This window comes from Aulonocara sp. 'chitande type north' Nkhata Bay, linkage group LG3, assembly GCF_057382095.1.
Source record: "Aulonocara sp. 'chitande type north' Nkhata Bay isolate Kocher_YH1m ecotype deep benthic linkage group LG3, A_spYH_male_GT1.1, whole genome shotgun sequence".
Taxonomy (NCBI): Eukaryota; Metazoa; Chordata; class Actinopteri; order Cichliformes; family Cichlidae; genus Aulonocara; species Aulonocara sp. 'chitande type north' Nkhata Bay.
Window position 1 is genome coordinate 26529239 of NC_141346.1, and position 60948 is coordinate 26590186.

Genomic DNA, 60948 nt, shown 5'->3' on the forward strand with positions numbered 1-60948 from the left:
TGTTTCCTCCTTGGTTGTCACTCTTATGCTGATCTTTTTCAGTTTCTGCATAGGTGCTTTGTGTGTCACGTGTAGCCTCGCACACACCCGTCACACACCATACAACCACCTTATCCTCTTGCCCCCCATCGCCCTCTCTTGGTGTTGAAGAAGAGCTGAGCTCACAGACTTGCTCATCAGATTGTTTTGGATTTACAATCAGTTGGCAATTATTATGCACCTTATCAACTTGCAATTCATCCCCTTTCTCTTCTTCCAAATCTGTGATTGTCACATCATCTTGATGAAGACCGACATGTCTGTTTTCGCTATGACTTGTGAGGGTGTCGCCACTGCCAAACACTTTTAGCTCAGGAACCAACGTGCATTTGTCTAAAACCACCACCATGTTTCCTGCAGCAGTGGTGCTCTGCTGAAAGCTCTTATCAGTGCAGTCAGTCTGCTGAGTTAAAACCAGTTCAACATCTTTTGGTTTGCTTGTTGTAAGTGTTGCATGGCTGCTTAAACCCATGCCAGGTTGATCACTGCTGCTTTTGTTGTTGTGTTCAGATTGCTGGTTTGAGTCAGAGGTTTGACGCCTCGTCTGGGGATCCTCAGCCCTTCCCATGTAGGTGGCACGGATGCCCCTCCGGTGGTCCTCCTTGGGCTCTCGCACTCTGGGGCCTCTGGTTGTCTGGGGCCTGGATCTCCTCCATGCCCTGGGGGACGGGGCTATGGGCTAACCCTAACCCTAACCCCCTGGGGGGGGGGGGGGGGGGCACCATAAAGCATTTGTGCTTAGGGCACCCAAATGGCTAGCAACGGCCCTGGGGGGAGCAACACCAAAATACACAGCAATAATAATAATAATAATAATATAATACATGACTGCTCAGGGATCCTGGGTCGCCCAGTCCCAGGACCCTGACAGTACCCCCCCTCTAAGGCTCCCGACGACCCCAAAACCAAAACAAAAAACAGCACAACCAACCCAGGGCGGGCGGCGGGGGGAACCAGGACGGAGGGCCAGAACCAAAACAAGCAAAAACAACAAAACAACAAACCGACCCAGTCCACAGTCTCAGAGTCAGACCGCGCATCCCGCAGCAGTGCAAAAAGAAAACGAAAAGACGCCACAAACAGTCACAGGCGGCCCATCAACACAACAAGAGAGTTCAGGGGGCCTACCTCGAGCCAAACGGCGGCGACGTAGCAGCTCCGGCGGACGGCCCCGGGTCCGGCGGCAGCAGCAAAACAGTTCAGGGGGCCTGCCACGGGTCCGGTGGCGGCGGCGCTGCTCCTCCGGCGGCCTGCCACGGGTCCGGTGGCGGTGGAACGGTTCCGGTGGCCTGCCACGGGTCCGGTGGCGGCGGCGCTGCCCCTCCGGCGGCCTGCCACGGGTCCGATGGCAACGTCGCTGCTCCGGTGAGCAACAGCGAGGCGTGGCAACAGGTCCCTGACGCGCCGATCGCTGACGTGGACGCACCGGACGTGGACGGCGAGGAGGCCGCGCTAGACGTGGAGGTCCCTCCGGTCTGCTGACATCCTCGGCCGGCAGCGAGAGCTCCTCCTCGGCCGGCAGCGAGAGCTCCTCCTCGGCCGGCAGCGAGAGCTCCCCCTCCGGCTCGCTGAGCTCCACAGCTGGCGATGCGGGCTCCTCCGGCTCACTGAGCTCCTGCTCGGGCATGCCGAGCTCCTCCGGCTCGCTGAGCTCCTCAGCTGACGGTGCGAGCTCCTCCGGCTCGCTGAGCTCCTCAGCTGACGGTGCGGGCTCCTCCGGCTCGCTGAGCTCCTCAGCTGACGGTGCGGGCTCCTCCGGCTCGCTGAGCTCCTGCTCGGGCATGCTGAGCTCCTCCGGCTCGCTGAGCGCCTCAGCTGACGGTGCGAGCTCCTCCGGCTCGCTGAGCTCCTGCTCGGGCATGCCGAGCTCCTCCGGCTCGCTGAGCTCCTCAGCTGGCGGTGCGGGCTCCTCCGGCTCGCTGAGCTCCTGCTCGGGCATGCCGAGCTCCTCCGGCTCGCTGAGCTCCTGCTCGGGCATGCTGAGCTCCTGCTGCAGCTGGACGAAGTCTGAGGTTTCCCGAGCTTGCACCACCCCCCGGGCTTTACGCAGGGTGCCAAGGCAGGCGGAAACTCCCTTGAGCTGGCCGAGGTAGGGGTTTCCCTCCAGGATTGCCTCGATGGCATTTAACCCCACCACTCTTGCCCTTGCGTTGGTGGTGTGAGTTACCCAGTCCATCAGGCGTTGGACGCGTGTGAGGTTGCCCCCTCCGGACAGGGCTGCTGGAGTGGGTAGTGGAATGGAGGCTGCCGCTGGTGGAGAAGATGGCTGAGGGATGACCGCATGCGGATGAGATGACGACAGCGCCACAACCGCAGATGGTGAAGCAGCGAGTGGTGTGAAGACCTCTGACCGAGGTGATGTTACCTGCGCTGTCAGCTCGTCCACTGCAGACACAAACACAGATGGTGAGGGAAATGGAAAATTGTCCGTACTACTCACCACAGCCGGCTCTTGAGATGACCGTGGATGTGGCTGCGGTGAGGAACGCTGGCGGCGCGAACGTCGTTTCCGTGTAGACGTCGGGGCCGGCGTCTCAGGCAGTGAATCCACCAGCTGTCCGAGCTGGTGGGCAGCCTGAGGAGGAGAGTGGAGGTGGAGGGTGGAAAGTAGAAAGTCCAGGACCACCGCATTAAGGGAGCCCACCAGCCAGGGGAATTTAAAAAGCATCTCCTGCAGCCGCCTCTCCACGGCGCGACGCAAACCTTCCGCTGGCTTCTCCCACCACACCTCACATAGGTGGTACACTTCATCCATAATTTCCCTCCTGAGCCTCTCCTCGGAGACCGCTGGGTCCATAAGTGGCGGGATCATTCTGTCACGGTGCGGCATGGCACACCGTGGAAGGTGTGGGGAAAGGAGGACCCAGGCGCGGTGCTCTATGTATAAACAGTGTGTTTATTTACAGAGTGGAACAAAAACAACAATAAATCCCCGTGTTCTCCCAGACTCCCGTGTCGTGTCTCTGCGTGAATAGTTCGTGTCTCTGTGCTCTCCGCTCCCGTGTCAGCACCCCCCGGTGCTCGCTGCTCTTCGTGCCTTCCACGCTCCTCCTGCGGGAAACAATAGACGCAGCCGTCAGGACACAAATAACCGCGGGCATACACTTACACACATTAACTCAATTCAATGGGACGACTAACGTGGAGTCTCAAGGAATGATCCCGCGTCGGTGGGAGCTCCAAGACTCTTAAGTAGCTCCCCCGACGAGGCCTTATCAGCAGCAGGTGTGTGGCTTCGGGTGTGGCCAGTCCCCTTGCAGGGCCACACCCTCCAGGCCTGACGCCGCCTATAAACAAGTGCTCAGCCACCCACACACACATATACACAAGCACAGGGAAGGGGGAGCAACACCAAAATACACAGCAATAATAATAATAATAATATAATACATGACTGCTCAGGGATCCTGGGTCGCCCAGTCCCAGGACCCTGACACCATATGAAGTGGACGTTTCTTTTCTAAATAAACAGAACAGCTTTTAAACACTTTTTTTATATGTGTCAGAATTATTTATTATTGTTATTTTGTTTTATTTTTTTTACAAAAGTAAGTGGCATCTCTCCTTATTTTGTTCAAATTCAGTTACCTAATATAGTATTATTATTGCTGTATAAGCTTACTAATATTTTACACCTATTTTTTTTTATTTAGACTTTTTTTTTAAATATAAATTTTATTGCTTTTGCAACAACATACAAAGGTTTGTTTTCCCAATAATATGCTGCTGTAATAGGAACCCTTTTCCCCCGCCCTCACCTCCCACCCTGCTCTCTTCCAAACAACAAAATAATTTTTTAAAAAACAAAAACAAAAAAGCCCCACATATAATATGTATACATTTGTACAATATGTGGCATTTATACATATTCAAGGAAACAAAAAAAAGAAAGGAGAGAGAAAAAAAAGTAGACAATAGAAATAGCTAGCACATACTAAACAATTTTCTCCTCATCCACACTCCTACATGAGTTGTCCGATGTTTACTTCTTTTATAAAGTTTTTAAATGGCATCCAAATTTCATCAAAATATGTTAACTTGTTTTTGAGAAAGTACGTTATCCTTTCCATTGCCATACACTGTGCCAAAGAATTTATCCAAGCACCAATAGCAGGAGGATCTGATGTTTACCAATTTAATGCAATCATACGTTTTGCCTGTAATGTACAATAATCCATACACTTAATTTGATGGGCTGTTAGTTTAAGATTTTTAGAATACACTTGTAATAGCAACATTTCTACAAATTTAATGGCATTTTAAGAGAATTTGCTTCCATCCTCACCCATGACGGGGTATTTTGGGATGAAAAATAAAACATTATTGTCCTTAATTGAATAGCCAGATAGTACCAGTAAAAATTGGGGCATTTCAACCCCCCTGTGTCAAAGGGAAGATACAACAAAGACAAGCGAATGCAGGGATGCTTTTTGTTCCAGATAAACTCTCTGACTAATGATGCTAATTTAGTAAACAATCCAGCAGGAGGAGCCAGTGGGACATTTTGAAACATATACAACAGTTTAGGTAATACATTCATTTTAAGAACACTTATCCTTCCAATAATAGATAGTGGTAAACTTATCCAACGCTCCAAATCTTTGGAAATTTTCTGTAGAATTGTATTATAGTTAAGTACCACCACATCTTTTAATGAAGGAGCTATTTTAATACCTAGATAAGTGAGTTCAGAATTAACAGTAAAGCCAGATATATTCTGACTTACGTTTTGATTATACCCTTGTTTAAGTAACATTAATGATGATTTTGTTACATTAACTTTATACCCTGAGAAGGCCCCAAACTGGTCTATTAAATCCTTTATAGCAGGCACAGAAGTTTTTAGTTGCTTTAAAAATAATATGACATCATCAGCAAATAAAGCAATTCTATGCTCCTTTCTACCAATCCTAACACCTTGTATCTGTCCGCTGGTTCTAACACCTATTGCCAGCGGTTCAATAGCTAAAAGGAATAAAAGTGGAGATAAAGGTGAACCCTGCGGGCACCCTCTTTTAATGTCAAATGGTACAAAAATTATCTCATTTGTCTGAACCTGAGCAACAGACTGACAGTGTAATAGCTTGATCCAATGCAGAAATAAATTTCCAAACCCAAATCTAACAATGACATCAAAGAGATATGACCGTTCAATTCTATCAAAGGCCTTCTCCGCGTCAAGCGAAAGAATGGCTGTATCTTCCTGCTCACTCTGATTATGAAGAATGTTGAGGACTCGTCTTACATTATGAAAACCCTGTCTATGTTTAACAAATCCATTTTGATCATCTCCTATAATAACTGGAAGAATACTTTCTAATCTTTTGGCAAGAATTTTACAAATAATTTTAGTGTCTGTGTTAATTAAGCTTATAGGACGCATATTTTCACACTTGTTATTTAGTTTTCCAGGTTTAGGAAGCAATATTATCAGGGACTCCCTTAATGAGTCAGTAAGATTACCAGTATTAAAACATTCTATATACATATCTAAGAGGGGCTGTGCTAATTTATCTTTGAAGTATTTATAAAGGTCAATTGGCAATCCGTCTGGGCCAGCTGTTTTACCAGCATTTAGAGAGTTTATAGCATCTATAATTTTATATATACTAATTTGCCTGTCAACATTTTCTTTGTCTTTGTCTGAAATTTTTGGTATATCAAGTTTATCTAGAAATAAAGATTGCATTCTAGTTACATTATTGAGTTCAGAGTTATATAACGTTTCATAAAACATTTTAAATGCATTATTTATCTCTAATGGGTCTACTATGATATTTCCATTTGAAGTTTCAAGTTTTGTAATTGCCTTTTCAGATTCCTGCTTTTTTATACGCCAAGCCAGGAGTTTGCTGGGTTTTTCACCTTGATCATAGAATTGTTGCTTTAATCTCAATAAATTTACAGCTGCTTTTTCACTTGTCATTTCATTGTATTGCGTTCTCAATAGTAATAATTCTTTTACAATATGCTCATTATTTTGACCTGATTGAAAGCTGATCTCTTCTAACATTTTTATTTTTTCTTCCAGATATTTTATCCTTTGGTTTCTTTCTCTTGTTTTCTTACTAGAATAGCTTATAATTTGCCCTCTTAAGTATGCCTTAAAGGCTTCCCATCTCACACTTGCCAATGTTTGATCTGAATTGTGCTCAAAGTATTCATTAATTTGCTTGCCTAAAAACTCAAGAAACTGTTTGTCCTGCATCCACTTCAATTGAAACCTCCATTCAATCAGAGTTTTGATCAGTTTTGGTTCTATGAAAGTCAAAATAACGGCTGCATGGTCAGATATTATTATTTCCTTATACTGGCAATCTTTTATATAGTGAGCCAGCTCAGTTGATACCAGAAAGTAATCTATTCTGGAGTACACTTTGTGTGTACCTGACCAGCAAGAATATTGTAATTTGGTTGGATTTTGATCTTGCCATATATCAATTAAATTTAACTCCTTCATAAATTGCCTGATCACCTTTTGTGTTCTATTATGAGTATTATCCATGCCTGAAGATTTATCCTTCTGTGGGTTCAAAGCACAATTTAAGTCCCCAGCAATTATACATTTACCTTGCAAGTCTGAAATTTTAAGAAATAAATTGCTATAAAAGTTTGGATTATCTTCATTTGGGCCATAAATATTAATTAAATTTAGTCTAGTAGATAGTAGATTACCTTGTAGTATTAGAAAACGTCCATTACAATTCTTAAGCACATGCTCAACGTGAAAAGGTATAGATTTGTGAATCATTATCATGACGCCCCTGGAATTGGAGGAGTAAGGCGCTGAAAAGATTTGACCGGGCCATCTATGTTTCATTCTATTTGTCTCACTGCCTAGCATATGAGTTTCTTGTAGGAACACAATTTTGGCCTTTAATTTCTTAATCCTACTAATGACTTGTTTTATTTTTACTAACTTACGTAGACCTCTGCAGTTCCAAGAAACACAGTCAATCAAGACTTCTGCCATATATATTCACTTATGTTAAAACTGTACTATTAAATAAATACACACATATATATACACAAAAGAACAGTATTGTACCATGTTAAGCATTTACTGATTTGAGAGAGCAACCCTTCCCACACCCCAGCCTGTGTAAGAACATACAGGCATCCCTTAACCCCAAAAATACTTCCGTCCTCTTCTTGGAACATGTCCACCCTAAACCGAGGAACTGTTCACCCGCGTTTAGCAACAGTTGTTAGAGTAATTACAATTGATTAAAAGAATTTAACTAAAGAAACAAAAAAAAGATAATAACAATAGAAATAAATCCACCTTGTCAAGTTTTTACTCTCACAGATTTGACACAATAAGTGAAATTACTAGTAACTCTTATTAAGAGAACAAAACAACCAATGTCTAGCCCAGCATTGTATAACAACCCTTTGGCAATATAATAAATTGTTCAGTCCATTATGGTTCGTAAATACAGTTAGAACAGAGTTAGTGATCTACCATCATATACCTTATCAAACATCTTGTACTTGATTAAGGCTCTTAATGTAGGCATCCACATCCGCTGGTGTATCGAATACATGCGTACGTTCCTCGTTGGTCAAAAGCAGCCTCGCTGGATAAATGATCCGATGTTTCCACAATCCAATCTCCCGCAGCTCCTCACACCATCGTACTGACGCTGCTGTCTGTATGTCTCTGCAGGCAGGTCCGGCAGGAAGGCTATCTTATTGTCAGTTCTTTTGTCGTCCTAGCGGCTTTCATGATGCCTTCTCGATCTCTGTAACTTAAGCACTTAATTATAAAAGTTCTCGATCAGTTTGCAATGGAGCTTTGCCTTGTGTTTATCCTGTGCACCCTTTCCAGGACAGGAGGGGGGATTTTCAAAATGTCCGATATAAACTTCTCCATGAAAGTACGTGGATCTGTACCTTCTTCTTTCTCAGGGATGCCGAGGATTCGGATGTTATTACGCCGACTTCTTCCTTCCAAATCCTCCACCTTTTTAGATAGAAGTTTGGGCTGTCTTTCAAGGCTTTCCATATCATTTTTCAATAAGGTGATTTCGTCCTCTGCGTTGGAGATTCTTTTTTCAGCCTCGTCAATTCGCCCTCCACATTTTTGTATATCAACTTGAACAGCTCCTATTGCTGACATAATACCACCCATTTCAGTATGGAACTCTTGCTTGAGCAATCGAATAGCGTTTAATAAGTCCAAGGTAGAAGGCATTTCTGGGTTTGCAGGTTGCTTTTCTTGTTCGTGTTCATGCATAGCGTCCATCTGCCCTTCCTCCACCCCGCTTTCGTCTTGTGCCTCAAACGTAATTTTTTGTTTGTCCTTGTTCAGTTTTTTAGGCATGTTAGCGTTCTCTTATGTTCCCAAACGAACTATGTCAAAACGTAAGTTCTATTTTGGATTTACAGAGAGTATTTAACGAAAAAGACAACTGAGCACGCGAAGCACGGGTCTCCTCACTTTGCCGCCATTACCGGAAGCTTTTAAACACTTTACTAGAATTTTTACATTTACCAAACACAAATCAACTTTTTTAGTTTTGTTAGATTTGTGTTCTCATGACTAAATATATTAATTTATTTTATGTTGTGAAAGAAGTTTTCTGATTGTCATTTTATTTTGAAAAGGATTTTATTTTGGTGATTATAGATTACTTCACTTCCTGTTCCTGTTGTTCCAAAGCGCGAACTGCTGAAGTAATGTATGGTTTTCCCTCCTGTGTTACTAACAATAAAAGAAACGGGAAAAGTAATCAACCACCAAGTGTGTGCATTATTAAGAGAACATGGCCGAAGAAGAAGAAAACTCTTCAAGTTCAACAGGTTATGGGCCCAGGCGTGACACAACAGGAGGAAGATGGCAGAGGTTAGTGTTCAATGGAGACGAAAACAGTTACGAACTTTGGGAGGCAAAGTTTCTCGGCCACATGCGGATCATTGGTCTAAAGGACACTATATTATCAGCCACTAACCCAGATGCAGAGAAGAATGCTGAATGCTACGCTGAACTGATACAGTTTCTTGATGATAAAAGCCTTGCACTGGTAATGAGAGATGCGACTGACGATGGAAGAAAAGCTTTAAAAATACTACGTGACCACTACGATAGTAAAGGCAAGCCCAGAATCATCGCACTGTACACAGAGCTGACGTCTTTACAGAAGAAACCAGATGAGACAGTGACAGATTATATTATCCGAGCTGAAAAAGCAGTGACCTCCCTAAGAAATGCAAAAGAAGTCATCAGTGATGGACTTATTATCGCTATGATTCTAAAGGGGCTTCCTGAAGCTTACAAGCCATTTGCTATTCACACAACTCAAAGCAGTGAAGATTTAACATTCACACAGTTCAAAAGCAACCTACGAAGTTATGAGGAAATCGAGAAATTTGACAACAAAGTAAAAGCGGATAATGTGATGAAGGTTGATTTAACATCAATCACCTGCCATGGATGCGGAAACCGAGGACATTTTGTAAAAGATTGTCGCCAAAAGGGAACACCTAAGTGGTGTAGCTACCATAGAAGCTCGACACACAGTGATGAGACATGTAGAAGAAAAACCAAGTACAGAGATGACGCAAAACTAACTGTAGTAAAACTAGAGGGCAAGAAAGAAGAGCAGACTTTTGTATTTAAAGTTAGTCAAAGACTTCTGCCTACTGACATAATGAGAGAAGGACTAATGGTGGACTGTGGTGCGACTTCACACATCATTACGGAGAAGAACAAGTTCATGAAGTTTGATGAGACTTTTGATCCTGAGAAACACTACATGGAGCTCGCTGATGGATCCAGGACAAACAACGTCGCACTCAAGAGGGGAGATGCCAACGTCTCTCTACGGGACATACAAGGACACTGTACCACCATCACACTGAGAGACGCCCTGTTCATCCCATCCTACCCTCAGAGCATATTTTCAGTGAAGGCAGCTACAAACTATGGAGCACAGATGATCTTCAAGAAGGGACAGAATGAACTGGTGAACAAAGATGGGACAGTCTTCTCCATCGAAGAATACAACAGACTCTACTATTTGAAAACGGTAAACAATGAAACATCATACAATGACATGATGTCCTGTGACACTGTTAATCTGGCTTGTGATGTGAAAACATGGCACGAAATTTTAGGACATTGTAATGTTAGTGATGTGTTAAAGCTACCCGATGTTGTAGATGGCATGAAAATCACAGGCAGTGGGATGCTAGATTGTAATGTGTGCACAGAAGGGAAATTCACTAACACCAGAAACAGACAAAGCGACCCAAAAGCGAGTGAGCCATTACAGTTGGTGCACACTGATCTAGCCGGCCCCATTGAACCAAGTGGCCAAAGTGGTCATAAATACGCTATATTATTTACGGATGATTTTTCAGGGGCAGTGTCAGTTTACTTTCTAAAACAGAAAAGTGACACCACAGAGGCCACAGCAAAGTTTCTAGCTGACTGTGCACCATACGGCAGTGTTAAGTGCATTAGATCGGATAATGGCACAGAGTTCACAAGCAGTTCCTTCCAGTCTCTTTTAAGGGAAAAGGGTATAAAGCATGAGACATCTGCGCCATATTCTCCCCATCAGAATGGCACAACTGAGAGGCAATGGAGAACTCTCTTTGAAATGAGGAGGTGCCTTTTACTAGAAAAAGAGGACAAATATTCAAAGCCAGGTTTGTAGCAAAAGGTTACAACCAGACACAAGGAATAGATTACCAAGAGACATTTGCACCAACAGCAAACATGACATCTGTGCGAACACTAATGCAAATAGCAGTCCAGAATGATCTTATTATCCACCAAATGGATGTTAAAACTGCATATTTGCATGCTCCCATTGAGGAAGAAATATACATGGAACAACCAGAAGGTTTTGAGCAAACAGAGTCAGGAGAAAACTTGGTGTACAAATTAAAGAAATCCCTTTACGGGTTAAATCAGGTAGAAACTGGTACAAACTCTTGAATGACTACCTTGAACAAAATGACTTTGAAAGAAACCTTTCTGATCACTGTGTATACAGAAAGGACATTGGACATGAAACCCTACTGGTTATCATCTGGGTAGATTACTTGATCATTGCGGCTAGCAATACTAACTTGTTAAACACATTCAAAGAAACAATGAGGTCAAAGTTTAACATGAAAGACCTGGGGAAAATATCTAGTTTTCTTGGGATACAGTTTATACAAAAAGAGAGTGAAATCAGGATGAATCAGAAGAGGTACATTCAAAGAATGTTGGAACGCTTTGGGATGTCTGAATGCAAACCCAGATCCACACCATGTGAACTAAAAACGGACACTACTACATGTGGAGGAAGTGATGCAAATGAGACTGTTAACTCAAGAGAGTACAGAGAAATAGTGGGCAGTTTGATATATGCCATGACATGTACGAGACCAGATATAAGTTGGGTTGTTAGCAGACTATCTCAAACACTAGCTCAACCCACGAGAGAGGACTTAGTAATGGCAAAACAAGTCCTCAGATACCTAAAAGGCACAAATGACTTTGAACTGATCTTTAAGAAAAGCAGTGAGGATCTAGATCTAATTGCTTACAGTGACTCTGACTGGGCATCCTCTGTAAAAGACAGACGCAGTACAACAGGCTACTGTTTTGCACTTACTAAAGAGGGACCAGTAATATCTTGGAAAACAAAGAAACAGCCTACAGTGGCACTCTCAACATGTGAAGCTGAATACATTGGTCTTGCAACCACTACTCAGGAAAGCATGTACTTAACCCAACTGTTAAACGGCATGGACAGAAAAAGGTACACATGTACTAAACTGTTTGGGGACAACCAAGGGGCCATTGCGTTGAGTAAAAACCCAGTGAACAGACAGAGGTCAAAGCATATTGATGTGAAATATCACTTCATTCGTGAAGCAGTAAATGAAAGGAAAATCTGCATTGAACACTGTCCATCAGAAGAAATGGCTGCAGACATACTAACAAAACCAGTTACAAGAGTGAGACTCAGAGGGTTTCAAAAATGGTTCTTTGGAAACGCATAAGATGCTATGGGTTAACAGCATGAGAACAAGGGGGGGTGTTAGATTTGTGTTCTCATGACTAAATGACTAAACTTAGAAAAAACACACATTAAGACAATAACAAAATCAGCTTACTATCACCTCAAGAATATTTCAAGGATAAAAGATCTGATGTCTCAACAGGACCTGGAAAAACTAGTCCATGCATTCATCTTTAGTAGGCTTGATTACTGTAACAGCATCTTTACAGGCCTACCTAAAAAATCAGTCAGACAACTACAGCTCATTCAGAACTCTGCTGCTCGAGTCCTCACTAAGACCAAAAAAGTGGACCACATCAGTCCAGCTCTGAGGTCTTTACACTGGCTGCCTGTCCGTTAGAGGATAGACTTTAAAGTTCTGATGCTGGTCTATAAAGCTCTGAATGGTTTAGGACCAAAATACATCAGTGACCTCCTGACCCAGTATGAACCTTCCAGATCCCTCAGGTCATCTGGATCCGGTCTTTTATCAGTTCCCAGAGTCAGAACCAGACACGGAGAAGCTGCATTCAGCTTTTATGCTCCTTATATCTGGAACAAACTCCCAGAAAGCCTCAGATCAGCTGAAACACTCAGTTTATTTAAATCCAGGTTGAAGACTCACCTGTTCTCAGCTGCATTTGAATAAAGCACCAAATCCACACTTTTAAGCTTAAATTTCAAAACTTACACTAACCACTGATCTTATCTATTTCTGATTTTATCTGTTTTGATTTTATATACTGTTTTGTTTGTTTGTTAAGCTTAAATTTCAAAACTTACACTAACTACTGATCTTATCTATTTCTGATTTTATCTGTTTTGATTTTATATACTGGTTTGTTTGTTTGTTTGTTTGTTTGTTTGTTTGTTTGTTTGTTTGTTTGTTTGTTTGTTTGTTTGTTTGTTTGTTAAGTGGGTTTAGAGCTCTGGGTAGCTCCCCAACTGGGTCTAGACTGGGTCTAGAGAGTATTTTAAATTCAGGGAATTTAAAATAGAAAGTAGCTCGTCCACAGAAGGACTGGTAGCTCCCCTTACGATAAGGGTTCAGATCGCACGAACAGGTGTGAAATGTGTGTGTTTAGTTAGTTAGTTTTTTTGCTTGTTTTAATCAGTTTTAAATCATGCTTTTTATTTGTTTTTGTTTCTAATGTCTCTGTAAAGCACTTTGAATCACCTTGTTGTTGAATTGTGCTATACAAATAAACTTGCCTTGCCTTGCCTAAATATATTAATTTATTTTATGTTGTGAAAGAAGTTTTCTGATTGTCATTTTATTTTGAAAAGGATTTTATTTTGGTGATTATAGATCACTTCCTGTTCCTGTTGTTCCAAAGCGCGAACTGCTGAAGTAATGTATGGTTTTCCCTCCTGTGTTACTAACAATAAAAGAAACGGGAAAAGTAATCAACCACCAAGTGTGTGCATTATTAAGAGAACATGGCCGAAGAAGAAGAAAACTCTTCAAGTTCAACAAGTTTGTTTAAAAACACGATCCATTTTATTTGGATAAAAGCAGGTATACGGAGGAAGGTCACAAGTCCTAGTTTTACACTGGGACATGAACGCAGCTTCCGTTTGGGGAATCGGGACGACGTCATCAACAAGCGCCACAAGAGCTCTTCACAAAAATCTTCCTGGTTTCGGGTTAGTCGGCTCACATTTAGAACCCTCGACACAGAAGAGACAGCAACGCAAGTGTGGATCTGATGGCACAACCTATCGATGCTTGTATCGATCCGCTCAGCCTGAGTTGAAGCAGCAATGAGTTCAGCTCAGTATCTGAGAGAGTTCATCAAGGAGAGACTAACTGCTGTTTGTGAAGAAATCTTTTCAGAGGTTCAAAAAAACCATCGTCCAGTATGAGGAGGAGATCAACCGTCAGCACAGACTGCTGGATATCAGCCGGAAACCCGACAAACTCACACATCATAGGTATGTTACAGCAGCTCTGCTCATTCTGAGTTTCTTTCTTTCTTATCTTTTTTCTCGTAATTTTTTTATAACTAACGTATTAGTAATTAGACTCTTATTGTATTCTAATTTTTGCGTCATAACTTTTGCACTGTCCACTTCCTGCTGTGACAAAACAAATTTCCCACGTGTGGGACTAATAAAGGTTATCTTATCTTATGGACATGTTGTTCCACGATGTCTCTAAGCCGATGTTAGCTGAGAGCAGGACGCTGTTACTTTGGTGATGAATTCAGAGGAAAAGAAAAATCTCTATTTTGAATGGAAAACTGTTTTAATGGCATCTGTTATTAAAGGTGATAGGCTCAGACATTCTTAACAGGCTGTGTTGCCTTCATCCAGTTTTATTTATACAGCGCCAAATCATAACAGTTGTGTCAAGTAGCTTTATGTAAGTATATTATAAATGCTCCCACACGTGAGATTTAAGTTATACTGGAAGTTTCTCGAGCTCCTCTGCAGATAGATAGGCAGATAAATCTTCAAGTCATTTGAAAAAATGACTTTCAAAGAATTGTGTATATAGCACCTTTCAAGTAGACAAAAGATCAAAGTGCTTTTTTCTTAAATAACAAGGCATAAAACAAAACAGACTAAATTAACCAATAGCAATTCTAAAATGTGTTTTTAGTTTTTAAAAAAGAGACTACTGACTCCACAGATCTTAAGCTCAGAGGGAGAGAGTTCCACAGTCTGTGGCCACACTGGCAAAACCTCTGTCTCCCTTAGTTCTTAGCCTTGCATGTTGTATAACAAGCAGGCCCTAAACATATGGCCCCTGCTAGGACAGGGGTGGGCAATTCCAGGCCCTGAGGGCCAGTGTCCTGCAGGTTTCAGATCTCACCTTGGGTCAACACACCTGAATCGCATGATTAGTTCGTTACCAGGCCTCTGGGGAACTTCAGAACATGTTGAGGAGCTAATTTAGCCATTTAAATCAGCTGTGCTGGTTCAAGGACACATCTAAAACCTGCAGGGATGCCGGCCCTCGAGGCCTGGAGTTGCCCACCCCTGTGCTAGGGACAAAAGGCTGTAGAAGTTCAATAATGTAAGCTGGTGCTTGTCCACGAAGAGCTCTAAAAGTCAGAACCAGAATCTTAAAATTGATTCTTAATTGAATTGGGAGCCAGTGCTGCTGTATTAGCAACACTGCCACATGTGAATACTTAGTGGATTTGGTCAGAAGCCTTGGTGCAGCATTTTGAACAACTTGCAGACGTCCCAGGGAGGAAGAAAATAGACCCCAGTGGCAACATATACAGTGCAAACAAGGCAGGACCAAAAATAGAGCTTTGAGGTACTAGTGATGGGATTTCCGGCTCTTTTTAGAGATCCGGCTCTTTCGGTTCGGCTCACTAAAAAGAGCCGGCTCTTTCGGCTCCGAACCGGCTCTTCAGGTTGTTTTGTTGCTTTAATTAATTTATTATTAACAATAATATAAAATTGTGCACAAAAGGAATTACTAACGTAAAAAAAAAAGTGGTTTTATTTATATATGTTTATATATAAATATAAAACACATTTCTAGCATGAACTGAACTTCCAAAGCAGAGCTACTAGATCACTTAAATTACACAATTGAAAGCATGTGTGTATTGTTTCTGTATTTATACACAGGCACTCATATATATTCAAATTATTTTAAAAAAAAGTTCATTTACCTGTTACTACCACACACCAAATCCGGTCGTTGGTACTTGCTGGCTTGTGTAGCCACAAGATAACAAAAGCTCCACACTGCCCCCAGCATCCTGGAGCACTTCTGTTGTCTTTTGTACGTGTTTTGAGTTTTTATGTGCTTCTGAGTTTTTACGTGTTTTGGAGTTTTTACGCGCTTTGTCTCTAGGGACCACCGTAAATATACTTTCATTTATTCACTCCACAAAAATTGTAATAAATAAATCATATAATACAAAAATCAACTGTTCACATTTCAACTTTTAACTATTTAAATTTTCCGCTTTTTCCTTTTACAAATTTAAAGTGAAACAACACAAAACACTGCAAACCACAACACAATTAAATATAAATTATAATATGACAACAAAAAGAACATGCATATTCTCTGTCATATGGACCTGCATGAATAAACTTTCTGAATCCTTTATCATCTGCAACTGAAAATAGTTGTGGATGATTACTATACCTTTCTAATGTGACGTTGTTGTCCCTGCCTCTCTCTCCCTCTGGCTCTGTTCCTGTGCTACTTAGTGTAACTACCGCCCCTCCCCCTCTGCCCAGCATAAAGCACAAGACTCGCGTGCAGAGTGAAGCGGAAAAAAGTTCTAGAGAGAGGTTGAGAGAAAGAAAAGAGGGGGAAAAAAAAAAACACGTGACGGCTCGCGATAAGGAGCCGGCTTGCGTCGTTCACTTCAAAGAGCCGGCTCTAAGAGCCATTTCGTTCGCGAACGACCCATCACTATGAGGTACATTATAATTAAGAGGGGCTATTTTGGAGCTGTAAGGGTCCATGTTGACATAAAAAGTGCTTCCAGATAAGTAGGGCCAAAACCACTGAAGAGCAGACTCTTTTAGCCAGCATATGATTCCAGGATAACACGATATCATGCTCAACTGTGTTAAAAGCTTCTGTCAGGTCCAACAACAAGAGGGCAGCAGGGCTGCCCGAGTCCAGAGTTAAAAGAATGTATTTAAAACCCTTAAAAGCAGTTATTGTGCAGTTATTTAAAACCTGTTTGAAACTTTCCAGAGATCACTTTAAGATCAAGGTGGGCCTGCAGCTGTAAATGGACTACTTTCTCCAGAACTTTTGAAAGAAAGGGAAGCTTCTAAATTCGCCTGTAATCGGTCAGAACAGTTGGGTCCAGATTGTGTTTTTAAGAAGAGGCTGAACTATAGCTTGTTTAAAACATGATGTGCATTGCTATAGGCTGTGTCCCATGTGTAAATGATCACCTTTTATTCAGGTTTTGATATTAAACATGTGTCTTTATGTGTTTTTGTATCATTACATTATTGGTTATTGGTCTTTTGTTTCTTTGTACCTCAAGACCTCCCACATCATCATGACTGTGAGGAAGAGGAGGGTCTGGATGAGCAGCAGGTCTGTAACCAGGAGAGGAACTCCAGTCTGGACCAGGAGGACCCAGAGCCTCCACAGATTAAAGAGGAACAGGAGGAGCTCTGCAGCATTCAGGAGGGAGAGCAGCTTGGACTGAAGCAGGAGGCTGAAGGCATTATCGTCTGGACTGATGAAGAGCGACTCACACTGATGGAGACCATCTGCAAACCTGTGATAAAGTTACACAGAATAGGTATGTAAAACCAGGGCTCTAGAGTGCGACCAAATTTCTCAGTGGTGTGACTTAAAAAAATTCGGTCGCACCAGTGCAACCAGCTGTTCAGTACAAAAGAAAAAAAGTCTCAGCAACTGTGAAAGTCTCCGTGTGGTCAACAACAGACACACCTTATGCCCACATCGTGGTCTAAACCGTGGGACCTCTCCCATTGGCCGTGGTCCAGATATTCCTGTAGCCCTTCACGTCTGTGTTTGAAAGTGAATAAAAGCATATCGATTAACTAAATCCTGAATCGAGTATAAATGTTTTTAGCCAAAAACGGCACAATCTCAGGTTAAAGCTGGTTAAACCAAACAGCTGAATCAGTGAATGAAAGCAGGTGCCCTGATTCTGCACAAAGACTTAAACACAGAGCGCAGACCCACGTACACATCAGAATCAGTGAGATGTCGGCTTTCTCATCCGACATGACATACATGGGCACGCCGACATTCTGCGTCTCCGTGTTTACGTATTTGTCTTTGTTTGTTTGTTTGTTTGTTTGTTTGCTGCAGGTTTCTGACTGAACCAGCAGCAAAAGATCAAAACTACATTTCACATTTAATAAACATTATCATGATATCAATACTTATTTTCCACCCTGATTTACGAATAAATTCTTTACAAATCCTACCATGTGGATTCATGGATTTTTTTTTTTTCACATTCTGTCTCTCACAGTTGAAGTGTACCTCTGGTGCAAATTACTGACCTCTGTCATCATTTTAAGTGGGGGAACTTGCACAATCGGTGGCTGACTAAATACTTTTTTGCCCCACTGTATGTTGATTAATGGTTTTCTTCAGTTTTTGATCTACTGCAGAATATTTTTCAGGCGGTTATCGCCTATAAAAAGCCAGGTCAGGAAAATCTTCATGTTTTTCTGTGTTTTATTCTCAGTTACTTTGACTCAAAGGCATCTGCTGTGATGCTCACACCTCTGACGAAGTCTCACATGATCAGAAATGAAAGAAATGGATTATAGAAATCAGTGACAATACACAGCCCTAGTGAGTAGCCTAGGCCTAACAGAAGTGGATGTAGCTGTGGGTAATGAGAAAAGATGAAAAGAACAATTGATAACTTTTTTGCTAAGTTAAGGCCTCATCCGTCTGAAATTCATAGCCAGTGCTCTGATACGGACATTATATCCCCATGTTTGCGTGGGTTCTCTCCGGGTACTCCGGCTTCCTCCCACCGTCCAAAGACATGCAGCTTGAGGGGATAGGTTAATTGATTAATCCAAATTGTCACTAGGTGTGAATGGTTGTCTGTCCATGTGTGTTGGCCCTGCGACAGACTGGCGACCTGTCCAGGGTGTACCCCGCCTTTCGCCCTATGACAGCTGGGATAGGCTCCAGCGCCCCCCGCGACCCTGAAAAGGATAAGCGGAAGCGAATGGATGGATGGATGCTCTGATACGGACATTATATGTTGTGATAAATGTACTGCCCAAGTGTCCCCTCTCCCCACTGCCTTTCTTGTAGAACTGTGCTCCAAGTAAAGAACTTTGTTTTGACAAGATTGCTAGTAAATCATTTACAAATTAATGTTGGACAGCAGTTAAAAAAAAAAAGTTGAACATTTAAAACTGTGGTCAGAGAGGTCCGGGTGAATATCCTGATGGCATGAGCGAGAGCAGTGAGTCCATCCTGGGTGATCCAGGGATGATGGAGGCAGGAGGTCTGGAAGGTGAAGCTAGATGGAAAACCGAGCATTGTTTTTGTACTCTCTTTGACAGTGTCAATCTTACTTGTGCCTTTGTTTTTTGTTTTCTTTATCACTGTTGTGTGTATGTATACCTTCCTGCATTATCTTATAATATATTTCCTCAAAAGTTTGTTTTTCCTCTCAGACTTCCTACAGGAGGATGTCTGTGAGGAGGAGGTTCTTGCAGACCAGCAAGTCTGTACCCAAGAGAGAAACTCCAGCCTGGACGAGGAGGACCCAGAGCCTCCACAGATTAAGGAGGAACAGGAGGAACATTGCAGCAGTCAGGAGGAAGAGCAACTTGGACTGAAGCAGGAGGCTGATACCTTCATGGTGACTCAATCTTATGAGGAAAGTTCCCACAGTGAGCCAGAACCAAACAGTGAGCAGCTCCTTTCTCACAGCTCTCCTGAACCAGAGAGCCGAGATCATGAAGAAAGCCAGCATGTGGACTCAGGATCAACTAGAAATGAAGAGCTGAAGAAAAGGAGACGTTACAGAAAGAGACGTCACAGTAAAAGAGGAGGCAAAGAGAGCCAACGTAAAACTGAAAGGAAAATGTCCCTAAAATGTGAAACTTGTGGCAAAACTTTCGAGTTTATATCCTGCCTCGCTGCACATTTAGAAATTCACGCAAGTGAGAAAATGTATTCTTGTAGCACGTGTGGGAAAAGATTTGATCAGAAATCTGCATTGGATCATCATTTAACAAGTTATCTAGGTCAGAAGATGTATTCTTGTAGCATCTGTGGAAAAAAAATGCACTCTAAAGCCTACATGCCTACACATATGAGACTTCACACGGGTGAGAAACCATATTCTTGTAGCATCTGTGGGAAACGATTCAATCAGAAAACAGGATTGAAAACTCACATAAGACGTCACACAGGGGAGAAGAGGTATTCTTGTAGCACCTGTGGGAAAGGTTTTCTCTTGAAAGCAGCACTGGAGCGTCATATAAGATGTCACACAGGTGAGAAGCCGTATGTTTGTTTAAACTGTGAGAAACCATTTGCAGATAAAACGGCACTGGACCGTCACTTAGTAATCCACACAGGTGAGAAACCATATTGCTGTAACAGCTGTGGAAAAAAGTTCAATCAGAGCGCAAACTTAAAGAAGCACATGATGAGAATTCATACTGGTTAAAGTTTCATGCTTAGAAAATGTGGGACGGCTGTGACTTACCCCCTATTTTTTTTTTTTTTTTTTTCTTTTTCAAAATTGTCAGCACTGTGTTCTTCTGTTCATTGGATTAAAATGAAGGCTCCGATATCATGTTGGCTCCTTTCTTTACTCAACCACACACTTAACTAGGGCTGTGCGATGTGACCAAAATCTCAGATACCCATATAAGAGATTTATCGTCCCGACAACGATATATATCACAAAAATTTACATTTTCTATAAATTATGTGAATCTTGGGCAACTTGTGTGTTTTCAGCTGGGCATTGTGTACCTTATGCTGAGTGTTTTGACAGATGAATTAAACTATATAAATTCAGATATAATTTGTAACGGCCTCTATTTTCCTTTTTTTAATATTTGCTACATAGTGTGCTGCTGAGAAAAGCCTGTTCTTTTTTTTGGACAACTTTATGATTTTACAATGTGACAGATAGTAGGTGGCTTTAAAGAAAAAAAAAAAAGAAAAGGTAAAGGCCTGTTCTAACGTTTGAGTCTAAGGTTTATTTTGTCAGGGTTTGTACGAGTGCTTGAAATCCTTGAGAATGCTTGAATTTTAATGTTGTCTTTTCAAGGTTTGAAAACTGCTTGAATTTCAGATGTGGTGCTTAAAAGTGCTTGAAAGTAACTATATTTCATTCACCACAAATAACTGACTGAATAGTTTTCGTATCAGATAAAAAAAATAAAATAAAATGAATCACAAAATGTAGAAGCAAAATTTTTTTTAAACTTTTTTTAACTACTTTTGATGTTTCCTCCACATTTTACCTTTAAAAACTATTTACTTCGCCTTGTTTGGTATCATCCTTTTCAGCACAACCTCGCATGTCTGAATTTACAGTTATGTTTTCATTTTGACATACTGTATTAACACAATTGATCTAAAATCAGACAAAAAACATAAAATCCTAGTAGAAAGTTATATTTTTTACTGTAACAACCACAAACATGTTTATTGAATCATATTTCATAACTTGCAAATATAAATTGTCAATTTTGCACAAGTTTTGCAAACAAAGTTATTTGCAGCCATTTACCTTTTACCTTGATTTTTTTAAATAACCATTTCAAACTATTTACAGAACAATCAGCTGTTCTTCATTCAATGCCACACAAATTATTTGTGCAACTCCAAAACAATAATTTCTGTCCACTATAAAGGAGAACATCACAGCCTGATACCTGCAGGTCTGACAGCAGCAGGTGTATCACTCCTGTTTCTACCTGGAGACAGCAGTTGCCTCATTGTTCTGGCACACAACACTACACACTAACTACACAAGACAACACATTAACTACACACTCCAAACACGCTAAACATCATAAATCTCTCACATCTCAAAACTCTCTCTCTCTCTCGTCGTCACTCCTAAAACGTCCCCGGTTCTTTTGTTTGTTTGGTTTTTTTGCTCATAAGCAGAGAGTGCTTGCTAGCGCTAACGTGACGAAACACCGTGTATATATTGTTTATCATGACTCTGGTTTTACGTGGCCTATCAACACAATTTAAAAACTGGTATTTATCACCTTGTTGCTTTGTCTTTAAGTGGTCATGTGATTGGCTTACCACAACCACTTTATTCTTCCTCAGTCAAACAGCAGCACTCATGCGATTGTTTTGCACCCTTAGCTCCAGGTGTTGTGCTAGACAGTGATCGTGATTACAGCTGTACTGTCCAGATTACTTACAGCTACTTCCGTGCAACTGATATAAGATGCGGTAAGCTGAACACAGCTTCAACCGTCTGTTTGTTGAAAAATAGTAACAGGCCGCATTTTCTTGTTAGTAACTGTAACGGCGTTGTAACGATAGGAATAGTAATTAGTTAGATTACTCGTTACTGAAAAAATTAACGCCGTTATTCCCATAACTGGTAGTTAGTGTGTAGTATAGTCGTTGTTTTGTTGTTTTTGTCAGTTCTACTAGTGAACATCACAGTTGCTTAGGGTTGCCAACTCCCTGAAAAATAAATAAGGGACACCTCGTGGCCAGGGCCGGGCAACCCAGTTGTCTTCACCCTTCCTAGTGCGGTAGCTCTTTTTTTGTGTGTGAAATTATTTTTTAACCATTTGACTTTAATTTGATTAAAGTAGATGCATATTCTTTGTGATATGACCATATGGGAAACAAATGATCATTTAGCCATTTATTTTTAGCTCACAATGACAACATTAACACAGTAAAACAGGTCTCTTTCTTAAACAGAAGCCTGTCATGCTTAACTTTTGAGAATATAAGTAAATCTTTCTTTAAAAGAACTCTGTCCTGCTTAACTTAAGATTATATAAATTAATAGAAAGCAATAGAACAAAAATATTCTTGTAACAGTGCACATATAGTGCATTTAGTACAGTTGGCTTCAGTTGAGGTTTTATTTCAGCTTTTCTAATGCTAATCAGCTGCTCCTGTTTGTAAACCCGCTTGTTCCCATGATTACTCATCTTAACTCATCATCATTATTCATCTACTTTTATGTATTAGTCATCTATTTGTTGTAATCATCTATCCTTGCAGTTGTTTATTACACAAAATAAATTATATTATCACACTTCTGGCCACATAGCGCTGATATTCACTGCACATGCCCATATTAACCTTAACCAGAGGGTTTTAAAAAACAAACCAGTGTTTACATACCATATCTGCTTCTGCCGTGGCCTGGTGGACAAGAAATTGGTTAAGGGTTCCCCGAGCTTTCACGCCCCTCATGTTCTTCATGTGCCCACCACTAGATTAGAAGATTAGAAGCACCATTAGAAGCATGCCTATGGGAAAAGTGCGCCGGCACACAGTGCAGTGTGCTTTAAAGGTGTTATCGTGCACTTTTCCAGCCAGGTGTTTTCCTTTTCCCATTCCTCCTTTTGCAGCCTTTTTTTTCTTTCTCTGAGCAACAAACATTGCTGCTCTGATGCTGGGCTCACACTGTGCGATTTTTGGCCCATTTTGAGCCGATTTTTGAGTCATGCGACCGATTTGGTGATCAGCCCGATTTTGGCCTTCATCGTGCGTCGTGTAGTATACGTGGGGTAACGAGAAGCGATTAACACCTCACGACCAGCTCCCGATCATCAATCGCTCGTGAGGGTGTCACCGCAGCCGCTCACACTGCTCACACTGCAAACACGTAAACGTCGGTGAAAAAGATGGAGCAGCACGGCTGTGCGGCGTGTGATCTGGACACAAGCGATGGAGGCACAACTTGTAGAACTTTGGAAAGCTCATCCGAGCCTTTTCGATGTGGCATCACAAAATGATCACGACTAGGGATGGGTACCGGTATCCGGTGCCATGATGGCACTGGTTCTGACATAAACGGTAGTAACCAGACCGAAAAGCAGCGCACATTTCGGTGCTTTATTTCGGTGCTTTTTTTTCCTGAGCTGTGACACACTTTAGATTCTAGCCAATCATTTTACGTTTCCGAGGATAGTAGGCGGGTCCAGGTACATACGTTCTTTTAGAGCAGAGCTACAGATTAAAAATGCCCAAGGCGAAGCGGTTAAAGTCTGGCTGTACTTCATAGCAAAATATGCAAACTCAGCAGCCTGCAACAAGTGCTTTAAGCTGATACTGTGATACTGTCAAAGGAGGTAACACCTCGAATCCGATGAAACACCTGGCGATGCATAGTGTTTTTTTTAAAAGCCGAGAAATGCGCCGTATTTGATAGCTTGCTGCGAGACCTCACACCGAGCGCATCTACTGCGTGTGGGTTGCCTGTTATCGGACCCAGAGTTAGCAGCATCCCCCAAAAACCCGAAGAGGGGAGTCCTGGCCCCTAGCCCTGCCAGTGTAGCAGAAATGATGAGGATGATGATGCAGCAGCAGCCGTTCTTCTCTGTGTGAGTAGCTTAATGTTGTTCGTGTGTAATTTACATTGAGTAGGCTAACCGCGTTATTACATTAATGCATGTAAGGTGAACTAGCAAACATCATCATAGCTACATGCGGCTGTCCTCTTGTTTGATGGCAGGTACTCCCTTCACCCTGGCCAAAAAGGCTAAAATGACCAAAGAAAAAGAGGGAAACAGCTAAACATGAGAGGTTTTTGGACAAAGTTTGTGTTTTTTTTCCATTGTTTAAGCACTGCTTCCAGCCAAGAGTGATACCATATATGCCCCATAGCTGCAGAAAAGGCTAACATTGTTATCTTTTTACAAAAAAACAGCTGAACATGAGAGGTTTTTGGACAAAGATTGTTTTTTTCCATTGTTTAAGCACTGCTTCCAGCCAAGAGTGATACCATATATGCCCCATAGCTGCAGAAAAGGCTAACATTGTTATCTTTTTACAAAAAAACAGCTGAACATGAGAGGTTTTTGGACCAATTTTGTGTTCTCCATTCTTTAAGCACCGGTTTGAGCACCGTTTAAGCACCGGCACCGTTTCAAAAGTACCGGTTTGGCACCGGTATCGGATAAAACCTAAACGATACCCATCCCTAATCACGACCACAACAACCGTGAAAATAGTTGAATTTACACTGCTGGTCAATCACAGCTGCCTGATCAATGTTTTTCATTAGCAATTTAGCAAAGTTGATGGTGGTGGTGTGTCTGTGTGAGTGAAAGACAGAGAGAGAGAGCGACAGATTTTCTGTTATAACCTTCATTTTATGGACGCACAGTGTGAGCACTCAGGTCGCATCAGAGCATCGGGCGGTATAGTGTGAGACCTGCATCGTGACCTACCAACTTCTAACCCCTGCGAGTCAATCGTGCAGTTTGAGCAGGAGCTGAATAACGTGACTGAAAAAATCGCACAGTGTCTGTCCAGCTTTAGGTGTACTGTCGTCCGAGACTTGCACCGCAGTGTCGGCGTTTGTTTCCCTGTTGGCCATGCTTCTTGTTGTGGTCATCTGTTGTCTTCCGGTATTTTCTCCGCAAGCGACCTTTCCTCGACCAATGAGATGAGCGGTAATCTGAATTGTCATACTCGAATTGTCATAAGTGTGCTGTCAGCTCATTGGTCACAAAGCAGGAGAGGGGCTGGGAATTATGTTTTCAAACAAAGCGTTAATTCCATAAACATTTATAGACTACTTTTGATTCTCACTGTATTACGGAACAAAGTGCGTCCCTTATTAGCTCAATACGGGACTTATTGAGCTAATAAGGGACACACTTTTAGTCCCATGTACCCTAAAAAAGTACACGGGACGTGTACTTTTGTTTCTAAATACAGGACGATTCCATTTTTTAAGGGACGGTTGGCAACCCTACAGTTGCTGCCTTAAAGCCACCAAAGGCAGATTGCAGTGCCAACGCCGAGTGACACACCTGCTGTCAGACCTGCAGGTTTATCCCTGTGCTGTTCTCATCTGTGTTAGAGTGGACACAAACTATTTTTTGGAGTTGCATAAATAATTTGTGTGCCTTCTTATTTGATGCAGAGCACCGTTTTGTTCTGTAAATAGTTTGAAATGGTTATATAAAAAACATCTGAGCCTTGGCTGCACTTTTAGGTAAACCATAAAACTTTGTTTGCAAAACTTGTGCATATTTTTTAAAAATGTACAATTTCTATTTGCATTTCAAGTTATGAAAATCATTCGTTAAACATGCTTGTGGTTTTTACAGTCAAAAATATCACTTTCTACTCATGTTTTCAATTTTGTCTGAATTTAGATAAATTGTGCTGATACAATATGTCAAAATGAGTAAATAACAGATTGGCAAGATAAACAGTTTTTAAAGGTGAAATATAGAGGCCAAATCAAAAGTAGTCAGAAACGGTCAATTAAACCCTGGACCCCAGAGGGTTAGAGGCTAAAAGCAAAGTTGTCACCAAGTACTGTTTATATTTGTGTGTATTGCTGCAGCTTTTTTGAGTATTAACTTGGTGCCTTTGGGTGAAATAATGGTAATATGAGGGACGGATCCATATGGTCACAAAGAATAGCCACTTGTTTCTGTGCTACCAAAGTTCCCCGGCTTTCATTCAAAATGTGTTTATCGTCAGCACCTGCACATTAAACTACTTAAACATTATAAATGTCTTCAAGCTCACACTGAGGCCTGTGGGGCACAATCAGCCACAGAGACAGTTCACACATTTGTGTATTTGTATATGAATATTTCATACTTTAAGGCTGCCTGTTTATTTAAGGGAGATGAACAAAATACATTGGAATTATACATAATAACACCACAGATGATAAATTCAATAGATTTTAAGTAGATGCTTGTGCATTCTTAAAGTCTTATATGTTGAATTGAACTATGTGATCTGTTCAAAGCCTCTCAGTCAGTGCTGTTGTCCATGCCTGTCTGACTGTACATGATGTTATTGGCACAAACACTTTAAAAGTGATCATTTAGGACTTCAGCAATAAAACAGTTTTATTGGCAATTAACTTAGAAAACAAACAAACAAACAAACATCTGTCTCCTATTTTCTGTCACACAGGAAAGAAGCATCAATATCTGATGAGAAGACTTATTTATTTCTTTTTTGGGTTTTTTTTTTCAACAGGAGAAGAATATCCCTAACAAGTTGATTTGTTCACATTTTCACATCTTCATTTTTAAGTCAAATGTGCATTTTGAGTTTATACACTATGTATATAAGGCGACCGTTTCCTTTCGCAGTATTTTTGTGTGGTGCGTTTTTCTATGTCTTAACAAAAGGGGAACAAAGGTGTTTAAGATCACCTAGGATGATTTGTTTTAATTTTCACATGGTCTTATTGAGGTGATGCGAATTGAAACACACATTCTTGGTTTTTTTGGGCAGTGGCGGTGGGGGGGTTGGAAAAGCTTGAAAAAGGACCTTGAAAGTGTTTAAAAAGTGCTTGAATTTGACCCTGAGATAGGTGTCTGAACCCTGTTTTGAGCACCTGGCTCTTTTTGCTTCTCATTTGTAAACTCTCTCCATACTCTTTCACATGATTCTTGCATTGGTAGTTGACAAGCTTTTCCATGTTTGAGTCTGAGGTGGGAACCTCAGACTCAAACATGCATAATTTGCATGGTACACTTTTCTGGTCTGTGTCAGACTTTTCATAACCAGACTACATGCCTCGTTTAGAAATAAGGTCCTGGATTTGTTCTGACTGATCTTTCTGTTTCTCATCATTTCAGTTCATTTTGAAAAATCTCAACAGGATCTTCAGTTTTATTGTGAAAGGTTTATGTGGGAAATAAACAAGCGGATGGCGGAGCCACACGCTGGGTTCACCGTCATTGTTGCTAACGCCAACGCGTAAAAACAGTGGCTTCAAAATGATGAAAAAAACTGATCATAAACAGTTTATTTTACAAAACAAGCGATAGCGTGATATGAAACCATAGACGTTTTCATATCATCCGATGTATATCATTATATCGAACAGCCCTACACTTAACTCAGAGTACACTCAGTTGAACTTCGTCTGATCAGCTGTTTGGGACTTGAAAACTCAGATTTGCCGTTGAGTTTGTTGAACATGTTTCCTGAAAACGGGCATTTATCACCTCATAATTAGAACTGTCTCAGGGAAAGCCTGATCTTATATTTCATGACAGTTAAAGTTATCTGTACTCCTATTCTGTTGGTTCATTGTTTTGTTTTGTTGTTTATTAGTGTTTGTTGTGTTCACAATGTTCAAATAAAGATTTATTCAAACGTATTGTATTTTTTCTGAGGCGTAATCTCTTATACATGAAAGCAGCACAGCAGAGCGTTCTGTTGAATTTCACACACGTGCACATCAGAATACCTGCAGCAACATGCTCACAATGAGTCACCATTAAAAAGGGGCAAATAATAAAACAGTACAGAAAGCCAACAAGTCACTGCTAAGGCACTGGGAGTCTCCTGTTAGTGAGCAAACTGCAGTACAAACAAACAAAAACACCAAACTCAGCATAAAAACAAATTCTATCAACATGAAATGTGACCCTCCATTATGCCCATATGGAAAAGAAATAGTAAAAACATATATGATTTACTCATGAAAGTGGCCACTTTCTCATTACTTTCATATTTTTTTTTAGTAAGTATACAAAACATACAAGTTTCATTATATAATTTTTCAAGGGATCTTATATGTGTTTTCACTCTTGTATGCTTTTCATACAAGTTTCATACAAGACAGATAAAAACTTTATAAGATTTATATATATCTTTTCCATATGGGTGAACCCATGACCCAACCACCATCTGCAAGGAAAGCATGAAGAGAATTACTGCTACAACTGTATACCAATCCTGGCATACCTCAGCTGTTTCTCCCTGTCATAGCTATACAACAGTTACAAGAAATAGGAAATGGATTTTGGATTTGAGTTAAAGTGTCTCTTCAGTTTCATCTCAGTGAGTTTCAGTCTGTGCTTGTAACTGAACGATTATCTGCTGCAGTCTGAACGACCTGCCATTTTAAAGTCGGTCAAAGTTTGTTCGATCTCAAAAACATTTCCCATGAGCCTCAGGAAGTAGCTCACTGTGTGGTTACTGAGTGACAAAGTTAACAGCTTTCATCTCTTTGAATACAACAGTTACAGCTACTTTTAAGGAAACAGACAAGAGAAGGGAGGGAGGCGGACTTCATCTCACTTCCTGAATTTGAGTGAACATTTGACCAGAACTGAACTTCATGTTCAAAGACTCTGCAGTGATGACTTTACATTAGTGAAGTTTGTCAGTTAAAATGATAAATAAAGTATTTTTAGTGAAAGATTTCACTGTCGTGGGAAGAAGTGCTTTCGCCTGCTGTGACCATTTGCTCTGAGTAAGTGTTACGTCTCTGGGCTGATCATCTATCAATCTGTTTGTAACTGTTTACAAAGCTTCATGGAAACGTGTTTGTTGTATTTTGAAGCAATGTAGTGACTTTGTGCAGCAGCCTTTAGAATATAATCAGTGATTCGTGGCTCCTTGAAAATTATCAGCAGCTGATTAATATTTCTATGGCAGGAGGAAAATACTAAATGTCTCTTCTTGTGCTTGCTAATGGTTTTAATCACTTTTCTACAGCAGTTTGAACCCATCAGAATGACGTGTTTGTGTGCTGGAGCATCTTTGAGAGTAACTATTATTGGTGTCAAAGCTCCCAGCAAACACAACAAGCAGACGAGGAGCAGACAAAGGAAACAAAATGTCCATCGCTGTTTCTGTAAGAAGTCAGTCGAGCTCCAAGACTTTAATTTTAAAACTTCCTATGCAGTTATTCCAAGATTTCAAATGTTTTGAGGGTCTTGATGTTTAATACATCAAAACTCTTAACTACACCTAACAAAGAAAAACAGTCGATAGAGGCCACTTTCACCATCCAGGGTAAACTTACTTATAACTTTATGACTGCATTTTAGTAATTTAGTAATTTAAAGAGTAAAAAGAAACTAAAAGAAAATTAAAAAATAAAAAGTGTCCACAAACTTGCCTCTGCCTGTTCTCCATGTCACGGTTCAAATGAATTATTAGTTTCAGGAGTGGAACAGTTTTGAGAATTAGATTTATTTAATACTGTGTCTGAATGTGATTTATGACAAAGAGTGTTTAACATGTGCATATATGTGATCAGTGTGCGTATGAGACCTGCAGGTGAAGGTGCAGACAGCTGTGTTCTTGTTGTGTTTCTGGATGTAAAACAAAAGTACTTCACATTTAAAGCTTCACTTGGACTTGTGATGTGTTCATGTTGTCTATTCGTTATTCAGCTCACATGTGTATGATACAACTACAACTAAGTAAATTATTACTTAGTTTCATAAAAATCTCACTAATTTGTTTCTGCAGCACCAAACATGTCAAAGCATGCTGTAGTCAGAGCTTGTTAAGGTGTGATAGTTCTGAGTAAAAGGAAGGAAGCGGAGGAAGCGGAGAGAAGAAGTTTTAAAGTCTTTGTTTTCTTCACAGTTCTCGTCTCGTGTGCTTCTTCTTCTTTCTCTTCACACAAAGTCGTAGAAGTTTTCAGACGTGTCACAGCTGGATGTGAGGATGGGACCCACTTTCCTCTGTGAGCTGGGCCTATTCTGTCAGTGCATCACTTCTTCCTTTGATTCATTGACTGATGAACATGTTTTAGTAAAATGACAGAGTTTCAGTCATTTGCAGCATTTCAGTTCATGTTTTGTTCTCAACATGGTTGTTTGCAGACTGGATTAGATTTCAGTGCACTGACGCTGGTTTAGTTTATCTCAGAAAGGTTTGTTTCTTCATCAGTGATAATTTGATGCATTTTACATTAAATATATAATTTAAACCAATCACAGCAGCCTCTGGTAACACCAGGTGTGTTTGACTGATGCCATGTTTGAGTGAGTCTTCAGTTTGATGATGTGTGAAGTTTCTTCCTTTATTGCAGTTCTCTGTACGCTCCTCTGCAGCGGACACGCTCAAGGTGACTGAACAGTTTGCACTTTTATTTATTTAGTAAATATTCATCTTAGTGCATCAATCTTAAACACTTTCCATTTCTGTTTTTATTTCTCAATATATTTATAAGTTTATGAACAGATTTTGATTTGTAAAGTACATAAAAGTGTTTCAGATCAATGATGTTGTGTTTGTGTTGGATTCTAGATGCTGTGCTAACTGTTGAACCCAGCTCGACAATTTTTTTCATCGGAGAGATGGTTAGCTTCAAATGTGACATGAAGGAAGAAAAACACACTGACTGGGAATACAAAGTCATGAAGGATGGTCAAGAAATTTTAAACTCCAACACAAACAAAGACCTCAGTTTAAAACTTGCATCTACAGTTCAGAGTGGTAAATACAGCTGCTCTGCTCACAGGACGAGATCACAGAAAACAAAGACCAGTAACATCGTCTCTGTAACTGTGACGGGTAAGTCGTCAGTGACATGTACACTAGATATTGTGGTCATGGAAACTTGTTTCTGTTGCTGTAAAGCATAAACTTTAACCAGGAAACTGATTTTACCTGTTACATCACTCACAGTACACACAGTGATAAAATACTCACAGACTCTAAACTTTAAAACAAAGAAAAAGAAGAAACATGAAAAGTTTAATAAAGTTTAAGGTGACTGATGTTTCTGTTATTTAAACCAAAAACCACACAGAGCTGTGAAACCATCATTGTGTGTCCTTCAGCAGTGACCTGTGTTAGTTTACATTAGTGTGACTCTTTCAGGTCAGGCAAACATTTATACTGTGATTATTTAGAGATTTAAACCAGAGTTACAGAAACAATATCCACATGTTGAGAAAGACACGAGAAGAAAATCAAAGAACACAGAGAGAAAATAAATAGAAAAATATGATAAAGAGTAATGTGGGTGGAAAGTTTCACCACATTAAACCAAATCTTTAAATTTCCCTTTTCTGTTTTCTATGAGTTCATAGTGAATAATGCATTTCCCCCTTTTCCCCCTAACAGCAGGTAAACCCAGGGCCACACTGACTCCAGGATCAACTATCATACCAGTAGGGGGCAGTGTGACTCTGGCCTGCTCTGTGGGGAGCTCTGCTGGCTGGAAATATGAGTGGTTCAGACGTGACCCAAACACTGAAGTTCAAATCAGAACAGATGATCAACAAAACGGAGTAATCAGAGTATCTCAAGGAGGAATCCACCACTGCAGAGGAAGAAGAGGAAACCCAGTTTACTACACTGATAAAAGTGATGATGTCACCATTGAGATAACCTGTGAGTTCAGTCATTTTAGTTTGAAATTCACATTCAGACACACAGTGTTAAGTTTTCTCTGCTGAGCTGATGTTTCTGTTTGTATGTTAACTGTTAATAAACAGTTTCCAATAAGGTTGTTGTTAAAGGACGACCCAGCTGGCCTCAGATATTCAGCGGTGAGACGATCAGTCTGACATGTGAGGTGCAGGAAGGAGGTGAAACCACTGAGTGGGAGTATGGATGGAGAGGACCCAACCAGACCACACAGTGGACTCACAATAATTACTGGATATTCAGAGTTTCTGAGTCCAGCAGTGGAGACTACACGTGTAAGAGTCGACGCAGAGATGACTCATATTCTTCAACAGAGTGGAGTGAAGCCTTCAACTTGTCAGCATCAAGTACGTATCAGCTAGTAGGTAGTAAACTCAGATATAGTTTATCAGTGAGGCTAAAATGTTACTGAAAACTGTTTTCGACCACTTTAAAGTAAACAAAGTGAATAACAAGAAAACTAAAGTTTATATTAAACAGTGATAAAAGTTATCCTTGTCTGTTATCTGCTTTAATATTTAAACTACTCTGTGTCATTTACCATCATTACATTTAGCATAAAAGCCAATGATGAACAATTCGTTTCAGAGCTGTAGTGAAATATTTAGGACTGAAGACCCATCAGCTTCACCTCAAACACACATCAGAACAACAGAGCAGATGGAGGAGAATCAATGGAGGGACATTAATGTGAAAGATACATCTTTGAATGTGATTGGACGCATCATCAGTGATGTAATCTGGGGTCACCAGGTGCTTTGGGTCTTTCTTTCTGTCTGGTGTAGATTTTGTTACTCAGCCATAGAAAGAGCAGTGAGGCTTGTAGGAAGTTAAACAGAGATGAGTAGGTGGAGAAAAGGTTTGTTGTAATATTTCAGATGGAGATGTTGTCATGGTGACTGATGGAGCTACAAGCAGAAATCGAATGTTTTCACTGTTGAGCTGGTTTATTGTGGCAGCCTAGAAACAGAGATGGTGACTCTGTGACGTCTGTGCAGCTGAAGTGGTGTAGAGAGCCCAGTGATGTGAACATAGTTTCTGCTGTATGCTGTGAATGTGAACACATCTCTAATGTGGAAACAACATTTTAAGACTGCGACAGACATTTTTTCCTCCACAGGGGACCGAACTGTTTGAAGGGATTTTCTTCATGGATTACATGTTTTTATACATTTTATCTCAGGAATGATGGATGAGTTTGTTTTATTAAAGCAGTGATGTGTGAAATGTTGATATTAGTGTGTAAGTTATGAAGATACGTTTATTTTATTTATTTATTTAGGACAGTGCATGTTAATGAACATAAATGTAAAAAAAAAATTACATGAATGTAAACATACCAGATTATAGCCAAAGGCTAATTTCCATCTGTTGTCCTTAAACATAAAAAATAGACATAATAATTCATAAAAATTCATCATTCATTCATAATAAAAACTCCATCATCAAACTTACACATACACACGATTCTGTTCCCAAATAAAACATTAAAACTATACAACTCATACATGATCACATACTTGATTTGTCCATAACCAGTTTTTAACCTTTGCCTTAAACAAATTGAATGTCGAGCATTCTCTAATGGGTTGAGGAAGACTGTTCCAGAGATGGCCACCCTTAACAGAGAGGACGTTCTGCCCAAATGCTGTCCGTCTGTGGGGTATAAACAAGTCTCCTCGGATTGTAGCTCGAGTGGTCCTGTCTGAGCTTTCTTTATGCCTAATGAACTGCTTTAGTGGTTGTAATAGGAATCAATGTTGATTTCTTCTGATGGTGTGGAAAGAAGATTGACTGATGCCAAATCAAAGCAAACTGCTGCAGTTAATAAATCATTGATAATATGTGATGAAGGCCAGAAATGAAAAGTTAGAAGTCTCATAATTAAAGTGGTGCTATTAGAGATTTGTCTGTGCAGCTATGATGATCTGCTCCTGTGTGGTCTGACGTCTGAGTCTTACATTAGTGAGAATCTTCTGATGAATCTGTTGTTGGGAGCAGGAAGGCTTTAAGCAGAAAGGGAAAGGACTAGTTTATAAATGGAAATGCATTACAGAGCTGTGTGAGAGGAGGAAGTAGATGACACCAGTATTAACACTGCTGGGATGTTTTTACTATTAATTTGTGATGCCTGTTCAAACTCATCCAATGAATGAAACAGAGAGTACATTCTTAATAATGTTCTTATTTAAAATGTACCATTTTACATTTAGTTTTACTTTATTCACAGACTGCACAAAAATGAAACAATCTTTTATCCATTTCCCCCTAACAGCAGGTAAACCCAGGGCCACACTGACTCCAGGATCAACTATCGTACCAGTAGGGGGCAGTGTGACTCTGACCTGCTCTGTGGGGAGCTCTGCTGGCTGGAAATATGAGTGGTTCAGACGTGACCCAAACACTGAAGTTCAAATCAGAACAGATGATCAACAAAACGGAGCAATCAGAGTATCTCAAGGAGGAATCTACCACTGCAGAGGAAGAAGAGGAAACCCAGTTTACTACACTGATAAAAGTGATGATGTCACCATTGAGATAACCTGTGAGTTCAGTCATTTTAGTTTGAAATTCACATTCAGACACACAGTGTTAAGTTTTCTCTGCTGAGCTGATGTTTCTGTTTGTATCTTAACTGTTAATAAACAGTTTCCAATAAGGTTGTTGTTAAAGGACGACCCAGCTGGCCTCAGATATTCAGCGGTGAGACGATCAGTCTGACATGTGAGGTGCAGGAAGGAGGTGAAACCACTGAGTGGGAGTATAGATGGAGAGGACCCAACCAGACCACACAGTGGACTCACAATAATTACTGGATATTCAGAGTTTCTGAGTCCAGCAGTGGAGACTACACGTGTAAGAGTCGACGCAGAGATGACTCATATTCTTCAACAGAGTGGAGTGAAGCCTTCAACTTGTCAGCATCAAGTAAGTGATGTTTGTTGTTGAGCTTCATTTTTACAAACATAACAAGGATCAGCACAGGATGAAGTAAATGTTCTAGAAAGCAAATCATATTGTTTTTGTGAGACACAGACCTGATATTGGACTTTTATTTTTTCAGGTACTTTGTGTAATGAATATTTAGCTGGTATAAACAAGACAGTGATGATTTGTTGCTTCATCATTTGTGTAAAATAATTATATAAATTAATAAAAAGAAAAAATAATTGTCTTTTATTATTACAAACTCCCTCCACTAAGAGTCCTTTGACCACTTTAAAAAACAATAACAGCAAAGTAGCACTTTGTTGCATTATTTTGTGAAATAAACTTTACAGACAATTTTAAATTTTATCTTTAGATGTTTTGTTACTTGCAGCTTGTCACATAAACAAACATTTATTCCCCTTCTTTGTTAAATCTCTGAAAAATGCTCAACATAACACAGTTTGATACAATATTATTTTTGTACCAGCAAAATGATTTCAATAGAGTTTTTAATTTAGCTGAACACTTGGCACATCTCAGCATGGTGTCCAGGCTGTCCGTAAAAAATCTGAGAACACTGGACAAGCCACAGAAAAAAAATGAAGAGCTGGGAGGACTAAAAAACTACAGCAGTGACTGAAGGTCACATCCTTAAGAAATAAAAAATCCAGAGACCTTGAACATATTTATTGTCTTTAAAGCAGCTTCTGAATTATTGAATTCAAGAGTTTGTGTTTCTTATTTACAACAGCTGTGCTCAGTTCGGAGAGCTCTTCATTTCTAATGACCGTTGGACTCATTTCTGGAATCACATTTATTGTCCTCCTGCTCTTGCTGTATTACTGCATGAAGTCCAAAGGTGAGACTTTTTGTTCCTCTGATCTCAGAGATTTTACTCTTTAAATATTTATGTGCACAGACACATCATGCATTCCTGGAGTTGGAACTGTTGTATAACATGTATAAAAGATAACCATGTAAAAGCAAATGTCTTCTTTTAAGTGTTTAATAAAGGTTCAGCTGATGACCAGAGGGTCAGTCAGGATGAAGATCAGCAGCAGGTGTACTCGTCTCTTCTTCATGGTTAGCTTTTCATGTAGTTTAAAAGATTCTGATGCTCTTTGCAACAAGACTGCTGCAGTTGTAACACTGCTGAATTAAACAAAGTTAATAACAGCATTTAATATAAACGTTACTGATGAGAATACTTGATAATAGTAATGATAAGTAGAATAATTTTCTTTGACCTGCAGGTGATCGTTGTGTCTATGAGACAATCAGAGGCTCTAAAAGCACTGACACTGGTACAGTATAAACTTTAATTCATTCACAGCTCATGGAGGCTGTTATAAAATAACTGTGATTATTAAAATAAATAATGTTATTTCAGGTCAAATAGAAGATGATTCAAGTGTGAATCAGCTTAAAGTGATTAACAAGACACGTGAGTATCCAACATAAAATATATTACATTTGCAAAACTGTTTGTTTTTTAAATGCTTTCATTTCATGACCTCAACAGAGCACCGTGTTGACCCAGAGGAGAGCTCTGACTATTGTAATGTCAATCCAAATTCAACCCCAGGTATGAAATCTTTACAGGAGCTCTTTAACTGTTTTATCTGCTCTCTCAGTGTGTTTCACTTGTTTCAGTTAAATTAGACGATAATTTTAATGTCCTGTAGATCTGTTTCAGGCTGAGAGGACATTTTACAGTTTTATGCTGTTGAGCATAGATGCACAGAAAGAGAGCATTCATTTAATGTGCTCTGAATATAACTGACTGTGTCTCATAGATACTACCCCAGCCTTCCTCTTTAGGAAGCTGGGTGACCTGTGTGATGGTCCAGTGGGTTCTTCCTGGGGAAAGTGATTCTTTCTGTTTGAATTACACATCTTTTTAGAATTGCATTTTGTTAACTTTTGTCTGTTTTTGTTTTATACCTTGTGAAGCACTTTGTGATCTTTTATCAAGAAATGTGCTATATAAATAAAATTTTACTTACTTACTTACTTAATTATGCGAGCCATGAGACGTAACAGTAGGTGGAGCTTCTCCTCGTGACTGAAGAGCCACTTTGGTGGCCACTAAGAGCCACGCCTGGGTGGAGGGGACTGATAGGACGAGGATATACAGAAAGATTTGCTAAAGCAGATAATGAAAGAAATGTAAGAAATGAGTGTGAAATAGTAAATCTGTGTGGACTGTGTGGACTAAAACCTGCTTTTATAAACTCCTTTAATCCAGCTTTTATTGATTATTGTGTGGATGCCCTCAAAGGCAGTTTTTTGGCGCTTAACTACTCCCTCAGTTTTTGTGCTATTTGCACCGTTCAAGTCTTAAAAAATTCTGCTCTTTCTGCTCTTTGTGGCTATATCTTTTGGTGCTCATAACTTCTATACTTTTTGAGATATTGAATTTTTTTTGCAATATTTTTTGCCTATTTCTGCATATTATCAGTGGCCTCACTGATTTTCCTTGCCGGCTTGACCTGTGTTTTAGCTCAGTGAGATGAGCGTCCGTTCTCAGACTGGGAGGCCGGGGTTCAAATCCCGCTTATGGCAACATTTCTTTCAGTCAACAGTTAAACTTTTTTTAAACTCTTTTTAACACAAATTTAAGCTTTTTCACCCCTTTTCAGCACAATATTCAGTTTTTTCACCACTTTTCACCAGTTTTTTCTACTGTTTTCAGAAAAAAACTCTTTTCAGCAGAATTTTCACCTCTTTTATGCCCAAATTCTGCTTATTCATCTCTTCTGAAAAACTTTCAGCCTTTTCACCTCTTATTAGCACAAATCTCAGCTGTTTTCAGAAAAAACTCTTTTGAGCAGAAATTCTGCTGATTCATCTCTTTGCAGCTCATCTTTTTGCTTCCTTGCCTCTTTTCTGCAAAATTTTTAGCCTTTTCACCTCTTATCAGCACAATTCTAAGCAGCTTCTGCTAATTTCACCAGAATTGTCAGTCTATCCACCTCTATTTGTTAGAAGGAGTTTGGCGCACTGAGGTGGAACGCTGCCTTTAGACCAGAAGGGCCAGGTTTGAATCCTGCTCAGGGCAATGTTTTTTTTTTTTTTTCCCAACTTTTTCAGCTTTTTTCAGCCGACATCTTCAGCGTTAAGGCATCCACACAGCATTTTCGCAGGAAATGCAAATTTTTCTAGTTCTTTATTCTACTTTATTCTAGTTGCTTCCGTACGTTTTTTGGCGCTTAACTACTCCCTCAGTTTTTGTGCTATTTGCACCGTTCAAGTCTTAAAAAATTCTGCTCTTTCTGCTCTTTGTGGCTATATCTTTTGGTGCTCTTCTATACTTTTTGAGATATTGAATTTTTTTTGCAATATTTTTTGCCTATTTCTGCATATTATCAGTGGCCTCACTGATTTTCCTTGCCGGCTTGACCTGTGTTTTAGCTCAGTGAGATGAGCGTCCGTTCTCAGACTGGGAGGCCGGGGTTCAAATCCCGCTTATGGCAACATTTCTTTCAGTCAACAGTTAAACTTTTTTAACTCTTTTCAACACAAATTTAAGCTTTTTCACCCCTTTTCAGCACAATTTTCAGTTTTTTCACCACTTTTCAGCACAAATACCAGCTTTTTCAGCTGTTTTCAGCAAAAACCTCTTTTCAGCAGAATTCTGCTCATTGAACTCTTTTCAGCACAAATTCTGCTGATTGAACTCTTTTCAGCAAAATTTTTCAGTTTTTTCTGCTATTTTCAGCAAAAACCTCTTTTCAGGAGAATTCTGCTCATTCAACTCTTTTCAGTAGAAATTCTGCTGATTAAACTCTTTTCAGCAAAATATTCAGAGTTTTCACCTCTTTTCTGCCCAAATTCTGCTTATTCACCACTTCTGAAACATTTTCAGCCTTTCCACCTCTTATCAGCACAATTCTCAGCAGCTTCTTCTCGTTTCAGCACAATTGTCAATCTCTCCACCTCTTCTTTGTGAGAATGACTTTGGCTCAGTGAGCTAAATAGCTGCCCTTAGACCAGGAGGGCCAGGTTCGAATCCTGTTCAGGGCAACATTTTTTTTTTTTTTCAACTTTTTCAGCTTTTTTCTGCAGACATCTTCAGCGTTAAGGCATCCACACAGCATTTTCGCAGGAAATGCAATTTTTTCTAGTTTTTATTGGTTTCTCTAGAATAATGAAACTGCACACATAATGTAGTGCATGTCAGAGGGCAGCGTATATCATTTACACACATGTGCATGAGTCTGTTTCACAGCTGTTTGTTATGATTTTGTTTCAGGTCCATAAAGAGCAGCTCACCATCAACAGAACGAGGAAAGTGACTGATGACAACAGCTTCTGTTGAGGAGACAATATGACAGGTTTTACATCACATTATAGCCAAACGTCTAAAATATTTTTAAAATTTGTCTATTTATTTATCTGGGAGCATTTATAGCTTTTATAGAAAATATATAAAATGTAGATTGCGTAACATTTGATGCAGCAAGAAAACATTTGAAACATGATGTTTAGCAGCTAATAATCTGGTTTTAAATTCAGCTTTTGCTGTGTTAAAGGCAGGTAACAGTGAATATTATTGCTGTATGTGACCTCCTACATTATATCAGACTTAATGATGCAACACATGCTGTATGGATTTGAATGTATCAGTGAATGTATTTTGTATGTGTGTGTTTTTATTTCTAGCTATGAGCAGCATTTCTGTTGTATCCTACATCATGTTTGCAAAATAAAACTCAAAACCAAAGGTTTATATTAAGCTTTTATTTAAATTATGCACTATGAACACAGACAATTATAATTACATTGAAGCTTAATCAACACACTTATTGGTTCCTTGAAATGCTGCTAATGATATTTTGTGTTAAAGTGTAACAGGACAAGCAGCAAAGTCAGCTTTTTGTCACATTTCTACTTTCCGTCCTCCTCTTCTTCTTTCGTCTTCAACAACTGTGCTGTAAAAATGTCCAAACTTTGGCACAATGATGAACGGATGAGGCTTTATTTACTTAATTATAGTTTTTTCTATCATTGTAGCACTGTCAATAGATTAGGAACAGTGTTATGACTTAAAAAAAATTATTTTCAAAACAAGGTACCACTGATTCTTTGGAATTTAGTCTAAGTCAGAGAAGACGTTACTATCTGTCTATAAAACCAGTCAAATTGAACCCCACAGTTATATTTTTGGGGGGTTGGTAATATTGTATTTCTATTTTATATTCACACCAAGCCCCTGCATGTCCTCCTTGACTACGTCCAAAAATCTTCTCTCTGGTCTTCATCTGTGCCTTCTGCCTGGCAGCTCCATCGTCAGCATCCTTCGTCCAAAATATCCCCCATCCCTCTTCTGCACATGTCCAAACCATCTCAGCCTCGCCTCTCTAACTTTGTCTCCAATCCGCTCAACCCAGGCTGTCCCTCAGATCTGCTCACTCACTCCCAGTGAAAATCCAAACATCTTCACACCGTCTTTCTGTCAGTGACACCATCTCCAATCCTTACATCGCAGCAGGTCTCACTTCTGTCATGCTGCCCACTATTTCCGAGATGTTCAAATATTTATTTTCATTTGCTTTGTGAGTTTGTCTTTAATTGGACTTATTTAATAGTTGAAAAATGTCGTGTGAGTCTCAGTTTTATTTAGTTTTATTTTGAGATACTCTGATTACTCTTTTTTGTTGATAATCTGCTCTAGGCAAGGCAAGTTTATTTGTATAGCACAATTCAACAACAAGGTGATTCAAAGTGCTTTACAGAGACATTAGAAACAAAAACAAATAAAAAGCATGATTTAAAATTGATTAAAACAAGCAAACAAACAAACTAATTAACAAACAAACAAAACAGTATATAAAATCAAAACAGATAAAATCAGTAGTTAAATGTAAGTTTTGAAGTTTAAGCTTAAAAGTGTGGATTTGGTGCTTTATTCAAATGCAGCTGAGAATAGGTGAGTCTTCAACCTGGATTTAAATAAACTGAGTGTTTCAGCTGATCTGAGGCTTTCTGGGAGTTTGTTCCAGATATAAGGAGCATAAAAGCTGAATGCAGCTTCTCCGTGTCTGGTTCTGACTCTGGGAACTGATAAAAGACCGGATCCAGATGACCTGAGGGATCTGGATGGTTCATACTGGGTCAGGAGGTCATTGATGTATTTTGGTCCTAAACCATTCAGAGCTTTATAGGCCAGCATCAGAACTTTAAAGTCTATCCTCTGACGGACAGGCAGCCAGTGTAAAGACCTCAGAGCTGGACTGATGTGGTCCACTTTTTTGGTCTTAGTGAGGAATTTAATTTGAACTTCAGTGTTTTGGTCACGCCTCTAAGATCTTCCCTTTGACAGTTTTACTGTTTGATTGCATGAACAGAAGAACAATGTGCACACAAAAAGGGAAAATGGTACAACATCGCTTACAACGTATTTTCTCATTTTCTAGATATTTTAGGGTGAGTCAGTCCCTGAGCATGAATCAAGGCTCCGCTCTCACCCAGAATAAAACTAAAGTTTATTCCTCTCAGCTTCATGGTCACCAACACTTCCACATTTACATATATCTAAAATCTCAGACGGATGAAACTAATGCTCAAGTGTAAATCTTCACATCTGTGATGAACATGATTAAACTTTAAACATGAATGTTGTCGATATGATTGTTCATGAGCTTCCATTTTTTATTAATTTTGGCTCTCCAAAACGTGAAATGGGCACGCATGGTTGCTTCACTGAATACAAACATTACAGCAGCAGCAGGGGGAGATAATATATTTAAAGAAAAGACACCACTAGTGAGCAAGCAACTGTAGACCAGTATTGAAGTACATTCCAGTTTCCTTAATCACCACAAATATTTCATGTACGTTTCTTATAAATATATATGTGTTAAATGGGTTAATAATGTCTATTTAAGGGCTTTCTGTGATTATTATTATGTTGCCTTGACATAAAAACCTCCCTCTGCTGTTATTGCAGTTTACTACAACTTACTGCAACATCTGGGTGGACCAGTGTGTCTAGTATACATTATGGTGTGATATCAGGTTGAACCAGGGGAGGCCCATATATAGAGGCGGCCACAACCATAAAAATACACCACTGGTCAATGTTTTTGAACACCCCAATTTTTCCAGTTGGACTTAAAAATATATCGTGGAATCAATTTATAGACCAACATGTCTTCTAAACTTTAGACTCATCAAAGTAAACACCTCTGGCAGATATGACAGCTGAACACGCTTGTGGCATTTTTTCTACAAGAGAAATCAAATATTCTTCAGAAAGTTCTTCTCATATCTGTTACAGATGTTCCCATAAATGTGTGTCACTTGTAGGTTGCTTTGCTTTCACTCTTCTGTCCAGTTCATCCCAAACCAGCTTGATGGGGTTAAAGTTTGGATACTGTGCTGGACACTCCATGTTTTCAAGCTTACCATCTTCTTTTTTCCTGAGGTAGTTCTGGCATAGCTTGGACTGTCGTTCAGCTTTTATGAACCCTGACCAACTAGGTACCTACCAGAGGGAATTGCATGGTGGTGCAGAATGCTGTGGCAGCTGTTTTGGTTCAGGGTGCCTCTCATTCTGCACAAGTCACCGACCCTGGGTCCAGCACACAGCCAGAGACCATCACGCTTCTTCCTCCATGTTTGACACTTGATGCCACACACTGTGGCTGTTCTGTGTTGCAGTTCTGTAACTATGCAAACTGTGTTTGAGCACTTTAAACAGGCCAGAGTGTCTGGATTTTCAGCAGGCTCCACCACTGTTTCTGCTTAAGGCTCAGCACTCCTCCTGACCCAGCACAGATTTAAACCATACAGAGTGGAGGCTGATTGGCCCAAAGAAGGAGGGCAAGAAGCTGATTGGACTAGAGTAATGATGTAAGTATAGAGACTGACAGTGATTGTGATGCAGAGAACAGAAAAGCAGACTAACAGCCAGGAAAGCAGATGACTGATTACAGATCTTCCTTACACATAGGCAGCTCAACTTACACATAAGCTTCATTTACAATTATCGTATTGCAGCTTAACCAAAGAGTCACTGATTTAATGATATTTTTCTTTAAATCTGCTAAGTTAATAGGTGTAAGTGGAGGCCAAGCAACGTAACCGGGTTCTTCTTCCTCTTCTTCTATCAGGCCCATGAAGTGTGCTGTACAATGGTTTGAACGATGGCACACTGATGTTGGGACTAACGTTGAAGTCTAGCACAACACACTTACACCTCACCAGGAAACCTAACAAGAAGCAAAAATGTATTTAGAGCATTCATACAACATCTGTTTCCAGCTGTGCTCTGCTATCCAACAATCAGACTGACAGTGTTTGTCTGTAGTCAGCCTAAAGAATTGTAATGTCTGGATTTACTCTGATTACTAATTCTCAAACAGTTTATGGAAACCTCCTACAGTATTTTCAGGAAATGGATTTTGGATTTGAGTTAAAGTGTCTCTTCAGTTTCATCTCAGTGAGTTTCAGTCTGTGCTTGTAACTGAACGATTATCTGCTGCAGTCTGAACGACCTGCCATTTTAAAGTCAGTCAAAGTTTGTTTGATCTCAAAAACATTTCCCACGAGCCTCAGGAAGTAGCTCACTGTGTGGTTACTGAGTGACAAAGTTAACAGCTTTCATCTCTTTGAATACAACAGTTACAGCTACTTTTAAGGAAACAGACAAGAGAAGGGAGGGAGGCGGACTTCATCTCACTTCCTGAATTTGAGTGAACATTTGACCAGAACTGAACTTCATGTTCAAAGACTCTGCAGTGATGACTTTACATTAGTGAAGTTTGTCAGTTAAAATGATAAATAAAGTATTTTTAGTGAAAGATTTCACTGTGGTGGGAAAAAGTGCTTTCTCCTGCTGTGACCATTTGCTCTGAGTAAGTGTTACGTCTCTGGGCTGATCATCTATCAATCTGTTTGTAACTGTTTACAAAGCTTCATGGAAACGTGTTTGTTGTATTTTGAAGCAATGTAGTGACTTTGTGCAGCAGCCTTTAGAATATAATCAGTGATTCGTGGCTCCTTGAAAATTATCAGCAGCTGATTAATATTTCTATGGCAGGAGGAAAATACTAAATGTCTCTTCTTGTGCTTGCTAATGGTTTTAATCACTTTTCTACAGCAGTTTGAACCCATCAGAATGACGTGTTTGTGTGCTGGAGCATCTGTGAGAGTAACTATTATTGGTGGCAAAGCTCCCAGCAAACACAACAAGCAGACGAGGAGCAGACAAAGGAAACAAAATGTCCATCGCTGTTTCTGTAAGAAGTCAGTCGAGCTCCAAGACTTTAATTTGAAAACTTCCTATGCAGTTATTCCAAGATTTCAAATGTTTTGAGGGTCTTGATGTTTAATACATCAAAACTCTTAACTACACCTAACAAAGAAAAACAGTCGATAGAGGCCACTTTCACCATCCAGGGTAAACTTACTTATAACTTTATGACTGCATTTTAGTAATTTAGTAATTTAAAGAGTAAAAAGAAACTAAAAGAAAATTAAAAAATAAAAAGTGTCCACAAACTTGCCTCTGCCTGTTCTCCATGTCACGGTTCAAATGAATTATTAGTTTCAGGAGTGGAACAGTTTTGAGAATTAGATTTATTTAATACTGTGTCTGAATGTGATTTATGACAAAGAGTGTTTAACATGTGCATATATGTGATCAGTGTGTGTATGAGACCTGCAGGTGAAGGTGCAGACAGCTGTGTTGTTGTTGTGTTTCTGGATGTAAAACAAAAGTACTTCACATTTAAAGCTTCACTTGGACTTGTGATCTGTTCATGTTGTCTATTCATTATTCAGCTCACATGTGTATGATACAACTACAACTAAGTAAATTATTACTTAGTTTCATAAAAATCTCACTAATTTGTTTCTGCAGCACCAAACATGTCAAAGCATGCTGTAGTCAGAGCTTGTTAAGGTGTGATAGTTCTGAGTAAAAGGAAGGAAGCGGAGGAAGCGGAGAGAAGAAGTTTTAAAGTCTTTGTTTTCTTCACAGTTCTCGTCTCGTGTGCTTCTTCTTCTTTCTCTTCACACAAAGTCGTAGAAGTTTTCAGACGTGTCACAGCTGGATGTGAGGATGGGACCCACTTTCCTCTGTGAGCTGGGCCTATTCTGTCAGTGCATCACTTCTTCCTTTGATTCATTGACTGATGAACATGTTTTAGTAAAATGACAGAGTTTCAGTCATTTGCAGCATTTCAGTTCATGTTTTGTTCTCAACATGGTTGTTTGCAGACTGGATTAGATTTCAGTGCACTGACGCTGGTTTAGTTTATCTCAGAAAGGTTTGTTTCTTCATCAGTGATAATTTGATGCATTTTACATTAAATATATAATTTAAACCAATCACAGCAGCCTCTGGTAACACCAGGTGTGTTTGACTGATGCCATGTTTGAGTGAGTCTTCAGTTTGATGATGTGTGAAGTTTCTTCCTTTATTGCAGTTCTCTGTACGCTCCTCTGCAGCGGACACGCTCAAGGTGACTGAACAGTTTGCACTTTTATTTATTTAGTAAATATTCATCTCAATGCATCAATCTTAAACACTTTCCATTTCTGTTTTTATTACTCAATATATTTATAAGTTTATGAACATGTCAGAACAGATTTTGATTTGTAAAGTACATAAAAGTGTTTCAGATCAATGATGTTGTGTTTGTGTTGGATTCTAGATGCTGTGCTAACTGTTGAACCCAGCTCGACAATTTTTTTCATCGGAGAAACTGTTAGCTTCAAATGTGAGGTGAAGGAAGAAAAACACACTGACTGGGAATACAAAGTCATGAAGGATGGTCAAGAAATTTTAAACTCCAACGCAAACAAAGACCTCAGTTTAAAACTTGCATCTACAGTTCAGAGTGGTAAATACAGCTGCTCTGCTCACAGGACGACATCACAGAAAACAAAGACCAGTAACATCGTCTCTGTAACTGTGACGGGTAAGTCGTCAGTGACATGTACACTAGATATTGTGGTCATGGAAACTTGTTTCTGTTGCTGTAAAGCATAAACTTTAACCAGGAAACTGATTTTACCTGTTACATCACTCACAGCACACACAGTGATAAAATACTCACAGACTCTAAACTTTAAAACAAAGAAAAAGAAGAAACATGAAAAGTTTAATAAAGTTTAAGGTGACTGATGTTTCTGTTATTTAAACCAAAAACCGCACAGAGCTGTGAAACCATCATTGTGTGTCCTTCAGCAGTGACCTGTGTTAGTTTACATTAGTGTGACTCTTTCAGGTCAGACAAACATTTATACTGTGATTATTTAGAGATTTAAACCAGAGTTACAGAAACAATATCCACATGTTGAGAAAGACACGAGAAGAAAATCAAAGAACACAGAGAGAAAATAAATAGAAAAATATGATAAAGAGTAATGTGGGTGGAAAGTTTCACCACATTAAACCAAATCTTTAAATTTCCCTTTTCTGTTTTTTATGAGTTCATAGTGAATAATGCATTTCCCCCTTTTCCCCCTAACAGCAGGTAAGCCCAGGGCCACACTGACTCCAGGATCAACTATCATACCAGTAGGGGGCAGTGTGACTCTGGCCTGCTCTGTGGGGAGCTCTGCTGGCTGGAAATATGAGTGGTTCAGACGTGACCCAAACACTGAAGTTCAAATCAGAACAGATGATCAACAAAACGGAGTAATCAGAGTATCTCAAGGAGGAATCCACCACTGCAGAGGAAGAAGAGGAAACCCAGTTTACTACACTGATAAAAGTGATGATGTCACCATTAAGATAACCTGTGAGTTCAGTCATTTAGTTTGAAATTCACATTCAGACACACAGTGTTAAGTTTTCTCTGCTGAGCTGATGTTTCTGTTTGTATCTTAACTGTTAATAAACAGTTTCCAATAAGGTTGTTGTTAAAGGACGACCCAGCTGGCCTCAGATATTCAGCGGCGAGACGATCAGTCTGACATGTGAGGTGCAGGAAGGAGGTGAAACCACTGAGTGGGAGTATAGATGGAGAGGAGCCAAGCAGACCACACAGTGGACTCACAATAATTACTGGATATTCAATGTTTCTGAGTCCAGCAGTGGAGACTACACGTGTAAGAGTCGACGCAGAGATGACTCATATTCTTCAACAGAGTGGAGTGAAGCCTTCAACTTGTCAGCATCAAGTAAGTGATGTTTGTTGTTGAGCTTCATTTTACAAACATAACAAGGATCAGCACAGGATGACATCAACCTGATTGTAGCCTTATTATAGACAGTTTTAAATCCATTGGACGTATGGGACTAAAGAAAAACATCCAAATATTGTTATTACCATGTCATAGTCAAAGGTGACTACAATGACCTGGATGACTGAGAACCTTCACAGACATATTACCATGTCATCACTACCACTCTCACCAACCCCAGTCATCATACTGAGACTGATCCTTTTCAAGCACTAATAGGTCCTGAGCCAGTTTATTATGGACAAACAGACATTTGGTCTGATTCCTGATAATTACTCTAAACAGAAGCTGAGGTCATTTCATTGTAAAGTTTGTGTGTGTAAGAAAGAGCAGTGAGGCTTGTAGGAAGTTAAACAGAGATGAGTAGGTGGAGAAAAGGTTTGTTGTAATATTTCAGATGGAGATGTTGTCATGGTGACTGATGGAGCTACAAGCAGAAATCTAATGTTTTCATTGTTGAGCTGGTTTATTGTGGCAGCCTAGAAACAGAGATGGTGACTCTGTGACGTCTGTGCAGCTGAAGTGGTGTAGAGAGCCCAGTGATGTGAACATAGTTTCTGCTGTATGCTGTGAATGTGAACACATCTCTAATGTGGAAACAACATTTTAAGACTGCGACAGACATTTTTTCCTCCACAGGGGACCGAACTGTTTGAAGGGATTTTCTTCATGGATTACATGTTTTTATACATTTTATCTCAGGAATGATGGATGAGTTTGTTTTATTAATGCAGTGATGTGTGAAATGTTTGATTTCTTCTGATGGTGTTGAAAGAAGATTAACTAATACCAAATAAAAGCAAGATATTAAAGTTTGAAGGTATGAATTAAAGAAATGAAAAGTTAGAAGTCTCATAATTAAACTGCTGCAGTAGAGATTTGTCTGTGCAGCTATGATGATCTGCTTCTGTGTGGTCTGACATCTGAGTCTTACATTAGTGAGAATCTTCTGATGAATCAAGCAGGAAGGTTTGATGCAGAAAAAGGAAAGCAGTAGTTTATAAATGGAAATGCATTACAGAGCTGTGTGAGAGGAGAAAGTGGATGAGACCAGTATTAACACTGCTGGGATGCTTTAATGATTAATTTGTGATGCCTGTTCAAACTCATCCAATTGATGAAATAGAGAGTATTTTTTTTCAAATGATGTTGTTATTAAATTTTTTTTAAAAAACTTTTCTCACACAAAAATGAAATGGTCTTTTATCCATTTTTCTTCTTTTCTTCCTCTTTTCCCCTAACAGCAGGTAAACCCAGGGCCACACTGACTCCAGGATCAACTATCATACCAGTAGGGGGCAGTGTGACACTGACCTGCTCTGTGGGGAGCTCTGCTGGCTGGAAATATGAGTGGTTCAGACGTGACCAAAACACTGAAGTTCAAATCAGAGCAGATGATCAACAAAACAGAGTAATCAGAGTATCTCAAGGAGGAATCTACCGCTGCAGAGGAAGAAGAGGAAACCCAGTTTACTACACTGATAGAAGTGATGATGTCACCATTGAGATAACCTGTGAGTTCAGTCATTTTAGTTTGAAATTCACATTCAGACACACAGTGTTAAGTTTTCTCTGCTGAGCTGATGTTTCTGTTTGTATCTTAACTGTTAATAAACAGTTTCCAATAAGGTTGTTGTTAAAGGACGACCCAGCTGGCCTCAGATATTCAGCGGTGAGACGATCAGTCTGACATGTGAGGTGCAGGAAGGAGGTGAAACCACTGAGTGGGAGTATAGATGGAGAGGACCCAACCAAACCACACAGTGGACTCACAATAATTACTGGATATTCAATGTTTCTGAGTCCAGCAGTGGAGACTACACGTGTAAGAGTCGACGCAGAGATGACTCATATTCTTCAACAGAGTGGAGTGAAGCCTTCAACTTGTCAGCATCAAGTAAGTGATGTTTGTTGTTGAGCTTCATTTTACAAACATAACAAGGATCAGCACAGGATGACATCAACCTGATTGTAGCCTCGTAGTTTGTCCGACACTTTGTGAATATTTAGCTGGTACAAAGCTAATGTTGAGCTTTATTACCATCACCCCAGTAAGATGATGAAATACACAAACATCATATACGTGTGTCTATGAAAAACACTTTAAATGTACAAAACAAATAATGACAAAACTACATCATCCCTATTTAAAAGTCTCTTGGAAATTTTCTTCCAGCTGATAACATAAATAAAACACACACATACTTGATCTCAGTCACCATGGTCGTGCTGCCCCTCAGCTTCCTGGTACATGCAAGTAAGCTTGAACATAAGTGATTTCCTTCCTTTTTAGAAAACCTGACCTCTAACTTTGACCTCGAGGTCACTGAGATTTGAACTTATCTGAGATTATTAGTAGATGTTCCTGAGTTATCGTAATCATGAACACAAGTGTCCAAGCCGCCTGCTGGGGACCCCAACTAATACCCCGTAAAGTGATGATGATGAAAAAAGTGCTTTACTGTGAATATTGAGGGCTGTTGCCAGTTTGCCAGTATTCAGTATGATGTTTATGTAATATTCAGAATATCTGCTCCTTATCAGCTGCAACACTACCGCAGATTTCACAGCGGCTGCATCACCATCGTTCTTGTGAACACTGACACTTTTTAATTTTAGCGTGTTCAGTGCCGTCTTTACTGAAAGTGTAAAACCACTGAGACAAAACGCTGCTTTAGTTTAGAGAAGCTCCCTAGAAGGCTACGTGCTTGATTTTATACATCTGTGACAATGGGACACACCTCAGAGATTAAGAAGGGTACTACACATTTTATTAGGTACACCTTGCTGGTACTGGGTGGACCCCCATTAGCTTTCAGCACTGCCTCGATTTGCCTCTGTATAGTTGAAGTAATTGTATATTACACTGCACCAGCTGACATCTGTCCTGGAGATCATGTTGGTTCCAAGTTACACAGAGAAAATTTTCTTTCGCTTGTGCTTTTTTGTACATATTACAAAATCATGTAAAATAACATGAGAGTGGCGGAGATGTGATCAGGAGTTCTGGTATTGGAGATAGTGCCAGCTCTTGTGTGTGTTTCATGTGAAGCCTGTTGTACATTAAATCTGTTTACATACATGTAATTAAATCTTCTCATTTATTCAGCAGTGCCCAGGACTGGAAACTCTTCATTTCCTGCTCTGTTGATCGTTGGACTCGTCTGTGGACTTTTACTGATTCTTCTTCTGCTGTGTTGTTGCTTCAAACAGTCAAAGGGTGAAACCATTTCTCTCTGATATTACACTGAGCATAATCTAACCCTGAACGCTGCATGTAACGGTACAGCACCAGAACAGTTTGCAATAAAAACATCTGATTGTGTTTTTCTGTTTTGTTTTTCAGATTCATGCTTTGCCAGGTTTGTTTACATTTTCTCTCTCATTATTTATCAAACCAGAATTTCATCCCGTGTTTCTTATTAAATCCACTGTTTTACTACATTTTATGTTCCAGCACAAATCAAACCATAAACCAAACGATCAACCAGGATGAAGCTCGAGACAGCCAACATGCTTCTCCTCACCAAGGTCAGCGTTAACCGTGACGAGTTCTGCTTTAGACATTTCTGTTTGTAAGGTGATCAGATCCATGTATATGAGTTTTAATTGTTTCGTAGGTGATGCTTGTCTCTATGAATCAGTCAAAGACCACGATGACACAAAAAATGGTAAAGTATAAACAGCGGTTTATAAGTATGCAGACTCTTTGATTATTCTCATTTATGTGTAAATGTTTGAACTCTATTTTAGTTGAATCTGGGGATGTCACATATTCTTTGATTGAGTTTAAAAACATCACTCAGAAAGGTGAGTATTTATTCTGCTACCAATACAAAATACACTCGTTTATATGCTTTTATTGGACAGTAGTATCCAAATGAAGGAAAAACTAGACTTTCATTCATGTTATCGCTCCAAGAAGAAAAAGCAAGAAACCAGCGGCTCGCTGTAATGTGCTCTGTTCAACAAATAAACTAATAAATAGAGGAGAAAGTGGAAAAAGGTGGAACACATTTAAAAAGTTAAAATTCAGGGACTTCAATCAGTGTAGTTAGGAAGCATAAAACATTGTGAGTCCATTTCAGCTGCTTTGGTGCAAACCGCTGGTATTGTGAGACGTTACCATCAGGCTGCACAGGCAGACCAGGACGGCCCATTCTCATGTGCATGCTTTTGATCAAACTGTTAGAAATAGACTCTGCGAACACAGCACGAGGCCTCATGACCTTTACTAGGACTTGTACTCACAGCACAGCTCGACTGAACAACAGCATCAAGAAAAGTCAGTCAGGGGGATAAAGAGAGAGCAATGACCTGTGAACACCACCTCGAAGATATTCTCTTGTTGGGTTTTTTGTTGTTGTTTCCTCTTCAGTGCACCTCTTGTCATTCTGAGTTGCATCAAAGCTGCTGAAATGGAGCCAGGTATCCCTGAAGTTTGAATGAAAATGTTTCATACTGTGATAGTCGAATGTTCCCTTAATTTAATTTGAATAATGAATCTTTTACAATAAAACAATAAACCAAAGAACAATTAATAATCAGTCCAATTCCTTCAGTATTTAAAACCTTTGCTGATATGTTTTTTCTTTTCAGAGATTCCACTTTCCTTTTTCCAGAGTGTAATTTAATGTAACTACTTTTTTCCATAAAGGTTTTTATGTTCTTATGGGTGCTGCAGGTTATAAACCTTAACCTATAATCACAGGATTCATTTTAATCCTGTTCTCAACAGAGACAATACATTCAGTTTAGTCCAATCATGTCAAAGATCTGTATTTTAACTGAGATTAGCCACCATCATTCTTCTCGTGTTTCATGTGATTCTAATATCAGGGGTCATCTATCACTGAGGAGACCCTTCTGAATGCTCACTGGCTGTTTTTGATGTAGGCACAATGTGAAAGAAGCTTTTTTTAATAATGACAACAACGGGCTGTCAAAAAAAATCATTTTCAATAGATGAGAACCTCCCTCAGTCAGTTCATGTGATGAGTTAGGTCTTTAATGACAAAATGATTTCAGTATAAAGAAAATCAAAGTTACTCCAAAGTTAGTTTATCGTCTGTCTGTCCTCCTTTAGATGAGAGCCCGTTGTATGCAGAGGTCTCCCACAAGAGAGCTAAAGCCAAGAGACACAAGGGCAAGTAAAGTAGTAAAGCACACATTTCTTTTTGCTGTCTGTTTACACTTTTTACCCCTCAGTCTAAAAGGCTGATTTGAGGTATTGTCATCCTGCTGGCTGTGTGGACTTAGAATTAAGATGTTACTGACAATCATCTTTGACTAATAATGTGTTTATTTGCAGAAAAATCAGCCTCTGCAGCAGCTGAAGAAGTCATTTATTCTGAAGTCAAGTCACAACCAGCTCTTGGTAATTGCACAGAAATAACAGACTCATTGTCGCTATAATGATGAACTCAAACAAGATAATATCTAATGCTGAGAAATGTTAGTCAGTGTAGAGAACATCCTTCAGTCATGTCATGTAGTTTAGGTGTTGAATGACAGAATGATATAAATATAAAGGAAATTAAAGACAGTCAACCTTTTCTGATCATCGTCTGTCCTCTTTAGATTACAGCCTGTTGTATGCAGAGGTCTCCCACAACAGAGCTAAAGTCAAGATACATAAAGGTAAGTAAAGTAATCTAAAAAATTGCAAATTTTTCATTTTGCTGTCTGCTTTATACTTTTATACTTTTATACACACCAAGAAAAAGTGTATAAATAGTAGAGAGAATTAAGATGTTACTGGCACTCATCAAAAAATCTCTTTATTTGCAGGAAAATCAGCCCCTGCAGCAGCTGATGAAGCAGTTTATTCTGAAGTCAAATCAAAACCAGCTCTTAGTAATACAGAAATAAAATAGCTTACATACTGTGATTTGTTGTTGTAATGATTAACTCGATAAACTGAGTCCCAAATCACCTTTAAATACTGAATAATTCTGCATTGATTCTTGATCATGTGTCTGCAAAACCAACTAAATGTTGCAAAAGCAAAATTTAATTCATTTGAATTTAACAGCAAATTTCAACTTTTTTATGAAAAATTTTCTTTCGTTTAAAAATAGGCAGCAGCAGCAAGTGATAGTGTGGTGTTAGGATCAGGATCTTTCCACTTCCACACAAGCATTTATTGAACTGCATGTTGTAAACATACACAGTAGACCCAGTGGCATTTTGATCACTTGTATTAATTCTTTGACGGTTGCTGGACACACACACTGCAGCTCAACACAACAACCACAACAACATCGTTAACCAAAACTCTGAACTTTTAAGCCGGCGAGGCGTGATTGCAGACGCCGCGCAGGTGTGTACATCGCACCTGCAGCAGCATCGTAAACCACGCCCCCAACACATGTATTGTTTTTATATCTATATTTACAGATCTTTCCTTTGCAAATAAGCATCTTTGTTCCTCTTGTTTTTTTAAATGGGTTTGTACATTAATAACATTTTATATTTGTTTATTTCATATTTGGTAAACTGCCGTCAAATTTTGTATTCTGTTATCTCATTTTGTGTTTCGTTTAAACCATGTAACCTTTATTATATAAATGTTATACAGTATATGCTTCAGTCTTGTGTGTTGTGTTTGTTGATAAATTACATAAACATAAATGCTGAGTGGAGTCCTTCAAGTGTTTATATAACACTGACCTGCTGGAACTTTGTACTGAGGCAGGAAAACTTTGAACATGTATGACACCATTTATACCACACAAATGGACAAACTTTGTTGAGGGAGAGGAGGAGGGGCAATAGTTTTCAACACAGAATACAGTGTTGAAAATTTCTGTTAGTATTTTAAATCTAATATTTCATGTCAGAGTTTTTGTGACTTAATGGCTGCAGTTTCATCTTAAGTCTTAAGACTTGCCTAGTGAAGTCAAAAACAGACGACAATGAAAACATGAAAGAGATCTCTCTCCTTTTAATTTAACTCACCTTGGATCCCATTGGAAACTGTGGCATCTCAAATTCACATGTGTTTCCATGTCCTGTTAATGGTGGCAGGACCTTGTCAAGCTGTGTAACCAGCAGCTTTTTTGTTGGCGTTTGCATTGTACTGACATGAGCCTGGATCAGGAGCGTTCAACAATGCTGTCAACTAATCATGGCAGCACAGGAACAAGCTCTGAGCACAAGATCCATAGAGGCTGGGGTCTATCACACCAGGCAAGACCCCAGGTACAGGCTGTGTAAAGATGTCCCAGAGACAATCCAGCACATAACAGCAGGGTGCAAGATGCTAGCAGGCAAGGCATACATGGAACGCCATAACCAAGTGGCCGGCATAATATACAGGAGTATCTGTGTCTGGAAGTGCCTGGAAGTCCAGAGTTCAAAATAGGAGACTCCTCCAAGGGTGATGGAGAATGACTGAGCTCAGATCCTGTGGGACTTCCGATGTAGCGATTCCCAGTGACAGCAACATCAGGAAGGAGGAACACGAGAAGCTGGAGAAGTGCAAAGGGCTCAGAGAAGAGCTCGAGAGGATGTGGAGGGTGAAGGTGACGGTGATCCCAGTGGTAATTGGAGCACTAGGTGCAGTGACTCCCAGCAGATCCCGGGAACAACATCGGAGATCTCTGTCCAGAAGAGCGCAGTCCTGGGAACAGCTAAGATACTGCGCAGGACCCTCAAGCTCCCAGGCCTCTGGTAGAGGACCTGAGCTTGAAGGATAAACCGCCCACAGGGGCGAGTGGGGAATCTTTTTATATATACCACACTGCTGCTTACTTCTCATTGCTTTAGGCAATGAAACAGGAAATGTCTGTCGTTTCACGCCTCTAAACCCACTTACAGCGACATGTAAGGCAACAGTGGCAAGTTCAGAAAAAAGGACGACTTCCTCTCACCTCACACTCACTTCTGTTACTGTTTGAGTTGTCCGTTTCCTGTAAATCAATTTATGATGAAACCAGAAGATTTTACAGGGGTTTAATGGAATAATCTATATTAGTAAAGCTCAGTTTTATCAATTAAGATTAAAAAAAGTCAATTTTTTAGTTACAGATTTCATTGTTGTGTGAGAGAGTGCATGGATTAACTGATGTGAACATCTGCTTATGGTGAGTATGACACTGCTATTTGTCAACTGATAGTTGAAGCTATGAGGCTAAGCTAGATGAAAATGCATTTATTTTATATTTGAAGCAATTTAATGATTTTGTGCAGCAGCTTTTAGTGTAGAAGAAGCAATTCAAGACTCCTTGAAAATTGCTTTTCTACAGCAGTTTGAACCCATCAGAATGGTGTATTTCCATGATGGAGCATCTGTGAGAATAACTATTATTGGTGGCAAAGCTCCCAGCAAACACAACAAGCAGACGAGGAGCAGACAAAGGAAACAAAATGACATGTAATCTGCTCATTTTGTCTCTTTCACTACTCAGCTCACATCTGTATGATAAAATGATTCTTATTACTTAGTTTTATAAAAAGAAATCTCCTTAATTTGTTTCTGAAGCACCAGGAAAATACAAACATGTCAAAGCATGCTGTAGTCAGAGCTTGTTAAGGTGTGATAGTTCTGAGTAAAAGGAAGGAAGCAGATAAAGAAGAAGTTTTAAAGTCTTTGTTTTCTTCACAGTTCTCGGCGTCTCGTGTGCTTCTTCTTCTTTCTCTTCACACAAAGTCGTAGAAGTTTTCAGACGTGTCACAGCTGGATGTGAGGATGGGACCCACTTTCCTCTGTGAGCTGGGCCTATTCTGTCAGTGCATCACTTCTTCCTTTGATTCATTGACTGATGAACATGTTTTAGTAAAATGACAGAGTTTCAGTCATTTGCAGCATTTCAGTTCATGTTTTGTTCTCAACATGGTTGTTTGCAGACTGGATTAGATTTCAGTGCACTGACGCTGGTTTAGTTTATCTAAGAAAGGTTTGTTTCTTCATCAGTGATAATTTGATGCATATTACATTAAATATATAATTTAAACCAATCACAGCAGCCTCTGGTAACACCAGGTGTGTTTGACTGATGCCATGTTTGAGTGAGTCTTCAGTTTGATGATGTGTGAAGTTTCTTCCTTTATTGCAGTTCTCTGTACGCTCCTCTGCAGCGGACACGCTCAAGGTGACTGAACAGTTTGCACTTTCATTTATTTAGTAAATATTAATCTTAGTGCATCAATCTTAAACACTTTCCATTTCTGTTTTTATTACTCAATATATTTATAAGTTTATGAACATGTCAGAACAGATTTTGATTTGTAAAGTACATAAAAGTGTTTCAGATCAATGATGTTGTGTTTGTGTTGGATTCTAGATGCTGTGCTAACTGTTGAACCCAGCTCGACAATTTTTTTCATCGGAGAGATTGTTAGCTTCAAATGTGTCGTGAAGGAAGGAAAACACACTGACTGGGAATACAAACTCAACAAGGATGGTCGAGCCTTTATCCCGTACAACAGATACAAAAATTACAGAAAACAAATGAAGTCTACATCTGATACTGGTAAATACCAGTGCTCTGGTCATATGAAGAAATCACATTATACAAAGAACAGTAATACTGTCTCCCTGACTGTGCTGGGTAAGTCCTCAGTGACCATGACCAATAAATATAATATACTTAATATAATAATTCAAATATTCATCTAAATTATAAAACAGAGTGTACACTTAATTAATGTGTTCATGGAAGGAGCTTTGAAAATAAAAACTTTAGCCAGGACCTGTGTTCTTATTACTTAATAATAGATAATGTATACATATTTTATTTTCCCTAACAGCAGGTAAACCCAGGGCCACACTGACTCCAGGATCAACTATCATACCAGTAGGGGGCAGTGTGACACTGGCCTGCTCTGTGGGGAGCTCTGCTGGCTGGAAATATGAGTGGTTCAGACGTGACCCAAACACTGAAGTTCAAATGAGAACAGATGATCAACAAAACGGAGTAATCAGAGTATCTCAAGGAGGAATCTACCACTGCAGAGGAAGAAGAGGAAACCCAGTTTACTACACTGATAAAAGTGATGATGTCACCACTGAGATAACCTGTGAGTTGAAAAGTTTTCTTTGAAATGGGCAGTGGTGTGAACAAGCGTTTGCCCCCCTCCAGATTTCCTACTTTTTGTATGTTTGTCACACTTAAATGTTTCAGATCATAAATCAAGTTTAGTGTAATATTAGAAACAGATAACACAAGTAAACAGAAAATAAAGATTCTAATCGAAAGGTTTTATAGTTAAAGGAGGAAAAATCCACGCCTACCTGGCCGTGTGTGGAAAAAGCCCCCACCTTGTTAAATAATATTATTAACTGTGATCAACCACATTTTTTTATTAGAACGCTGAGTTTAGTTTCACTCCCATATCAAGGCCTTATATACTGCCTTGATATTACTACCAGACCTGCTGAAGGTCGGTCTGTCAGGCCTCAGTTGCCTCAGTTAAGGTCAGTGTTCATGTCTCCACCCTAAGAGAGAGACTAGTCAGAAATGGCCTGCATGGCAGAGACAACAACAACAAAAAGAGGAAAATTAAGGCTCGTCTCAGTTTTGCCAGAAAAAAGTTTAATGATCCCCAAGACTTTTAGGAAAATACTTTGAGAAAATAGTTGAACTAATTGGAAGGTGTGTGTCCTATTACATTTGGCTTAAAAGTAACACAGCATTTCAGCAATGGAACACCAACAGTAAACTACGGTGGTGTTAGTGGGATGGTCCAGGTCTGTTTTGCTGCCCCAGGACCTGAAAGACTTGCTTTGGTAAATGGAGCCATGAATTCTGCTGTTTATAAAAACATCATGAAGGAGAATGTCCAGCCATGCGTTCATGACCTCAAGTTGGAGCACACTTGGGTTCTGCAGCAGGACAACGATCCAGATCACACCAGTAATCTCTGGCTGTCTGGCTCAGCATGTTTTCCCTTCCTACTGTTGCTCATAGGGGGTCATATGGTTGTTGGGGTTTTCTCAGTTTACTTTGTATTATTGTAGAGTCTTCACCTTACAATATAAAGCACCTTGAGGCAAATGTTATTGTGATTTGGTGCTGTATGAATAAAATAAAATTGAACTGAAGTCCACCTCTGAATGGGTTAAGAAAAGCAAAATGAAGAGTTTGGAACGACTGAATCTGGTTGTTGCTGCCAAGGACGCCCTAACCAGTTATTAGGTTTAGGTGGCGATCGCTTTTTCACACAAGGTTTGGATTTTTTTTATACTTAATGATAAAGATTTAGAAACTGCATTTGTGTTTACTTTTGTTATCTATGTTTAACATTTAAATTTGTTTGATGATCTGATGATCGCCCTATGACAGCTGGGATAGGCTCCAGCGCCCCCCGCGACCCTGAAAAGGATAAGCGGAAGCGAATGGATGGATGGATGATCTGAAACATTTAAGTCAAAAATACAAGACATAGGAAATCATGAAGGGGGAAGACACTTTTTATACTACTGTACATTGACTCGTCACTATCAAGCAACTCAATATTAAATTATTTCTGTTGATTTTATGTTTGTTTGTATCTCAACTGTAAATATGTGTAAACAGTTTCCAATAAGGTTGTTGTTAAAGGACGACCCAGCTGGCCTCAGATATTCAGCGGTGAGACGATCAGTCTGACATGTGAGGTGCAGGAAGGAGGTGAAACCACTGAGTGGGAGTATAGATGGAGAGGACCCAACCAGACCACACAGTGGACTCACAATAATTACTGGATATTCAATGTTTCTGAGTCCAGCAGTGGAGACTACACGTGTAAGAGTCGACGCAGAGATGACTCATATTCTTCAACAGAGTGGAGTGAAGCCTTCAACTTGTCAGCATCAAGTAAGTGATGTTTGTTGTTGAGCTTCATTTTACAAACATAACAAGGATCAGCACAGGATGAAGTAAATGTTCTAGAAAGCAAATCATATTGTTTTTGTGAGACACAGAGATTTTGTGAAGCCTGAGACCTGTGAGGCCAACACTGACCTCCCTTTCAGGTCTGCCATTCACAGGAGGAGCCATAGGAGTTAAATGCAATGTGTGTCAAGAGGGGATCAAGGGTGGAGACCTTGGCAGTAACATCCCCAGCTCCTAGCTATCATTGCTGGCTGTTGTGTTAAGGAGTATCCACTCTCTTAGAGGCAAAGTCAAAGGCAAATGACTTAGGTAGCCAGTTCCCAGTTGCTGAAACTAGCAATTACCTCCCTGGTGTGGGAGGAGGCAGAGCTAGTGCATGAGTTTGACAGATTGACAGAGCTACAGTTGGGCTCACCTCAATCTGGAGCAAGTCTCCTGGAGAAACTCTTGGGTTCTCTTTGGCAAGAGTTGCCAGACAGGGGTGGATGTTTTTACCAGCGAAAGAGAGGATTGCTCTCCACTGGGTTTGTCATGATATGTGGAGGCAGATTGTGTGGATTCTCTTAGGTGAGGACCCAAATGCAGACCACAAAAGACAAAAACGAGAAGTAACAGAAAGTGTACCATTTATTAACTAATCACCAGTCAGTCGTAATTTGCATCAGCTAACAGGGGAGGGTGCTAGATATGCCTGGTAAACCTAAACATATAGTGAGAGTAGTGCTCTTGATGTTGCAGAGCTGTCTTGGAACCTGCCTGTTTAGTTGATCTATTTTTCTTTAGAAGTCAGCTTTCGTTGTTATTCAAATGGCAAATTCACTTGAGTTGACTGAAGTTAACAGTTCACGTTTCTAATTTACAACAGCTGTGCCCAGTCCTGAAAGCTCTTCATTTCTTATTTTGATGATCATTGGAATAATTTCTGGAGTCATATTTATATTCTTGCTGCTCTTGTTCTATTGCTACAGAAAATCCAGAGGTGAGCATTTTTGTTCCTCTGAGAAAATATATTTTACTCTTTAAATATTTAAGTACACAGATTCAGCATACAGGCATGGGAAACTGTTCACAACAATGTATAAAAATCAACCATGCAAAGGCAAATGTCTTATTTCAATTTTTTTTGTTTTGAAGGTTCTACTGATGACCAGAGGGTCAGTCAGGTAGAAGATCAACAGCAAGTATACTCCTCACTTCTTCATGGTTAGCACTCTCTCTGTTTTAATATAGACTATATTCTGAAGCAATTTGCAAGACTGTACTTTAACATCTGCTGCAGTTTTAACACTGTTGAATTAAACGAAGCTACAACAATATCAACATTTAATATAAATGCTACTTGCATGAATACTTATGTTTAAATTAGGCTCACAGAAATGAGAAGACGAATTTTCTTTGACCTGCAGGTGACCGTTGTGTCTATGAGTCCATCAGATAGTCTAAAAACACTGAAAATGATACAGTATAAACTTTACTTTACACACAGTTTGTGGAAGCTGTGTGGTTATAAAAGAACTGTAATTACAACTATAATATTGTAATTATAGGTCACCAGAAGGTGACGATGTCTGTGTTTCAGCTCTTATGAACAAGAGGCGTGAATACACAAAATAAGAGAAATGAAATATACAAACAAGCAAAAATAAACATTATTTATACAGTAATAGCAGAGTTTATCTATCAATCATTTAATTTTCTTCTACTTATCCAGGTCTGGGTCACGGTAGCAGCAGCCAAAGCAGAGAAGCCCACACCTCCCTCTCCCCACCCACCTCCTCCAGTTTATCTGCAGGAACGCTGAGGTGCTTGCAGGCCAGCCGAGACACTTAATCTCTCGAGTGTATTCTGGGTCTGCCCTGGGTTTCATCTTGGTCAACCCCAAAGGAACCAAATTAAGGGACTAGTCTAGCCTACCTGGGATAGGCTTCCCAGGACCCCACCCTGGAATCAAATCTGGGAACAGTGCTCAAGGAAGCATCTGGTGACTGGGCGCAACCTGAAGAGGAGACATGGGCCTGTGGGGCCACCACCCGCAGAGACATCATGGGAGTGGGGTGTAATGTGGGGCATAATGTGTGTTGGGCGGTGATCTGATCCGTGGCCTTTGGGGCATAACAGTGTTTTCATTTGATCAACTTGAGGCAGCTGG

General features: G+C 39.8%; 4 protein-coding genes, 1 long non-coding RNA gene and 1 pseudogene across 6 annotated transcripts in view; 4 read left to right on the top strand and 2 right to left on the bottom strand.

The window, feature by feature from the left end:
* LOC147334870 (uncharacterized) overlaps positions 1–607 on the bottom strand; it is a 3277-nt gene extending 2670 nt beyond the window's left edge. Inside the window, exon 1 of the mRNA XM_086286010.1 lies at positions 1–607. This exon is cut by the window's left edge and continues 2670 nt beyond it. Coding sequence (XP_086142136.1) covers positions 1–607 — 607 coding nt within the window.
* Positions 608–934: 327 nt separating this feature from the next.
* LOC147334871 (uncharacterized) lies at positions 935–3471 on the bottom strand. The gene is made up of 2 exons (XM_086286877.1): positions 3181–3471; positions 935–3090 (listed from the first exon to the last, which is right to left on the bottom strand). Exon 2 carries the CDS (start codon positions 2867–2869, stop codon positions 1067–1069), a length of 1803 nt encoding a protein of 600 aa, XP_086143003.1. The 5' UTR covers positions 2870–3090; positions 3181–3471; the 3' UTR covers positions 935–1066.
* Positions 3472–13423: 9952 nt separating this feature from the next.
* LOC147334872 (uncharacterized) lies at positions 13424–20305 on the top strand (annotated as a pseudogene). Its single transcript, XR_015128491.1, has 3 exons — positions 13424–13979; positions 17030–17293; positions 19173–20305. The product of XR_015128491.1 is annotated as an uncharacterized LOC147334872 (transcript).
* Positions 20306–29988: 9683 nt separating this feature from the next.
* On the top strand, positions 29989–53554 carry LOC147334873 (Fc receptor-like protein 5). The gene is made up of 20 exons (XM_086287017.1): positions 29989–30172; positions 30503–30538; positions 30721–30987; positions 31543–31812; positions 31917–32195; positions 34124–34393; positions 34498–34776; positions 46269–46535; positions 46639–46917; positions 48225–48494; positions 48599–48877; positions 50090–50200; positions 50327–50342; positions 50438–50511; positions 50601–50651; positions 50734–50790; positions 52067–52126; positions 52292–52357; positions 52561–52620; positions 52771–53554. The coding sequence occupies exons 1-20, from the start codon at positions 30136–30138 to the stop codon at positions 52854–52856; spliced, it is 3114 nt and encodes a 1037-aa protein (XP_086143143.1). The 5' UTR covers positions 29989–30135; the 3' UTR covers positions 52857–53554.
* On the top strand, positions 36173–39404 carry LOC147334874 (uncharacterized). The gene is made up of 3 exons (XR_015128516.1): positions 36173–36223; positions 36302–36364; positions 39035–39404. It is a non-coding gene; the product is annotated as an uncharacterized LOC147334874 (long non-coding RNA).
* A 2032-nt stretch (positions 53555–55586) lies between the features above and the next one.
* On the top strand, positions 55587–59037 carry LOC147334875 (uncharacterized). The gene is made up of 6 exons (XM_086286011.1): positions 55587–55709; positions 56040–56075; positions 56268–56534; positions 56734–57003; positions 58503–58781; positions 58940–59037. Exons 1-6 carry the CDS (start codon positions 55673–55675, stop codon positions 59035–59037), a joined length of 987 nt encoding a protein of 328 aa, XP_086142137.1. The 5' UTR covers positions 55587–55672.
* Positions 59038–60948: the final 1911 nt, after the last annotated feature.

Coding starts and splice junctions, on each gene's coding strand:
- LOC147334871 (XM_086286877.1), bottom strand. CDS start 2,869: ATGCCGCACCGTGACAGAATGATCCCGCCACTTATGGACCCAGCGGTC.
- LOC147334873 (XM_086287017.1), top strand. CDS start 30,136: ATGGGACCCACTTTCCTCTGTGAGCTGGGCCTATTCT. Junction 48,878..50,089: donor CTTCAACTTGTCAGCATCAA/GTAAGTGATGTT, acceptor TCATTTATTCAG/CAGTGCCCAGGACTGGAAAC. Junction 52,127..52,291: donor TAAAGCCAAGAGACACAAGG/GCAAGTAAAGTA, acceptor GTTTATTTGCAG/AAAAATCAGCCTCTGCAGCA.
- LOC147334875 (XM_086286011.1), top strand. CDS start 55,673: ATGGGACCCACTTTCCTCTGTGAGCTGGGCCTATTCT. Junction 55,710..56,039: donor CTGTGAGCTGGGCCTATTCT/GTCAGTGCATCA, acceptor CCTTTATTGCAG/TTCTCTGTACGCTCCTCTGC. Junction 56,076..56,267: donor CTGCAGCGGACACGCTCAAG/GTGACTGAACAG, acceptor GTTGGATTCTAG/ATGCTGTGCTAACTGTTGAA.